We start from the raw sequence: 60,948 nt of genomic DNA on the forward strand, positions 1-60,948 counted from the left end.
ACGTAATATATTTGTCAAATAATGTCGTCGAACAACCATGTATAGTGGCAGATGTCAAACAGTTCAAAATGTGTTCCGTTTTTCTGATATACGTAAGATTTATTATAGATCTATCCGGATAGCATGTAATGACTTTAAATTAAAAATGCACTGCTCATAACAATGAATTCCGGAATCATTAAAAACGAGCCGGAAGATACCAAAGGAATATCAAACTTATTAGTTGAAGACAAATTGACAACGCCATGTAAAAAAAATAAAAATACGACCAAAACACAAACAACAATCTACAAAATATAACTAAGAAAACTGAAAACTGAGCAACATGATCCCCAATACAAAACCGGGGTATCTCACAGGTGCTCCGGAAGGATACTAATAAGACGATTCTGCTCCACATCATATGTAAACGTTTTCATAAACAATGTTAAACATATCTTAAATCAAAATGTTTTAAAGCTTCGAATGGTTTCATGAACAGATGTTTGAATATATTGTGTTTTACTAACAAATACGAATAACAATTTCAGGTGTTTGCAAATGTGACAGCGGATTCATTGGTGGTGACTGCTCCTTTGATATATCAAAACCACCCACTGATGTCATTCTTCCACTTAATGGTGCATGTAAACTCAGATCTCGTTCATGTAAATCAACAAATATATTTGGAGAATTTCTTTTTCTACGTCTGTATGGTGCAAGCGTAGACATTTTGAGGTATATCATTCAATAACTAAGTTGAGAATATAGTAAAGAAAATTTGTATAGAATTTTCAACCAATGTTACAAGATGAGAAGAATGCCTTTAATCTATAAAGTAGCATATTTTCTTCTGTCTAAATTGTTACTTTACAAAAGATTGATATAATTTCCCTGAAACGAACAGTTTCTGTTATAATCTTTATCAGGGATCCTCGAAACAAACAGATTGGTAAGCAAGTATAATATAAAAAAAATGTTTTATACGGTGAAAACCAGAAAAGGCTTAGCTGTAAGGTATAATTAACCTGAAGCCGTGGCATTCATTGTTTAAGAAACATTACATATATTTGATGATTAAGAAAGAAGGAGGACCAGTTTCCCCGGAATTTAATTTACACCAGGGCCATTTTCAAAAAAGTCTTTCAATATATACTTAAACTCGTATTATCACAGCCCAATGTTTTACGTTACAGATATATAACAATATTATATCATAAAAAGTAAAACAACAAAAATACCGAACTCCAAGAAAAATTCAAAACAAAAAGTCCGTTATAAAAAAGGAAAATCAAAAGTTCAAACACATCAAATGAATGGAAAACAACTGTCATATTCCTGACTTGGTACAGGCATTTCCTTATAAAGAAATTTGTAGATTAAACCTGGTTTTATAGCTAGCTAAACCTCTCACTTGTATGATAGTCGCATTTTTCTAAACAGATAATCAAATTATAAACTCTTGAAAAATCTTGAGTATTTATCCAAAATTATACAAGAATGGCACCGTTAAGCATAACCAACGTTTTGCTGGATGTAAAGCTGTGTAATTTCTTACGAGCACAATTTATTCATTCAGTTTAGCGAAGTGCCTCGATGCAAAATTCGACCAGAACATTTAAATTTTGCATATTTTGTATCAAATTGCCTTAACAGCAAAATTATTGTTGAATAACATTTTAATGATAAGGAAACATGGGAATTTAAATCAAATGTTAGGAATGTGAAGGCATAAATCAAGAAAATGAGGCAAAGTTATATTTATATCTGGATTATATCTTGTGAATACCTGAAGTATATCATTCGATAAATCTATAATGCTTCGAAAATTCAAATTTCAAATGAAAAGGATGGGTTTTTTTGGCGCTAACTTTATTGATAAATTAATAGGATGATAAAACTTGATCTTCTCAGGCCGGAACTATCACTTGTGATATCTCTGTGGTGTTCTTAACATGTCAGAATTTACATTCTAATTGTTTTTTTTTTCGCAGAGTGTTTGATAACATCAAATATGAACAACATTATATATGTTTAATCATGTAAATGAATTTATGAGAGTTGGACATCGGAATTTTTTTGCTGCTTTTAATTTACCAAATAGATTTGTTATTCAGATCTAGGAATTTGTATAAAATATCTTATCAACACAAAACATTTCTGTTTTAATGAGGCTTATGCCTAAATCTAAATACTTATTTGAAAATGGTTTTCTTTTAAAAGGACGTTATTGTGGCAGGTGTTTGAAGTTTGTCCTTAAAAAGAAAAAGGCATCAAGCAAGTGCGTAATACAACATTTATAAATATCAATTTGATATTTTTCCGCCTAAAGTTGTAATTTGATAGCCATATTATTGTTTTGATCTTAAGATTTATAGGGTTTGTGGGAAAATATTACATTAAATATTTGTTTATTTCTTTAGATGCCGTCGCCGGAAAAGTACCACCAATCTCCTTCTATTATCAATAAACACTAAACCCTGACGAGAAAAAAGAGCTTGATTCCATAAATCTTAAGTAATGATCTATTATTACTTCCTATATGGTCAAAGGATAAGGAATGATCAGGCTATTATTTTTAGTCCCTCCTTCTTGAATCTATGGTTCTTTTTATTTTAGTTTTACTTAATTATTTTCAGATATTACAAAACGATGTGCTTTATACATCTGGTGAAGACATTGTTTTAGCCATTTACAGAAACTCATTCATGATAACTCTGGATATGCCGGCGTCAAGGAAGAAGAGATCAACAGATAAGACTATTCTGTCAGATGGATATGACATCAGCTTGTCATATGATGGCCAGAACTTTGGGGAGGAAATCAGAATAATTATTTACGATGATATTCAGTATTCGTGTAATGCAACAACACAAACGTGTATAACACTGGTAAGGTTCTTGTTATTGTTTAACAGTTATATGCTACATCATATACATGTACACGTGTTTACCAAAAGAGTTTAATTGACTTAAAACTGGTCAGTTTTTTTGTAATAGAATTAAATATAGCTTTCAGTTCTAATATTCTGATTTTAGATGTCGTATTGTTTCTTTTTTTAATTTGAGAATGTTGCTGCAGAAAATAAAATTGACAACTTTTCCATCAAAAATTTAAATAGAATTCTATGGAGTAAATACCATGCGACAGCAAATGAACAACTGAAAAATACACATTAAATTTGCTATAGTCCTTCAAACAAATAAACGTCTAAATCGTCTATGTCTCATTGTTATCTTGCAAAATCGTGCATGAATTTGACAGCGATTTTAAGCGATCTGCCAATAATGCATAATTCCATAGATGCAAAACAAAAACGTTTTATACTAGAAAGCTGAATAACAATTATAGTACATGAAAGAACATACAACACCCAAAAGTAACAGACAAAACACTACAATCGAAGAAGACGATGTAAAAAACAAGTACAATAAAACAAAATCTAAAATACGGAAAAGCTTGCACTTCTAAAATTGTAATTTTCCTGTGCAGCTTTATGAGTTTGAATTTTAGTATGTTAGCTGCAGAAATTCAAATTTACATCAAATCATTTTCATAAAATGATTTTCAGAAAAATGCTTGATTGATTAATAATATTACTGTAATGAATTTGATCTTACTTATTCTTCCAAATTAAATTTGTTACATATTTGAAGTATTTAAAGTTTAGGTCAATTTAGGATATCTATACCCTTGTTATCAAATGCTTTATTATGAAAATATTGCATCCATTGATATTTTAGACGTCATTGCAAACACACGCATTTTAAACCTTCTAGGAAATGTAAGCTTCATAAGAAAAAATAATGGAATATCCCCATCAGGGAAAGGAAATTTAACAGTAATAATAAAAGATTTAAGTTTATTTAATTATATGGATATTACAGAATACTGGAGTGCAGCTTGATAAGATAACTGCATGTGATACCGTATATATCTAATACAACTTGAATTGACAAAGAGATTTTCTTAGACAACAAAGACATTGAATGGAACGGCATTTATATGATAAGTTTATCATATATAACTACATAAGACAACTAATATTTGTTGTTTTATTTAACATGTTTTGCCAAAAACAAAGAAATGCTCTAATAATATGTATAATATATTATTGTATGCTCTTTGTAAGACAACTATTTCCAAGGTACCTTTGCCTCCTTTGTCAAATCTTGGACTGTTGTGATGTAATAGAGTCTATATCTAAGTTCATAAACATTGCGTGTATTACCTGTAGAAATTTCCTTATATCAAACTTTAAAAATTTTATTTTGACTGTTCTTACTTACTAACTCGCGTGCATCCAGTATCTGGATTATTGTATTTGAATATGATTTTATCATTAGTTTAATGAAATAGTAGGGAACTTGACATATATATGTCATACTTTTTATATTTAGATTGTGGACGAATCTTCAAAAAAGAACGAAAACACAAAAGGTAAATAAAATTCACTTCTCGATAATATATATGATATTCATATTCGGCACAGCTCTACAATATATATGAGCAATTTCCAATAATATTGCAACGGAGGCGTTTAGACCAACAAAGTATCTTCGGTGATACTCGAGGCCAAATGATTTGTTAACACGAAACCTAATACCAATGTTGAAGGGAGTAATATCAAAATATGTAAGAACAAAAAAAAAAGAATAGCGAAACCCGTATAACGAATCAGAGCAATGCATAAGCGTTATACATTATTTAAATTCAAATGAATGATTTGTTAAGTTTTTTAACTGCAAATATTAGAAAGTCAATATCCGTAATAAAGTTCGAACTGTTAGGCTGGTGATACCTTTGGTTCTAACAATTCACCAGTAGAGTTGTTGACGCCAAGGAACTAATCACATTAAACAGTACCAATTTCAACAAATCAGTTGCGCATTTCGACAAATAACGTATCTTCGTTCATTCTCGAGGCAAACGTATTTGAAATTCCAGAACCTGCCGATTTCCTAAAAACAATATCCATATTTCCATGCCAGTATGAAAGTACTGAGCTACTTCCCCAGATGCACATTTCAACCAAATCCAATGATGTTCCAGGCCAAAATATTTGAAAATAAAAAAATCGAATAAAAATGTTAAAGTGCTTATAAAACCAAAAAAGATAAAAAGTAGGGCCAAATCGGATAAGGAATCAGAGCTAGTCATTTGGGAGATAAATTTCTCAATCTAAAATGATTACAAATATTTTGTCACAGTAACTTTCAGTAAAACAAATACGATTTTTCATGCCAGTATCCAAATACTAATTACTTGGCTGAAAATATTCACATATTTAATATGATTTATGTACATACGAATTTAAAGTAACATTAAAGATTATTAGTTTTCACATTTCATTTTTTCCGTTATATTTGTAACTCCCTGCCTTTTTTTCTGGGGAATGCATTAAAAACTTGTGAATATGTTTCTCCAATTTTAATTTTCAGTATGTGTTTTGAGAAACTAATTCAAATACAGTTCCAGCAAAGAATTTCGACATTTTGAAAATCTCAAAGTTAATACAGTTACAATTCTTACATTTTGTTCAAAATTTGAATTTATAGTAAACAACAATCTCATTTTTTTTTAAACGAAGGATTTAAAAATATGATACAACAAGAGTTCGTGTCGAATATCTCCCATTATTTTTCTAATCACAGATATTTCTAAATAAATTATTCTTCTAATGTGCTTGAAAATGAAATTTAGTGGATACAACACAGAAATCATTGAAGTATCATCCATGCATGCACATATCGTTAAATAATTCCTGTAATTTTGTTTTTAGATGTTATAATGATTGTGATTCCAATAACAGTTTCAGTGATTGTTATCGCTGTGATTGCTGGTGTTGTTTGCTTCAAATTGAAGGCTAAACTTTCAAGGTAAGTGATAAGAAATGTAAATGAAACATTTGAAATTTTGAACATTCATTCTTTTTTGTCATCTTATTCCTGGTGTTTGTTTCAGTCTTTCTAATTATAGGGAATGATAAATTAGAACCGTATTACAAAATTATTTGAATATTATGTTCTTTGATCACAGATATCATGCTTTTATTTAAAACCTTCTACACTACAATGTAGGTTTACCGTTTTTACTTAAAAGAGGTGGAAAATAACAAGGAGACATTTAATACTCATAAGATGAGAGTTAACAGAAAAAACTATGACGAAAATCGAAAGACGACGAAAAGACAAAACATTTCCACAAAATACGACATAAAAACTTAAGACTGAGCAACATTAACTCCACCAAAAGAGGGGTGATTTCAGATTATCCGAAAGGGTAGAAAGTCTTTTAAGATCATGTTTCACTTGTGGCACCCGTCATGTTGCTTATTGTAAGTACAACAAATGTATACGTTCTTCGATAACCCTTTTTGTTACTGAAAAGGACATGGGTATTGATTAACTGCCTTTTCTAGTTTCCGTATTCTGTTGACTGATCTTTCAAACCTCAAATACGTTTTTGCCGGAAAAGATTTAAGTTTCATCTTGCATTAAAGGCTTTTATTCTAAGGAACCCAAGACATGAACGTATGCACAAATAGAGAGAGAAAAGGAATGAATGTATGCTGTAGTAAAGAAAAGTCAAATTCAATGTACGGCTTAGAGTAACGGTGAACAAATAGGAAATGATTAGGATTATATCATATTCATCAAATTTTGTTCATTTGTTCCTCATGATCAGAGGTCAAAGTGCAAAGGCACTGGAAAGTGCAATAGTTAGTAAATGGCATTTTATGGGGATAACGTATTGATGGTGCCTTTTCCGAAATTCCTAATGAATATTGTGTTTTGTGTCTTTCAATATCATTTAGTAAAGACGTATTCACACACAAGTATGTTCCGCTGAAATGAAAGACTTCATTCATTCATATTACAGGAAGAAAATTGCTGCATATAAAGATGAACCTGATCACAAGGTAACTTCGTCAAATAATTGGAAAGGACAACATTCCACTAGCAGGATCGATTTCCAATTTGCAGAGAACAAGGGTGTAGATGTTGTTGCTGAGCAGTATCCGACTCAAAAAGAAAATGTTGATATATAGAATAGAGGTTTTGAAAGATATAAAACTTTAGATACATGTTAGGAGATATAAATGTATTTCATTTTAGCCATCAATTTATGTAATAGCATGTAATGTTCCTACACACGTACATTAAAATTTATAATTTTTTGAAATTGTGTATTTTACCGAGTGAATCTGTTTATTGCTTTTAAAATTTTTGTATTTTACCGAGTGAATCTGTTTATTGCTTTTAAAACTATATATTAATATCACACATTGTATAGTATAATGGCATGTTTATTGTGTTTTTATACAATAGAAACATTTATAACTATGCTCGTCAGTTATGTTCTCTTATGAGGTACCCAATGGTTACTTTTTCACTTTTTAAATGTTTGTGAGTGTAAAATAAAAAATCTGGAATAGTGTTTTGAAATAACTTGTGGCCATCAGCTGTAATTAATCCGAAGCGAAGACACTTCTGGTAAATACATACTTTGATCCCGGAGAATAATTAAATATTCAAATAAATTGTATTCTCTCATGATTTATTTTGTCCCCTAGGTATTTTCTGCATCTTTTAACAATTGCTCATATTTTCCTTGTCAGTTTTATTGTCCATGGGTTAAGTAATTTCCAAAGGGAAAATAAACATTCAGACAAATTGTAAATTCAGATTATTTTTTTTTATGTTTTAAAGAGTTATGTGATTTCCTATATATTAACATATATATATATATGTAATTTATAACAAAAGAAAAAAAAACAAATATATTCATTTTGTCACAGAATAAGAATTCACATTTTTTTAGGGTTGGTAAGTATTACAAAAGACTGCATATGTAGTGGATAGTTTTTATCCCTATCTCAAAAAGAGATAAATTTTGATAAAATTAAGTATTCCTTATTGAATATAATTAGAAAATGAAGTGGGGAAAAACAAAATTTTTTTAAATAGTAATGTTCAATAACTGCTGGTGTCTTTTTCTACATATATTAACAACGCTTCGTAATTTCATTTACTTTTTAAAATAAAGCTGATGCTTTTCAATGTTCTTATTTTTTTTATTTTTTGGCATAAATTTTATATGTAGATGAATCATAGACATTCAGATGAAAGACATTTAAATGTACATATTATGTGTTAACAATAATTCATGTTCCTATATATTAATATACATAAAATAACATATACATGTAATCTTATTGATCCTTTCAATAAACTTATTCTTAGAGATTATCAATTTAACACCGTTCTAAAATCTTCAGTAACTTCAACTGTTTTTTTTTTTCTGTACTAACATCGATTTTGGTTTTGCTTTAAATGTACAGTTATGAGTACTAATGATCATACATCCTGTCGATACTGTATACTTATATTTTGGCATGTACAAGGTCGTGCGTTCTCAGGCTGTTAATGACGTCTTTACACTAAATTCGTTGGGTGTGTACTGATTGATACTTTGGTCTGGGATAACATGATTTATTCATTAATTGTAATTAGCTCTGATCAAGCTTCCAGTAAATGTGAGTACTGATATATCGTTGATTTGTAACTTTTATTTATATTTTTTTTTTTTTGTGCTCCGTACCGATATATTGAATTAATCCATTTGCAACTGACTTTTTCAGTTTACTCTTATAATGTGCTGTTACACCACTGTCCAAGATTAGGGGAGGGCTGAGCGCTCGCAAATATGTTTAACCTTGGCATGTTATTTATGTCCTTGTCCCTAGTCGGGAGCCTGTTATTCAGTGGTTATCGTCGGTTGTCGGTCATATTTGTGTGTTCTTTATTGTGTATATATGAATAATTTAGTTTTGATGTAACGCGTCTTCTGATTGGCTGACGTTGTTTTGTTTATCAGCTCATAGACATATTTTTGTCATGTGACCGTGACGTCATCAACGTTTTTTTATGGTTTACTATGGTTTAAAATGGAATTTAGAATTAAATTATAAGAAATGACTAATATTTTTCTGTCTATTCGAAATAACACAAAAAATGTGGTGCACACTTTAAAATTATTCAGTGTGCACCACATTTTTGATGTTATTTCTTCATAGACAGAAAAAAATATTACAGTCATTCCTTAAATAATGTTTAATTATATTTGTTTTTGATAAATCTGATTGTTTTTCAATTTTCTTATTGTTTGATTTTGTACAAGAGTTGTATTCTGAGAAATAAATATAGTCAAATTATATATTTAAATTAACTATATATTCAGATATTTCTTTTTATATGCATTAAAGTAAATATTATTTGTACAACAGTAATTTGAGAACATGAATATTGAAAATAGAATAATCCTCACAACACGCATATATATGACATAAAAAATTAAAAAAAAAATTTTTTTTTTCATTTTTTTTATCAGTGTTAGTTCATACACTATTTTTATGTTGTACAAACGTTGTTTTTAGTACTTTTTTTTAAATTTCAAAGTCAGTATTTTTTTTTTTATAAAATGTAATAAAACAAAAACCTTCTTATTTAGAATATGTAAAATGCAACAACTTTTGATGTGTATCCTATGAACATGAATTATGCTTCATATTATTCTAGGAATAAAACTTTATAATTTCTTTGTATTATGGTTATGTTTAATTTTTTCAAGTGAGATTTGCATCAACACACACTACATTTTTACAATTATTCCCTCCAGAAAGAGGTGATATTTCTTTTTTCATCGCGTCAGTTGTCCGGCATTTTGTAAATATTTCTTTAAAAACATCTTTCGAAAACACTTTGCCACTATAGGCTGATTCAGTAAACAAAATAAATTAAATTAAACATGGAAGTAAATGCTAATGACTCAGCATATGTCGTCTATCATAATTGGTTTTTTTATTCAAATTTCCTGACAAAATGTTGGCAATCAGATAACATTGTGACTTTTATGTACTTCCATGTACATACAATTTCATTAATTTTTTGTTCTGGGAAAAACTTCGAGAAAAATTTAGATTCTTTTAACATTAAAATTATCATTTTCAATTTTCTATGATAAATAAGTTAAAACAACCATTGCCGTTATAGGATTAAGTCAGTGTTATTAATCCTCCTATAGGTGGCTGTTGTGTCAACCTGTATTTCTTAAATAGCCACCTTTTATTTCTAAAGGTTAGATTTTTTAATACAATATAATTTTCAGCGGATAAGTGGATACATCTGTAAATGTCTGTGGCTGTTTGTCAGTGGTGTGCGAAATTGATGTATTGGATAAATATTTCCTGTCAAAGCATATACACATAAGGACAAATTCTGAATTTGTTAATATCATTGACTAATCAAATAAGGTCTGGTATGTCAAACAGATACATTATATGCCTGGATATCTTGGCAATCCATTTATCCCAACATCCACCTTCCAATAAAATTTACAAATCACAAAACATTAAAATAGCCACTGAACATAACCAGATGACAACTTTTAGACTGACATGTTTATCTGCAAAATTACTCGTGTAAAACATATTTTTGTCATACTATTCACACTTGAAAAAAAAACCACAAAAACCCATAAAAACCTCAATATAGCTACTTGGTAGCGAAAATTACTAATTGGTTGAGTGTTGATTGCTAAACATCCAATGGCCACCTTTAACACAATATATAAATTCTAAAAGATGTGACGCCAGAGATGAAGGGCTGGACACCTAGAGAATAAGGGTACACTGAATACTAGAAAATATGCTTTGCAACAGGCTACCTCCGGATCCCTCGTGATGTTGTTGCAAGACTTCTTTAACGTGCACTCTCCCTACTCAAGACATTTGATTTAACGTCGCCATTCCAATCGGACTTCGCTATAAATTTATACATCCCGCACAACCAAACGAATGTCCAACTTTAGCTAGGGCTTTACTGCCGAAACAGGTAAATCCTGGGGTGACCATACGTAGTTAATGTCAAGGTAAAGCGACACTTAATTGAGTCTTTTTCTTCTGATAGCCATCCTTGTTAAAACAGTTTATTAATATGGTAGTTATAGATATTGATTTCAATAAACCCAATATCCTCCTAAATCTATTTCACAAAAGCGGCAATTTGAAAAAAAAAACATCTTTAAATCTTTACTTAAATTCACAGTTTCAGAGCTCCAGGGGTGTACTTATACGTTCTTACAATAATATGGCTAATTTTACACAGATTATCGGACCCAAGTTTTGAAAGCCTGAAGATTGCAAAAAATGCAAGTGTGTCAGATTTAAAGTTTTAAAATATGTATCCTCAAAATGTAAAACCAATTCATAATATGTAATTTATACTGTATCAGTAGTCAGTGGCATAGCTTCCATATTGAGGCAGTGAGGCAACCGCAACTTCTGACAAAGAAAAAAAAATAGATTAGGATAAAGATGAATAAAATGTACAACCTTTATTCAATTAACGTTATTATGAGCGGAGATGGTTTCAAACATTATACTTCTCTGGCCTTTACACAAGTATTCATCATTATTAGCTTGAAGACAGAACGATATCTTTAGCCCAAAATTGTTTCATTTAACTTTGATAACCAAGGTAGATACAAAAATATATATACGGACAAATAATACTTTGTCAAACCCTGATTCCAACAAGAATTTAGGTTTGAAATTAACGGTGACATTTAGTTGCTTTAACGGTGACATTTAGTTGCTTTAATCCATGTCATTTTAACTCCGATGGGTAGAACTTTGTCTCATTGGCAATCATATCCTATCTCCTTATTAAATAATCATGTTTAATTTTTTATTGACAACATATTTGTTACGTCTGAAGTTTTTTTTTTTCTCACAACAGACAGTCTGTATACGTATGAGAATAAAGTGTGCTCCCCTACTCGCTGAAACATAGAGAGATAAGTTACCAAAGGGACAGGCTGGCGTGTTCCTTTATTCATATGAATCAAGCTTCATATTTCATCCAGTTATAAGATAGCCATTACATGCTTCTTTGCAAAACCTCAAACGTATGAAGCTATAAGATATAGCTTATCTTAAATTTTAACAGCAAGAGACATTTTTAGCAGTGCTTATGACTCCGCTCCGCCAGTAACTCTTGTTTAATCAGGACCTGCCTTGGATTGGTCAAATATATCGGTTTAATGCGCGTTGGGAAATGGCATTATATCATGATAAAAAATACCACATACCTATATTTTTCATAGACAAGACATTTATTTTTTACGAAGTGCTTCGTTGAAATTTTCCATACCTTCTAAAAAAAAAGAGAGAAGAAGAAGAAGAAGAAGAAGAAGAAGAAAAACAGTAATCTTGTATAGAGTACGTACTGGTACATTCCGCAAACGAACGCCCTTTCAGCAAAGGGTTTTCCTCCACACGGGAGAAATTTTATTAGATGACCATATATCTACAACGCAGTCCTAATTGTACACAGGATTAAAATAAAATAAGTAGATACTTATATTCATGATCCTGAAAAATTATATTCTTGCAGTCTCGTAATATTATATTTTGACAAAGAGGATTTGGATACTTTTACATAAATATCAACTGCGTTGAATTTATAAATGGAATCACAAATGTTAATTGCTGCGGGTTTTTTTTTTCTCTTTTTTTTTTTGGGGGGGGGGGGGGGGTAGGCTGACTGGATAGTTCACACAGCGGCACACCATTATTGTCTATGAAAAATCTATGGAATTTTTATCACGAAACAATAGCATTTTCCAATACGTGTTAAATCAATACATTCTAATGAAACTGCTGGTTAAATTCTAATTCTCAGTATTCAAATATAGACAGGTCCCGATCAAAACAAACATAACGGTAGAGAAGTCAAATGCTTGGAAACATCTTTACTGTATATTCTATCATGACAATGAAAAACGCGTTTCATATTTTATCTCCATTTATCTTTTATTTTTTTTTTGTAATGCATTAGTTGGGGCAGTTGTCTCATTGCCTCAAGGGAAGCTACGCAAAGTACTGTCATTGATTGATGTCGCCAAACTTGTAGTGTTTTCAGTAGAGTTTGGTAAGTTACTAAAGTTCTTGTTATCCAAAACCATCACGAAGGGTTGAAATCATCAGCAACTATTATTACTAGCTCGGTCTAGACTGTCTTCCAGTTCTGCAGTGCTTTCTTCATTTGGTGATTTTTGGTTATAATATCGTGATAGATACGGCGGGTTGATTTATTGTTTATCTCTTCTGAAAGTTGTCTACTTAGCATTTTATTAAAAATACGTATATCTCCCTGATCTTTTTATATATAGTTAAGAATCTTAAACAACAAAAACTCCTTATGTTGAATATGTAAAGGCACTACGGCTATCCGTTTAAATAAGATAAATCAGGTCAAAACGTAAAAGATAATTGTTAAAGTAAGAAAATGAGTTGTAAATTGGTTTAATTATATTTGTTTAAGTTGTCTGTATTAGTATTTGATAATACCAAATGTAAAACAATGTTGAATAGATTTCACTACCATTTTATGATGATTTTTTTTTGTGAGGCGTTTGCGGACTTGACAGACATATTTTTTATTTTTTATTAGACGGAAGTAAAATTTAGAAATTCGATACATCCGGATTTTGGCGTATCTATGTTCAACAACGAGGGTCTACGTGACCTGACGCAGTTTTGTTCATTTCGAAATGCCTTCTCCACCGGACAAAGGTGGTACGGGAGAAAACGAAGTGAGAAGGAGAAAGACGAGAAGCCAGAGTAAAACAGAAACCAATAATGGTCAGAGTCAGCTCGATTCTGAGGAAAGAAATGGAACTAATCAGGAAGTAGATGATCAAACTACAGAAAGTCCACCAGCTACATCCGATCCGACCGAACAACAGACCCAACAGCAACAATGGCAGCCACAACCATTTTACCAGGAAGTCCTTGTGGTTCCTCCAAACAGAATTATATTTGCTATTCCAAAATGGGTTGTTTACATAGGAACAGCTATCATTGGCATCATATTTGTAGCTCTTGGTGGGTTTGTTGGAGACAAAATTTACAAAACTTACTTCTTTCCTGGTCAGATGTTACCGAACATGACATTTTCAGCTGTAGGAGATGAAGGATGGGAATTTTTCAAGAAATATGACCGTGATGGGGATCTCAAATTGTCCCTTGATGAATATGAAACTCTATATCATACTCTTATAGCAAGTGGTATTAATGTACGTTATTAAATGAAATATGCACAATTATAGAAAAAAAGGATGAAAAAACATCATAAAAACATTTTATTACTGCTAAATAGATATGAAATCACACCACACATGTCAAATACATTTTGCTCATTGTTGATTTGACTGTGACATGTAGCTCAGTGCCGAATTGACCATAGGGACTTGACTACAGGTCAAATATGTAACCATTAATAGCCTACACACATTTAGATAAAGTATATCCTATTTTCTGCATTGGTTTTGGATAGAAGGGTATGCATTTTTTTAATGCATGTAGACAATGAACATCAACGACTATAGATTTGACCTGCAGTCAGTTTTGCTAGGTTCAGGAATGTTAACATACAGGTCGGTGCATAAAATTGAAACCATAACAGGAAACTAATAATTTACATTAAGATATACATGTATATAAGGCATTTGTAAAGATGGGTTTTAAGCAATACTAAGGGCATAGAGGAGCCACCAAAAGCAGAAATAAATTTTTCAAAGAATAACACAAATACAATGAAAATTAGTAATTCATAAAACCTTCATGTTCATTTGTATGAATATATATGATAAATATACACAAATAACCATCAGATGCAGACTTTACTACAATTTTATTATAATTTATTTTATAGGTAACAACTGATCTTCAGTATAAGGCAGATTATACTGTAGGCAAAGATGAGCAGACCATAACAATGCAGGCCTACTTCCAACCTCTACTGCTGGAAACCATGAACACCAATCTTAGTGATCCAGTATGTCATTCTATACTACTAGAAATCAGAAATATATCTGATATTTCAGGGTTCACAGGGACTTTAAGTATTAACATGATTAAGCCCTATGTTTTTAACCATGGCTATCTTTTGCATATTATTAGTCAATGATAAATACACTACTATCATGACTATTCTTACTATTATATACTGACTGTCAACATGTTTATAATTTAGCCAAATCAGTACAAAAATAATCTCAAACTATTCATTATTTCAATATTTGAACAATAGCATGTAACGGAAGAAAAGCTTTTAAACTTGTGAACGGTGCTTTCCAGCATTTTTATTCCCCACACTAGTGACTACAAAGTGATTGGTTTACAGTGTTTTACCTGTCCTTCATTCAGTCCGTCAGTCATTTTGGTGAACATACTAATGATGGTGAACTAATGAACAACAGCTATTCTAACTAATCCGCTAAGCTCGGCCCACTCTGGCTCACATAAACATAGTATTGACTAGTATTAACCATGTTAACCACAGCTATACTGACTCGTGCAAGAGTGCTTTTCCCACAATAAATTATTTTAACTCTACATGTTTGTCATTTATGTCGAAATAAAGAATTTTAATTATCAAAGAACATTCAGAAATTTTTTAAGAAAGTATAATTATTTTGAATATTTGTACCAAATGTTCATTATATATTCTATCAGTATGAAGCATATTTAAACAGGTTAAATTAAACCTTATTTTGTGCCTGTACCAAGTCAGGCTATTTGCACAATAGGTTATTTTGTTATTTGTCTTTAAAAAGTTTGTTGTACATCTTTTTTTATATCGTGTATTTAACAGTTAAAATATTTTTGTTAACCTCCGACATTAATTTCCTGTCATCTTTTTTTCATTGTTTGTATAATATTTCAGTCGGAACAGATTGATTCATTAAAAGGCCTTCAGGAATGGAAAACCCCAAATAAGGAGACGACAGACTTTGGAGTGACACAGTTCAAAGGATTCTTACCGCCAAATAACTCCTTTATTGACGAACCAGGAAAAGTTTACCAAATTTGGAACATTAATAGTACCAGCCTTCCAGACATCCCAAGTCATAGGTCCAGTAATAAGTGGCTACCACCTAGAGTCGAGGATGAATTAGTTGTGATACACCAACTTCTGACCATGTTCCATCCCCGTCCATTTCTAAGGTCTAGATTTCCACCACAAGGGGGCGTGGCAAGTGTCCGGGCATACAACAAGGAATATCTAGATATAAGTTTCAGGTATATTTTTCAACAAGAAAAGCGAAACAAAAAGTAAATCACACAAGTCACACAAGTGGAGTTCAGTTTGTAGATATTAAAGAGATAGTATCTACAAAAAATAATTTTTGAGGTGAAAACTGAAATTCATGTACAGTTGTATACATGTACATGTATGTGGTAATTTTATAGATCAATATGAATGAAAACATATGTTTCATGTCATTTTCTACTCTCATGAAAGTATTTAAGAGCAGAGAACATTTGTTAGACCAAAGCTCATTATGTAAGATTGCACATTATATCAGCTGAAAAAATTATTTAATTATGCAGGAGTTCCTAACTTCCTACATGTAGATTGTAGCGGTTTCATTTTGGAGGTTGAAAAAGTGGTATGGGACTTTTTTTATAGGCATCTGCCTTATATTTCTCACAGATGAGTTGAGCAAATTGGATGATTTCAACAGATGTCCACTTAAAATATATAATTGACCTCTTTTCCATTTTTTACCACCTCACCCTGATGAAAAACCTATGGTTCCTTGCAATTGACATTGACATTACCAATAAGCTGATATTTCATGCAGACAATGGAAATTTTGATTCCATACATGCCTTTCTTTCTGAGATAGTTGCATGGCTTATGTGCGTAAAGACTTGGAGAAAAGGACAATATACTTTTCATTCAATTACAGTTTTTCACAAAAAAATGTTACGACAATAATTGATCGTAAAGTAATACTGAAATGTTCATAACTTGCAAGTATTTTCTCGTAAGAATTTTTGTGAGATGAGTCACTGAACTACCGTATTAATGTGTTAGGTAACTGTAAATTGTATTTTTTATTTTTTCGGCTTTAGATTACATGCTGAGTTCCAATTAAGTGAACCACCAAACAATCCCATGTGGTTTACACCAGCACAGTTTACTGGGAACCTCATCATCTCAAGGGATTACAAGAAAATCATATACTTTCATATGTATGTCCCTACAGATAAAAAACTGAATGTGGGTGAGTAATCAGATACTAATGGCAAGCTCCTAGGAAACCACATTTTACAAGTTGATTATTTACATTTATCAGGGGTTAAAAAAATTTGTTACAGCTCACTAGCCCAGGACTTATTGGTAGCAGGATTTTACTAGCCCTGTTGAAAGAGCTGCTAGCCCATCAAAACTGACCTGCTAGCCCGAGTACACCTTACAAATTTAGAGTGGGTGTCCCTTGTTTTGAATGCGGCATTATACACGGTATTTGATAAAATAAATCAAATAAATTTTTGTTTTATTAATTATAACAAGGATCTCTAGACATCTTTTTGGATATCCCTTGTACTATGGGTTGTTAAATATTTTCAGGCACAGAAAACATGTTCATTGATCTTGTCATGTGAAACCAGTGGTTCAATTCGTATATTTGTTGTTCTCACATATGCATACAAAGCAGACTTTTTATCAGCGTGATCAGGAAAATAACGGCAATATTCACAAAACATCATCTCTTGTTTATCATCAGTAACAGTCGACCTTGCCCATGGGGAATCTTTCTGTCCATGACACTATAAATGTTTTTTTCCGCTTTTCCTGGTCGTATTTGGCATTTTTTGGGATAAATTTTCAGCCTCATTACCCCCTTCATCTACCGTTTTTCGTTTTGAAACTGACAAAGTTTCTATGGTGGCCGTACTAAAATGTTTAGAAATAATTTGTGCATGGTTTCAAGCTCAAATTAACAGCTGTCCGACAAGACAGGTCAATATCGATCATTACATCATACACCCAAGTACCATTAATTGAAAATCTCGTCATAAGCAATGTACAATACCCCCTGTACTGAGAAATTGATATTGAAAGTACGTGAATTGCGATCAATACATGATACCGGTCCACCCAGAGTTAGTTGTTCTATTTTTAAAACATGTACAAAATCGGTTCAAATTCTTGAAATCCCGGATGACGTACGTAATTGAATCTGATTGGCTAAGATAGAATAGTGATGAGGGGATTTTCCACTTACTATTTTGGAAATGCCAAGAATTGTTTGTTACTAGTCCGTCGGGCATATTCGGTTACAAGTTTTAATTGCCCGAAGTGTAAAAGTCTAGTCCCGGGCGTCGGCTAGTGGATTTTTTAACCCCTGATTTATACTAGAAACCAGGACTAAAAACAACTATAATTATGATAATAACATTACATATATGTTTCATGCAGATTCATTATTTATAATGGCAGGCAGCTATCACATGGGATTTTTCACCGTTTTTTAAGTAATTTTTTTTTGTTCTATGACAAACATGCGAACCAATTTTTTCAAAAAAACCTATGGAATGCTTGATTTAACTAGCAATTTCCTAATTTTAGCATCAAAATGCTATAATAAGAAGTGAATGCTTCCTGTTTGTAGTTTCATAGGGTTCATTGACCCTGCAAATCATTGCACATATTTTTATTATGATGTGCTTCCACAACGGTTAATCAAGATTTTGTTTTCTTTATTTTAAAATAATTAGACTATGGATACAAAAATATCTATTTTTGTCATTTAAAAACTTCTGTTTCTGTTTATGTCAAATCATAATTACTTAATATATATATATATTAAAAAAATTTCAGACATGGAATGGATAAATGATGTTCAGACAGCAGCCGCAATGCAGGTAGACATTGGATTCATGCCACAAATGGAGATGAATATGGTCAGCAAGTCAAAAGATTTGGAAAAGACAGTTAAAGGAATTAAATGGACCAAAGAAATTACTGAATTTGATGTTAAAAGGAAAATCGAGATCAAGATGTATCCATTTAAAGAGGTATATTATTGTACTTTGCCCATGTTTTAAAGTGAAACTGAGATGTATAGTGATCATAATATTGTTTGTTAACCTCTTCATTAGCTATTTGAATGCCATTCTTACTATAGCCCTTTCCAGAAACTAATTTCCAGAATTACAAATTTTACTCTAAAATTATATTTTTAAGTTGATTGGCTCCCTTTTCAGGAAGTAGAACTGCTTTGTGGCACTGAAGCTCATTGAAGAGTTACCAATTGGCAGTTTTTAATCCCTGTTGATTTAAAGATTATATTTGGTTAATATAAATATAAAAAAAATAATGGTAATTTGTGTTCCAACATACTCATAATCAAACTCGATTATCAAGTTGAAAATATTTGTAAATTAAAGTAACATATTGTTTTCTATTTTACTTCTCACCATTGCTCTGCACTGCAGTGAGCCAGTATTTATACTAGTATATTTCCCAACAAGGGAACTAATTTGTATAAATTTGTAATTTAAAAATCAAGATTCAGGCTTTCAGAAGTCAGTTTCTGGAAAATTCTATACTAGTGAGTTCAATGAAACATTAAGATAATCTGTAAAACACAATGACACATCCTTTTTTTATCTGAATGATTAAGTTCTTGTTTCCTGTTGTAAAAGATGGACCTTGTCAAATTCATTTAATTTCATTTGAGGGCGAATTTCATAATGAACTATAGTTGCTAACTTTTAGTCATTTGGTCTTTGGTGGAAAGTTGTCTCATTGGCAATCATACCACATCATCTTATTTTTTTATCATGATTTCTGCTCACAACTATGCTAATGTACTGATCATTTTAGAATGTAACTGAATTTGATCTAAACTCTATAGGTCATCATGACTGATTGCAGGATTATTCTTACCATTTCAACCCCAAATTTAAAGGTCTTTTTGGGGGAAAATTTTGTATAGCATCAATATTGATACATTGATATGGTTGTTTGAATCCTGCTAAAAATAACATAATGCTACCTGTTTAACCTAAACCTTCAGGAATCCTTAATCCTTTTTAATACTGTGGATACATTTAATTTCATGGATATCAACTTTCATGGATTGAGGAAAAATGGATATTTGATTTTGTGGTTTTGTGGTATTGTCAAATAGAAATAAGAAGATGTGGTATGAGTGCCAATGAGATAACTTTCCATCCAAGTCACAATGTATAAAAAGTAAACAATTATAGGTCAAAGTACGGCCTTCAACACGGAGCCTTGGCTCACACGGAACAGCAAGGTATAAAGGGCCCGGAAATGACTAGTGTAAAACAATTCAAACAGGAAAACCAACGGTCTAATCTATATAAAAAATGAGAAACTAGAAACACTTAAGAACCACATCAACAAACGACAGCCACTGAACAACAGGTTCCTGACTTGGACAGGTGCAAACAAATGCAGCAGGTTTAAACGTTTCAACAGGCGCCTTCACCCTAACCTGAAATAGTAGTGTAACATTACAACATAGAAAGACACACTATAGACTGCATACAAGCAAATAGAAAATTTGCACTTCGTTTCAAATTTTAATTCATAGTTTACCATTACCACCGAAATCAACAAAAAAAAATGTATCCCACGAAAAATAATGAATCCACAGGTATCAAATCTTTATCAGCACATCGTGTGAATGTTATTTAGAAATTTAAATGTGCCAAACCAAACAATTTTTATATTCAAGCAAAAATCTTCATTTCTGCAGGGTTTGTTTAAGGCAGGTTCCACTGTTTTTTTCTTATTGGAAAATAATTAATGTTGCTATAATAAAGATATTTTTACTTTTTACAGAAAAATTAAAGGAAAAAGATTATCATTAAAAGAAAATTTTGATTGGCCTTCAAATACATTGGTTCAAAAATGTCAACAACTAAAACTTTTATGGTTTGATAAGCTATTCCTAATTTTATTTTTGTTTTGCTTGTAGGTGCCATACTTCAATTTCACTGACTCCTTTGAAAGAGCACAAAAGGAAGATAAACTAGTGCACTCTATTTTACTTTGGGGTGCGCTAGATGATCAGAGTTGCTGAGGTTCGGGGCGGACACTCAGGGATACTTCCCTGGAGAGTCCGCCCGTTGTAGCTCTCCTTAAAGAGAGCTATATCAGTAACTGGGCACTTGTTGCTGATTTGCAGGTAATGAAATATGCTGTGAAATTCAGTAACAAAACATTTGGGGTATGCAATAAAAAAAAATGCCACTGGCTTGGTAGCTATATCTTCTAAGCCTAAAATCTACATTTGAGTTTAAACAACACAGAACAGTGACAGAGAGGCAGAAGATACCAATGGGTTATTCAAGCTCATAAATCTAAGCCAAACTGACTACACCATTTTAAAATAACGAACACAAACAACCAAAAGACAACAGTCTACAAAACACAGCAATTAGGCCGTTAGTTTTCTCGTTTGAATTGTTTTACATTGTCATTTCTGGGCCTTTTATAGCTGACTGTGCGGTATGGGCTTTGCTCATTGTTGAAGGCCGTACGGTGATTTATAGTTGTTAATTTCTGTGTCATTTGGTCTCTTGTGGAGAGTTGTCTCATTGGCAATCATACCACATCTTCTTTTTTTATATAAAAAACTATTTAAAAGGTGAACGTTCTTTAGATCATATCCATGCTAATGTCAAGCAATTTATTAGCAATATATGTACTCAAATGTACAAGTTACATAATGATGTGTATAACCATACTTGTCAAGAAAACTATTTTATTAGAAATTACATGTAAATATGTGCATGTTCTAAAAATAATTGCAAGTTCAACTACAATTATGAACAAAGGAAGATAACTCAAATTCAATATATATATCTTTTATTTTTTATTTGAGGGTTCATTAGCACTTCAATTTTATGGTTTTATGGAGATGTAAGTTGCATCCAAAAGATATATGCAAAACTTAAGTCCTATATTATTATACTTGATGTTAAGATTCAAATTTGTATTGGTTATAACAAAGGTAACATACTGCTCTACATGCATGGCTCAGCAGAAAACAATTTTTAAATGTTACCCTCTAGTATTAACTAATAAAAAACTTGCAAACCAAAAATCAATAATCTAAAATATGATAGTAACAGATCCTTGAAAAAAAATAATAATATATAGTTGAGAGGGTGATAAAGCAGATTGCTTTTTCTCATACAAACAATGTTTTAAGTTTTTTGCAGGGTTTCAATCTGCTCTACCAAAAAAAATGTCAAAAGCACTTCATTCTTTCGGTGTGAAAAGTGTTTTATTAAAATGATATGCATTCCAATCAGAAGATAACATTATAAGAAAATACGGTGCTTTTACTTATAGACAAATTTAGTATCGTATTGCAGCACCATTGCTTTAATGATATAATAAGAAATATTGTTTGTGATGAAAAATATGATAAATATACATATATAATAATATTTATTCATGATTGACAGGAACTTGAGAAAGATCCTCATCAGCCAGTGTACAGTAAAACAGCCAGTCATTTCTTACAGAATTATAAATTCCCAGTCATGATGTATCTGGCATTAAAAAATGGTACCATCGTACACAGGGTCAATGCTAATGATTTCATGCACTCACCAGAGGGTGAATACAGTGTATCAATGATGGACTCTTTTTGGCAGCTATTGTAAGTATGACGAGATGACTAGACTTTTAATGAATTTTACTAGGTTTTTATGTCCGAAATTTGTAAAAAACTAAAATTTTCAAAGAAAAAGGAGATGTAGTATGATTGCCAATGAGAACTATCCACCAGAGACCAAATGACGAGGTTGTGGGTGGATTTTGGAAGCCCTCTCAAACCTTTCTTTACCCATTTTAATGAAACAGCTATGTGGACAGTAACTACTGTAAATTCAGAAATTATTGCGAGCATTTATTATTGCAATTTTGAAGAATAAACGAAAATACAAGATTAATTATTGCGATTTCAGGAAAATTTCCATACAGATGTATGTTTCAAATATCAAAATGCGAGTTCTTATTTTTGCGATACTCACACAGTCGCATTATTCGCATTAATAAAAACCTCGCAATAATTTCTGAATTTACAGTAACAATGAGACAGTTTTAAACACATTTGCACACAGAAATCATGAATGTTGATTTTTTTGATTCAGAAATTCATGATTAACCTTTTAACATGAAACTCTTCACATTTCATTTATTTATTGGATGATTAGTGGATTTTTCTCCTAATGTTAGCACAAAAATTATTTATCTATTGTACATTACAATTTCTGGCACTGAAATAAAAGCAGAAAGAATAAGCAATTGTTATTTATTCTTTGGCAGGTATGGAGATGAAGGGTTGATACCTACAAGGAAAGTAACAACACAACGTCCAGAACTGTTCCGTGAGAAGAGGTTAGAAAAAAGAGAAGAAATCCCACCGTAAGTTGACGAGTATTACTGTTGTGATTCATTTATTTTTGTATGTACCAATTTTCATGGATTGAGGAAAAAATGTATTTCCGTGGGTATGTGGTTTTGCAAAAGTCTGTTTACAAGTCTATATATGTTATTGCGTGGGCGGGAATTTGCCCCAAAGTTGGTCATCAGGTGCAAAAAGTGTCGTTTTTGACGATTTTTCGTCCTTTTTCTTGACCCCAAAGACCGAGGGATGCTGATATAGGTATCCAGCTGTAGTCTGCATGTACAGTGGACCCTAGTAAACACATTAACCCCAACAGTTCTTAGGTTGGAGTGAAATTGATCTGGGAACACCAGTCTAAAGAAGGTCATTTGGACAAAAAATACGGAATTTCACAATTTTTTCTGATTTTGGACTTCAACTGGACCTGAAACCGGAAGTAGTCGTTTCCTCTGCGTATTTCAATAAAACTTAAGATCAGTAGATATATGCCTGCGGGTTTACACTATTTTTGAAAGTTTTAGGCCTCTGAACTTCCTGTGTAAGACACAGGAGGGAAGCCCACTCCTCCAGAAAAACCAGTTTTATCCGATTTCAATTTTCCAAGTTCGTATTTGAGCTCAAAATGCAACTTAAACATGAGAAACATGACAATAGATAGCCTCAGGTTGAGGGAACATGCATCAATTTTGAAATAAGTATCATAAAGTTGACCTCTAAAAGTATGGAGAGCCATTGGAGCCAAATAACGGTGGTTTGGGTCATCTCAGCATGGTAAGGGTTAAAAAAAGAGTCTGATACTGTGGATTTATTTGTTTTTGTTGGGTACCAATGTTTGTGGACTTGATGTCCTGGTTTTTTGAAAATTCTGCGAACAAGCCTTAAGGAATTTGAATTTCTTTGGACTTTTGAATTTGTGGTTCATGTTTACCCATAACATCCCCAAATATTAGTACCGGTACCTCATGAATAAAAATGAAACCATAGTAGTTAAAATAGAGTTCTCAATTTTAATATTTTGTTTTGTATCTTTTCAGGGAACATACAAATGAAGAGAAATATTTACAATTTTTAAAGGAGGGAGTAAGAAGAGCTCAGAATTATTTGTAACCATGACAGGTCTTAGTTAGAGGAATGCTGTGATAATCATGTGTTAAAAGAATAAACATTGCAATAACCATACATTCCAACCTTTCATTTACATTCCATGCAAATATGAAGTTTTTAGATTTTTGATATGTTAAAGAATCATGAAATATATGCTGTATAAGAGTTTCATATAGCATCAGAAGAGATTTAGTTTAAAGGTGTATGATGTTATGACCAAAAATTTTGATCTCAATGAATTTCAAGAAGTATATTTGCTACAATTCATGCATACATTCACCTTTATCTAAGTGTATACTGCAGATAGCTCCAATGTTTTCATATATTTAGAAAATTTTGATTAATTGAAGCAGAATTTATCATTACCTGATTACTGTAAATAGAAAATCATGAATTTATTCCTATTTTCATGTTGCCAAATATCTAAACAAAACTACTAGTTATTGTCAAGAATTTGCAGAAAATGATTTTTGTTGAACATTTGACAAACGTGTGATAAATGGTTGTGTTTTTAGGAAATGCTATCAAAGTATAAAATGTGAGTTTTTATTTTTGCGAATTGCAACACCTTTTGCAAGCAATTTTTGCAAAAATTAAAGCATCCCAAAAATTTCAGAATTTACGGTATTTGATTATTTCTAGAAAAACAGAAGATCAATGTAATTTTATATATAGATTGTTAATTTGTTTGTTGTCATGGCAACTATAGATACCTAAATAAAGGCAGTATTTAAATAGCTTAAATACTTATTGGTTGATGATCATTTTACAGAATATTAGAGTTAACTAATGTGTGTCAAGGATGAATCACTTGCATAATATTCATTGGTTAAATTTGTCCGTAGTGTTAATGACTAATTTTTAATTTTTACTTTTTGTGGTCTTATACCTACTAAATTTGAAATTCTTTTAATTTCTTTGAAAGAAATTGTACCGATTGAAAATCAATTGAAAAAAACATTATATTTATCATTTTTCACAAAATAATATTTTATATAAAAATACCCTCTGTCTTTTTTCATTTTGAATGGCAAAATTTTAATCATGTTTATGATTATCATGTAAAAATGAAGTAAATGTATGCATACAGGTTTTTGATCATGAAATCCTATTTGAACCATTTGTGATATCTAATTGTTAGAGGTGTACATTTGTTATCAAATATTTATAAAATGTTAATGATTCTCTTTTTGAGGCAATTATTCAAAATCATTTATTTTTTATACATTGTAGCATTGTATTATGTCATTTATACCTTATAATTAAGGTATAGAAGAAATTTTCTTGATGTATAATTTTGTTATGTAAATGTGTTTGATGTTTTTGTAATAGAAAAAAGTGTGTGCAGTTTTAAACCATTATTTTTACATTAGTCTTTTTAGGTGTTTGTAAGTGTGTTGGTTGTTAGTGTGGTTTGTCAAATATTATGGTAATTACTGCTAGCCTTTTGATGCATAATATTTTTATCTTATCACTACTTAGATCAGTAAGGAAATAATAGTTACTTTGACAACTTCTTGTTTGGGTCAAGTGTCGTAAAACCAAAGGTCATCAGTAATGGGCTGAGGGAGGAAAAAGTTTAGAAAGAGAACATTTTGAGATTTTTATAGTTTATGGTCCAAATTTTTTAATTAACATGTCTCTATGAAAATTTCTATACACAATACATTGTTTAAACAGGGCCCCAGAAAGCTTCATCTGGTTTGTGATGTCGTGAAAAAGTTGTGAAATTTCGGAACCTATCCAGATCAGAATAAATAGAAATGATGTGTATGAATATCACTTCAAATAATTGTGTGCCTTAAGAATTATTAGCAAACTTTCTCTCATATCAGTGCAATGAAAAATAATCTAGTATTTATTTTAACAAGTCTTTTTTAAATTTGCTTATTAAAAAGTAAACTTTGTCTTTTTTGAAAAAAAAAAAAATCTGATGAATTTTGAATGAACTGGATTATAAATATCAGTCTAAAACTTGGACTTCGGTTGTGTTTCAAGTATATTTCTTCTTTTAAGAGTTGAGACTTGAGCTAAGTGAAATAAAAGCAATTATTCTATAAAAAAATACCTTCGTAATTGCTCAAAATACCTCACAATCATTCATTGTCAATCAAATTTACTTAGTTTTATACATATCATCAAATCAATTTATATCTGCTTTGTGTTTTTGTACTAACATTTTATTTATGTTGTTTTAATTATTATTTTCAGTTGATTCATCTTCGCATGTAGTTTTATGTATTAATATTATACATGTAATGAAGGTCACATGTCAAAGTAGGTCACTACCAAATGGGACTTGATGTAATGTGTGTATTTTTACATTTAAATAAATTTGATGATGAATTTTCTGTTAATGTAATGTAATAAACAATGTGTTTTTAAGATTCAATTTTGTTTTAATTATATATGCCAAAATAATTTACATGTAATAATGAATTAAGGATGTTCGCTACTCTGTTTCAAAATAACAAGCTTTTTAAAAGACTGTTATAAATTGATAGTATATAAATAACTGAGCTTAAAAATCTGAAAAAAATAATAGGTCAGTGTCCTTGTTTTTGAGATAAAAGCAATTGAAAATTTGGCGGGAAATAATTCTCTCTAGATTTTTCATACATTTAACATTAGCACCTTTTTTCTTTCAAAAACTATGAAAAACTAACAAGGATTTAATAAAATTTTCAAAAATGGCTTTTTAAACTATATGTAATAAAATTATGAAAAGAAAAGTAGGGGTTAGTGGGCAAAATTTTTAATGGCACCACATGGATAAAACTAGAGGATTCCGAATATCTGACAAAACTTCAAAAACAAGAGTAGCGAACATCCTTAATTGAGATGCAGGTCAACAAAACAACATTTTTAAAAGAATGAAATGCATCTACAGGTCAACACAGGGTCTTAAAAAATGGCTGTGTGTCAAGCTCTAAATTACCTTGCTGGGGAACCATAACTCTAAGGTTCTTTTGATATTTATTGACAATTTGTGGATTATGGTCCGCAAATTGTCCAAAAATATCATAAGGACCTAAGAGCTACTGTTTCACAGCTATAAATTGCCCAGAGTGTAGAAAAGACTGCTGTTTGAAAGAATTGCCACCCACACCAAAATGACCAAATAATTAAGAATGATATAACAAAAAATGATGTTTCTTTTTTTTGTCCCCCGCACAACACGTTGCGAGGGACATGGAAATACTGGCGTCCGTCCGTCCAGTCTTATTAATTAGCGCTCTAACCTGTACAATTCTTACCAGTTTTTTATGAAACTTATATCATAGGTTCATATCAGCAATGTCCTGGACCAGTTCAAAAATCAGTGCCGATCAATAATTTTTAAAAGAGTTATGCTCCTTGGAAACATTAATTTTATGGAAAATTGCATCGTTAGTCCTCTCATATGTACAATTCTTGCCAGTATTTTATGAAACTTATATCATAGGTTTATATTAGCAATGTCTTGGACGAGTCGAAAATCAATGCTGATCAAGTATTTTTAAAAGAGTTATGCCCCTTGGAAATATTAATTTTATGGCAAATTGCATCATTAGCACTGTCATGTGTTCAAGTCTTGCCAGATTTTTATGAAACTTATATCATAGGTTTATATCAGCCATGTCTTGGACGAGTTCGAAAATCAGTGCCCATCAATTTTTTTTAAAAGAGTTTTGCCCCTTGGAAATATTAATTATACGGAAAATTGCCTTATGACCGCTCTTATGTGTACAATTCTTGCTAGATTTTTATACGACCGCAAAAAATTTTTTGCGTCATATAATGCTATCATGTCGTCGTCTGCGTAGTCCGAAGACGCATTTTGTTTCCCGACAATAACTTAAGTTTAAGTGTATGGATCTCTATGAAATTTTACCATAAGGTTCAATACCACAAAAGGAAGGTTGGGATTGAATTTGGGGGTTATTGGACCAACAGTTAAGGAATTAGGGGCCAAAAATAAGCATTTTTGTAACGTTTAGACAATAACTTGAATGTGTGTTAGTGTATGGATCTCTCTGAAATTGTACCACAAGGTTCCATATCACAAAGGGAATGCTGGGATTGATTTTGGTGGTAATTGCCTCAAAATTTTAGGAATTTAGTGGCAAAAAACAAGCATTTTTCTAGTTTCATGACAATAACTTGTGAGTAAGTGTATGGATCTTTCTAAAATTGTACTACAAGGTTCCATATCAGAAAGGGAAAGCTGGAATTGAGTTTGAGGGTAATTGCCCAAAACGTTTAGGAATAAGGGGCCAAAAATAAGCATTTTTCTAGTTTCCAGACATATAATTATTACTTGTGTTCAAGTGTATGGATCTCTCTGAAATTGTACTGCAAGGTACCATACCACAAAGGGAAGGCTGGGATTGGGTTTGGGGCTAATTGCCTCAAAATTTTAGGAATTGGGGGCCAAAAAGGGGCAAAAAAACAAGATTTTTCTAGTTTCAGGACAATAACTTGTGTGTAAATGTATGGATCTTTATGAAATTGTACTACAAGGTTCCATATCACAAAGGGAAAGCTGAGTTTGAGTTTGGGGGTAATTGCCCTAAACATCTAGGAATTTGGGCCAAAAAACAAGCATTTTTACAGTTTCCAGACAATAACTTGTGTTCAAGTGTATGCATCTCTCTGAAATTGTACTGCAAGGTACCATACCACACATGGAAGGCTGGGATTGAGTTTAGGGTGATGAATGATAAGGGGGTTCAAAAAATTGGGGGGGGGGGGGATTTTTTTCCTTTTTTTTTTCTTTAAAATTTTCCATTTTAAGTTGGTTATTTTTGATTTATATATAAAAGCAAATAATAATGATATGGTTTGATTTCATCAAAAATTGAAATATTGGGGTTCTTCGATATGCTGAATCTAACCGTGTATTTAGATTCTTAATTTTTGGTCCCGTTTTCAAATTGGTCTACATTAAGGTCCATAGGGTCCAAAATTAAACTTAGTTTGATTTTATCAAAAATTGAATTCTTGGGGTTCTTTGATATCTAACCGTGTATGTATTTAGATTTTGGATATTGGACCATAATAGGTAAATTAAAATTTTTTAAGTTCTTAGACCACATTCATTCTGTGTCAGAAACCTATGCTGTGTCAAATATTTAATCACAATCCAAATTCAGAGCTGTATCAAGCTTGAATGTTGTGTCCATACTTGCCCCAACTGTTCAGGGTTCGACCTCTGCGGTCGTATCAAGCTGCGCCCAGCGGAGCATTTTATTATGAAATTTATATTAAAGGTTTATATCATCATGTACTTGAAGAGTTAAAAAATCAGTGCCAATCAATTATTTTTAAAAGAGTTATACCCTTGAAAATATTGATCATTTGGAAAATTGCATTGTTATCGCTCTCATGTGTTCAATTCTTGCCAGAGTTTTATGAAACTTACATCGTAGGTTTATATCATCAAAGTCTTTGACACTTTCGAAAATAAGTTCTGATCAAATATTTTTAACGAGTTATGCCCCTTGGAAATATAAATAATAATGGAAATCACATTGCATTTTTGAGACAGACACATGCAAATGTGGCATGACTTAACTCATATAGAACATCAATAAAGATGCACCATTTTTCAAAATTTTCTTCGTCCAGATTTTGTTAATAGTATAGATTTAAAAGGGCAAAGACGTGATTATAAAAAAATTGCTAAAATATTTGAAAATCCATAAACTTAAAACAAATGTTGAAAGGCTTGGGAAGCCTGAAAGGGGAAAAAATATTCAGACAATGTATCATCTGTTTCCTGTATTGCTGTTTTATATGAATAAAAGGAGATGTGACTGCTACCCAATGACAATAATCAAATTTTATTAGTTATTGATAAAATAATGGCTTTGTGACATCAAAGTTGTTTGATCATGTCTGAATGATTTACTGTCCAGTGAAAAGTATCACATGCATATTCAGGAAAAGAATAACTTTGAATTAAAATTACAATTGTACCTTTATTGAAATCAGTCAAATAATATGATTTTATTTTACAACCTGTAATTTAAAAAATACAGGTGTAAAATAAACATTTAAATCCTTCTATACTAAACAGGAAAATTGTCTTGATGCTCTGCTTTAATATGAGTGAAAGCTAATTATATTCAAATTTCAGTTCATCTAGCTTTCCTCATGTTGCAATTTTTCAGAACTCCCTCAGAAATTTTAAGTTTAAATTGATATTAAATGCAGGAAAAGGCTTATGTCAGATCAATTCATAGACCACTTAAAAAGAATTTTCTTATATATCCCTGAGAAACTTTTTCAGCATTCTTTGAAATCTATGCATTTGGAATAAACGACCAGAAAAGATTGACTGATTTGTCTATCGATGGCTGATCAACGATCAAAAGCAAATATAACCTGCATATAAAGAGCACAACATGTTTATGAGATATTTATATATTTGCCATGCTGTTTACTTGACAGACATTTTTTTGTACTTGACTGACTAGCTGTGTACTTTACAGACTTGTTTTGTACTTGACACACATGATTTGTACTTGACATACATGTTTTGTACCTGACAGACATGATTTGTACTGGACAGACATGTTTTGTACTTGACAGACATGATTTGTACTTAACACACATGTTTTGTACTTGACTTGCATAATTTGTACTTGACTAACAAGATGTGTACTTGCAGAAAAGATGTGAACATATTACTTAACAGACATGCTGTATAATTGACATACAATCTTTTTCTTTTTCTCTGATGTCATCCGATCTGAAAAATTATTCTGACTTTGGGCAACTCACTCCTAAATACTGTCTGCATTGCTGAGAAGCATAATAGTCGGTGGTTTGAACTTACAAGGGATCGAACCTGTGAACTTACTATAGTACAATGTCAACCTTTGTCACTTGCCAATAATGTGCCTATCCTGCCCCAGAACCTCGTCATGTTAATCTTTGAAAGATTTATAGCGTGCGATATGAAAATGAAGTACAGACAACTGTTTGTGTTGGATTGGATTTAGTGAGACGATTTTGTCTAATTTAACGTTTAACTAACTATAAACAACCGTCATACAGGAGGAAGGTTTGGTTAGCTTTAAAACCAGGATTAACCTATCATTTTCTTCGGAAAATGCCTGCCTGTACCAAGTCAGGCAGATGTTTTTCACTCGTTCCGTTGGTTGATAATGTTTGATTTTGTCAGTTTTGATGGACTTTCCCTTTTCGAATTTACCTTGGAATGGTATTTTTGTTTTACTTTTTTTACATAGAAGTAATAAATAATTATTTTATCTTTTATTTTAATTTTCTGAATAGAGTAATTTGTTTTGCAGGAATATTTACACTTTCAGAAGATCTCTTATAGTTATAGTTTGAAATGAAATCTTCATTGCCTTTACTTTTATGTCATCATCAGATTGATACCTTTTATGGCAACATGAATCTCTGTTCTATCTTGTCTTTTCCTGGTTTAAATGCAAAACCTGCATGCACATTTTGCTGCTAAATGATAACCCTTCTATGTTAATTATATTGTTATTGTAACTACTTTGACCTCTAGATATTTTTGTAGAATTTTTGAATGATCTGCCCTTTTAATGAACATATACAACACACACGTTTTTTATTCATACTGAAAATTATTATTAACAGCATTTGTACACATGATAAAAATACATACTTTTGATGTCAACGTGGAGGATAGAATTTCTTTTTACATAAGAATTTACCTATCTCTTTTGAAAAAAGAAAACATTCGTGATATAATAATTGTACTTAGATCTTGTACCTGTCTGTCTTTTTAAGATGTTTACCATAAATGTTTAATTTTAAATAATGTCACTTTTCGATAACACATAAACAATACAAAATAAGGACATTTTCCCAGGGAAATAATTAGCCTGTATGAAAGTCGCGTGAATACTATAAAGTCTATCATGTGTCTGTTCATTTGTCTCATATGGTCATTTTCATTTGAGTAATGGAGTTCCTAAGTGTGTTGTTTGTCAATCTCGTTATATTGGCTTCCACAAAAGCTGTAAATCCTGGTCTCAGATTAAGGATAACTCAAGATGGATTACATTACGGTGAGTGCATTAAAACGAGATAGTTAGTATAATGTTTATTCAGTATGTGCACACGTTGTTTTGGAATCGAGTGAAATAACGGAAAAAATCATTAGGCACCTTCAAATATATCTGGATGATTTTTTTCGAAATAGATCGGTCTTGAAATTAAAAGCCTGAACTATTTCTTTTTTTTTTTTAATTAATAGCCATTCCATTCTTTAACAAAGCAATAATTTTAAATTAGAAATCTCATTAGCTCTCCAGATAAATAAAATAAGAAGAAAAATGGCTTTAAATATGTTGCTGTCTCTGCATATATATGGGCAGCTTATTAATTATTCGTTGATTTATCTGTCGCTCAACAAAGTTTTTAAAAGACAAGATCAAGGAGCACCAAGAGAACAATTCTGAATAGCTAAATGGTGTCAATAATGATAGTGCAAATTCCAACTCTACCATTTAAAATTAGTCCAAGCCTTGAAGGTTCCTCCTTTTGATGCATAATTTCTTAATACATTATTGAATAAGTTCTATCGTTAACTATTCAGCCTTTACAAATCTATCTTGTACTGAGATTCAAGAAGAGATCGCTAATTTGATGACCTGAATTTAATCCGATGTTTAAGAAGACTTGTCTTTTTGCTTCTCTTCGATCCAAATGTGGACATCGTGAGACAATCGACCCCTTTTTATTTTTCGTGAAGTAATTCATCTTAAACAAATTAGATCTCATAAAGTATTGGAAACTGAAAATCAACTATTAAATAAATGAAGTTTGATATATATGAATAATTTCAAAACAATAGAGGGAAGGAAATTTGATTCCTCGATGACATTAATATTTAACAAAATATCTCAGTAAATGCGGAAATATTTATATAATAATAATTTCTAAATATATAATGTTCACGGTAGGTATAGTGTCCGGCCGAGATCGTATTTTTTAGAGTGAATCGGTCCACTTTTTCAAGTGTAGATCAGTTTTTACGAGTGATATTACATGCGATCAGATCGATTTACTGCTATTTCGCAAATATAATAGTTTTATTCATTATTGGTCATCTTATTCTGAATCCTATACATATTTTGAGCACAATTTCCTTAAAATTCACCGAAAATTCAGCGTTTTACATCTGTTTTTTTTTCGAGAGCAACATTTAAAAGGTCCAGGTTTTTTGACAAATGGTCCTGGTATTTCAATGTAAATGTGAATAAGAAAGAAGGCATTTCTCGCTTTTAAAACTGATTTTTTCCTAGTTTATAACTGTAAATTAGTGAAGAGGGTGTTAAAGGGTTATTTTCGTGCAACGTGTTTTGCCATTTTTATTTCACGTGCAGCCGTGAAAAAGGTTCGTTATTCACCGTGTTTCGTGAAATCGGTAAAAAGATCAACGTGCAAGAAATTTTTAATTGTTCTTGTTCGTTCATCGTGAAATGGCAATTTTATTTCGCGTTCTTCCGTGCAGACACCCCCCCCCCCTTTACGCCCCTCAATGAAGAACAATTTTATATTATTCCCAATGAGTCACAAAAAAATATTACAATGTTGATAAATTTATTAATTTTCGATTTAATGCTAATTTTCTGTACTGAAAGTATTTTACAATAACCTTGCAGTATCACTATATATAAGAAATCACTGGGTCCGTTTTAAAACTGTCTTTTGTCGTTTGTTGGTGTGGTTCATAAGTGTTTTTCGTTTCTCGTTTTTTATATAGATTAGACCGTTGGTTTTCCTGTTTGAATTGTTTTACACTAGTCATTTTGGGGCCCTTTATAGCTTGCTGTTCGGTGTGAGCCAAGACTCCGTGTTGAAGGCCGTACTTTGACCTATTTTTGTTTACTTTTTATACATTGTGACTTGGATGGAGAGTTGACTCATTATATTGGCACTCATACAACATCTTCTTATTTATATTTAGAACCGAGTACAGCGGACTCATAATCTTTTCAATTTCATTTCATGCTACCTTTGGTTTAGAGATTTCAATAATATTTTACGATTGATATACTAGTATAATACAGTGTCTAACCTTGAGTTTAAAAAAATTGGGGTAAGATAACTAAGGAATAGCAGTAAAAAATCTGAAAAATTCAATATAGACACAAATATTCTACTGAAAGAGGCCTCCCCAAAAAATTACAATAAAAACAAAAACAAAACACACTTAATCCGCCTATTTTCTATTTCCCATTGACAATAACATTTCAATTGAATGTTATATCTAATACAAAAATGAAAACAATACTTTATAAATTGTCTGAAGGGCTTTAGCTTCATCCGGAACGCTCAAAGCCGAATATTTGAAAGCCAGGGATGCATAAGAACCGAAACAGTTGAAGAGCTATATGACCAATAGGAACTTAAAAAATAGCCAAATCCACCAAAGGTTCAACATTGCCCGAGGGAGTTGAAACCTTAGTTTCTTTATAATTCTGATATTCAAAACGGAAGAGGACATAAAAAACGGAAGAGGACATAAGTGACCATATTTCTATTCCCCAGCTCCCCATGGATGTAATTTTAGAAAGGTGTGTTATAAATCATGTCAGTACTGACCACCGTGCTGATGATATCCTCGGGGACTTATCCAATTTATTTAATAAACAATGAAATAGATAAGCTTTAATACGATCCTTTTGAAATAATAAAAAAACAACGAAATGTGTATAATATTATAATATGCGTACACCTCACAAATATACATGGTCAATTTTTATTCTTTTAATTTCTGATGGTAAAGAGGCTATGATGGTGCTTTATTTCTTTGCAACTAAGCATTACATACGCTTGATCAGACACCGTTTCACAGTTGGAGCATTTGAACATTGTTCTTGTTTTCCAATTCTAGAACGTTACAGATAAAACATATTACCATCAAGACAAATGAAACATTAAGGATGTATTTTCTGTTAAAAATACACATATTTACCCGCTTTACACACTATGTGCATATATAAGTCTCAATCCAACATGAATATGTTTAGATTACGAAACATGTGTTTACATGTTGGATCGATCCAAACATACGTAAACCTGTGTGAGTTGAATAGAGTGAATGTGCACGATGAGAACAGTCTTTACTCGGGCGCAGACATGTTTGATCTAATCGAGTACATGTAAACGTATGCTGTTGCCCATATAACTTATAAGACTTTGGAAAAAACAATATATACAGATACACGTAATTTATGCAATGTACGTGTGATTATAATACATCATTATCAAACTGGTTTAATGCATTGGTTTTGTGCTTTGAAAAGTACTTTATTTGAACCTTTCCATTGTTTTTCTAAACGTAAATGCATTGATACAAAATTACATATTTTGCCATAGGAATTGTGTGGTTTTTTTTCACTCGATAAAACATGGACGCACTCGAAAAAAAAACGGACTGCTCTCGAAAAAACATAGACATATAAAAATGAATTAACGCTCCAAAATATCCTTATCAATGCAATAAGATTTTTTTTTAAAGTGTATGTACATCTAAGTATATATTTAGATTCCATGTATGCGTTTCCTTTGACATTTGCATTGGTACAGTATAAAAATGGCTTTAATCTATATTTTGGAATACAGTATTGTAAGGCTTAATTAAACGTTTTTAAAACAAAATATTGTAGGGTTGATAATACCTTTTTATCACAAATACTTATTTACCTTTTATGATCTTGTATATTAGGTTCTAGCACCTTTTTTTTATGTTTTACCAGAATGGATGTCTGTTTGTTTACAGTTTTTATCATATTCACTCGAAAAAAACGATCCCAGCCGGACACTATACCTACTGTTATGTTTCCAAAAAGAAATAGTTCAATAGATTTTTTTGCTAAATGAAAATTGTAACCTCATGGAAATTAAAAGAGAAAAAAAGTTAAACTCATTTTCAAAAGTAATCAAGACATAAAGTATCTAATAGAAGTTACAAAACAGACAGTGAAACATGAAACAAAAGGAAACATTAAAACGAAAGTGGTTACTTGTAAGTCATGTGTGAAGTTATAGTTTACACCCAAGACCGGAAAGTTAAAAATAACGAGATTATATTATATATATATAAATAATATACAGAAAAACGATCGGATATCATTGTTCATTTACTTTTTTTTTTCAATTGACGAAACGGTAAAACTGTTCTATCGGTTCGCATATATATGCTAAACAATCAATTTTTTTTTATCAATTCGCAAACATACTTCAAACAATATCTTTTGTTGATTCGCATACGTCAAACAATAGTTTTCATTGGTTCGCATACGAACCAACAATCATCATTGAATTGGTTCGCATACACCAATTAAATAATCCTTTTTGTGTTGGTTCGTATACGCAAAACAATCTTTTTTTTTATTGATTTGCGTACGCCAAACTATCTTTTTTAATGAATCGCATACGCCAAACAATCCCTTTTTATTAGTTCCCATACACCAAACAATCTGTTTTATTGATTCGCATACTCCACACAATCTTTTATTGTTGTCAAGCATAAGAACTTACAAATTTTAATTTCAACTAACCTGCATCAGTTACAAAACAAAGTCACACAGATATTCAGAAATGCATTTAGTGGAAGTCCTATTTCTTATGCAACTGAGAAAAGGCCTGTACAATTATTTGATTGAAAAAAAAAATTGAAAAACTACTGCAGACAAATAAAAAGACACGGTTTCCCCTTGTCTAACCAACTTCTTAACAATCTAATTCAAATAGTCATGATGGTAAAAAAGAATACTAATTTAAAAGTAATTCGAAGTAGCGATTGTTTTGTTTTCAGCAAACAAGGTGGCTGTAGATACTTTTGCCAAAGACATAAAACGCACCAGATTAGAAGACATCACCGGAAATGTTAAAGGCGTGAAATACAGTCTTTCAAAGTATGTCAACTCTAATAAAAAACTTAAAAATTTGACTCTCACAACAGGGACACAAACATCTTGGGTAGTTCTAAAGGTCCACTTTTTTAAAAGAGCATTTTGTACGAATATAATTGTCCCGGCTTCCGTTTTTACTTTTTTGAGTTCAGATATTGATAATAGTTATTACCATACTGCTTTTAAGAATATCGATTTGCCTACTTATAATTTGAAAGTCTTCTGAAACTATATTGAAATTCTATTGTCATATTTACTTTGAGCATTAATTGCAAAAAATCGTGTCTTCTTGCTGGACTTTTCATGACATGTAGCTGTATGAAATATACTCGGAAGTAAAGCGGCTGATCTTATATTATTACTGACGAATAGCAACGTAATCTTTAATTCATTTTTATTCATATCAAAGAATTAAAACAAATTAATAATACATGTAATAACAAATGTTATCGCAAGTGAGATGTGTTCACCTCAAATTAATGTAACAGCAAGCAAACGACATAAAAATCCGCAATGAAAACCAAACAATGATATCTAGAGGTCAACTTACAAAAACAGTTCAATTTGCCAAGGTTAGAAAAGTTGTGAATACACACAAAAGAGTTTATCAAGGACCTGTCTTAAACTAAACCCTTTTTTCAAGAAAAAAACATCAAGACACAAATGATGACGAGTAACGAGGTTCCCTGCTTGGGATAGGCACATGAACAGGTGGCGGGGTTTAAATATATTAATTCGGTCATTCCACTCTACCTCTTCAGTAGCCCATCAGTGAACTAATTTTTTAAAAGGTACATGTACACACGAGAACGTTAAAAAATATTCAGTACCCTAATTCATTAATTGTTTAAGGTGTATGAATACATAGTTTGATAATTTAGATATACATAAGAGTCTGTATTTGCATCTTAAAGTTTTAAGATTGCATAATTATTTTTACTTTTTTGTCAGTTTGATTGTAAATGACTTTAAAGCACCCAAAAGCGCAATAACATTAGCGTCAGGCAGTGATGTCGAATGGAGAGCAACTAAAATTGGATTAGAAATTGATGGAACATTCAAATATATATTGTAAGGTTTCAGTTTATGTTAATAAAAGCACATATGGGCTAATGTCAGAAGAGTACGATTAAATCTCAGGCAAAAACCATACCACATAGATGAAATCGTTGCTTAAAACAATTATTTTTACAGTTCTATGAATTGCAAAATCAAACTCTTTCTTCTGGAAAGACAAACGACACTTGAAAAAATCTATAACAGGAAAAAATTTACCAAAAATAGTACGATTTTTCTGTGTATAAATATAATTTTATTGTAAAATATCAGTCGCTCGACACATTTTCAAGTCTTTTAGCGCATTTGTCCTGTTCACTTTACAAAAATTTTGCATTGTCACTATACAATATAAATGTGCAGAAAATTCAGAAATCATTACATACCAGACAATTAATAGAACATATGTTTAATTTTATTTAATTTTATTACCAAGAGTTGTTAAATGTAGCCTTGATCGATCTAATGGACTAAGAATTGCATGCTGATTATAACTTCCTAATATCAGTTTTATATTGTGTAAGACTATTGTGAATTTGGTATATTGAAATAAATAATTATAAAAATAAGAAGATGTGGTATGATTGCCAATGAGACAACTCTCAACAAGAGACCAAATGACACAGAAATTAACAACTATTATAATAGGTCACCGTACGACCTTCAGCAATGAGTAAAACCCACACCGCATAGTCAGCTATGAAAGGCAGCGAAATGACAAATGTAAAACAATTCAAACGAGAATTTTTCTCATATATTTGCATTTTCCTCATATATTTGTATATTTAATCTTATTTTGATATATTTGTTTATCTAATTTTAGTCTTTTTATCAAAGGAGGGGGCGATTTCACAGTTAAAGCTTCAGACCTCTCATTTGCTGTTGGAATTCAAATCGGTAATATAAAATTTGATTTATGTTTGATTACATGTTTAAGGGTCTTCAATTTTTTCATAAGTCTGGATGAGGGGTCCTTCATTTGTGCATTTTGTTTTTTTTCTTTCATTTTTCTCTATTATTTATATTGTTTGCCCATTATTTTCTATCTTTTTTATATTTTAGCACCCCATTACATGTGTATTCTCAATTTTTTTTTGGGGGGGGGGGGCGGGGGGTCGATATTTTATCATATTTTAATATTTATATCATATTGTATACATACATAATGTTTTCTTTATATAAGCTGGATTTTTTTTCTTTTTCAACAGTTGTAGATCATACATTTATATTAATTCTGACTATTTGTTATATTATTAATGTTTATAATATATCTGTACGATGGATTTTGGTTTATAAGATTAAAGATATATATATTTCTCTACAATTGGTCCATTATTCTCTATTCTGTAAACCCCTACAAGACCCTCAAACATGATCCAGATAGCCTGACTTGATACAGACACAAGATGTGATAGAGTTAAACTAGTGTTACGTGCATATAAACCCCGTTTGACTACCTAGACCATATGTCGTAAAAGTGAAAGAGTGTATAATATTGGAGTGCAGCAACCAACATGACAACGAACTTGAATAATAGAGAAATAAAATAAAAATAAGGAGATGTGGTATGATTGCCAATGAGACATCTATCCACCAAAGTTAAAAAAAAGTGTATATATAGATATAAGAAGATGTGGTATGAGTGCCAATGAGACAACTCTCCATCCAAGTCAAAATCTATAAAACTAAACCATTATATAAGCTATATGCAACTATAGGCAACCGTACGGCCTTAAACAATGAGAGTAGCCCATACCGTGTAGTCGGCTATAATAGGCCCCGACATGAAAAATATGAAACAATTCAATTGAGCTTAATAGACGGCTTACACGGCATTTTCCGGGAATGCATGGCCAAGATGTGTTTGCTACTGCAGGAATCTAGATAAGTTAGATAAGATCGAAAGCAAACCAACGACAGCAAATATTAAGAAACATAAGGAAGTCATCGTACAATATGGCAAAGTCTAAATTTGTACGTTTTTTTCAATCATTATTTATGGCGGAATATTTTGTCGCTAATGAATTAACATTACATTTATCCGAGTTCTTCTTTCTTGCTAAGGACTGGATTCCTATTGGAATGTAGTTCAAACTGAGTACTAATTGATTTCAATATTTTTCATTTTTTTAAAACAATTTTTCATAAAGTTGAAATAGAATAAAACGCTTGTAAGAAAATTTATTATTAATTGTATCATTTGAATTTAAAAATAAATGAACGTTTAATGTACATGTATATATGCAAATACATCATATAAGTTTATAGCTTTCATATATATATGCAATCGTAATATAGTTTTGATCATCTAGTCTTTTTTTCAGGGGTAGATACTAATGGAAAGCCAACTATTAAAACCACATCATGTGAATGTAAAATTGGTCCACTAAAAATTAAATTCCGTGGCAAAAGAGCTTGGATTTACAACATATTAACCACATTAGCTTCAAACGCTATTGCGACAATGTTACAGAAAAAAGTTAGTATTGTCTGTTAATTCATATTACAAATATGTATATGTATAAAGCATGCAATACAATATATCTGACGACGAGCTTAATTCTAAGATCTTACTTTGATATATAGTTCAATAAGAGGATTCTTATAATAGATATAAGAAGATGTGGTATGAGTGCCAATGAGACAACTCTCCATCCAAGTCAAAATTTATAAAAGTAAACCATCATAGGTCAAAGTACGGTCTTCAACACGGGGCCTTGGCTCACACCGAACAGCAAGCTATAAAGGGCCCCAAAAATTGCTTGTGTAAAACCATTCAAAAAAAAGTAAAATCACAAAAAATCCTGAAAGAATACCATTCAAACGGGAAAATCCACGGTCTAATCTATATAAAAAACGTGAAACGAGAAACACTTATGAACCACATCAACAAACGACAACTACTGAACATCAGATTCCCGACTTAGGACAGGTGCAAACAATTGAATCTTTATTGAAATTTAATCTACATGTCACATATTGGTTTACAATGTAAATCCTATATAACACTTTTTTTATATGAGTGCGTGTAAATTATTGTTGAAGACTATTATTCATGGTGAACTTAAAGTGTCTAATTTAAATACATGACTCTGTTGTTGTGTTATTGTTAATCTTGGATTGATCATGCATCTTCTTTTATATATGGGTATATTTGAGAAATACGTCTAATTTATCCTTAATCTAAAAAAGTTGTAAACAACTAACGGAGACTAAAAAAAGATCTGCCTTCAACACCAAATTCCCTAAAAACAATCAATTATAGTGTTCCGGAGAGTTCTAGATTAAAGGAACATCAGAAGGTACTGAAAAGAAAGTAAACGACAGATCAGCACAGGGAATTGCCTAACTCTATAATTCCGGTACATTGAGTAAATAACAAAGCAAACACAATAATAACCAGAATTGAAGGGCTGAAAACAAGCTTTATCTACTCAAATTTAAATTGTGACTAAGTTAATCGTGGTCTTAGATATTTAGATACAAGTCATAATAGTCGTCTGGGCCCGTATGCATAAAGCTACTTAAGTTAAGATATCCAATCGTAATACTAATTTATCGTAGGACATGTAGAAAAATCCGTCCGTTCGGAACAAATCTTAACTTATGATAAGAAGCTTTATGCATACGGGCCCTAATCTGTAATTGTACCGATTATGTCCTATTCCTAAAGGTGACATTTTGACTGAGTGTGAATTCGTATGACGGGTGATGCATGCGTAGCAGGAGACGCGATCCATGTCGACACACCGGTCGACACATGTCGTTGTCACTCTTTTTGGAGTTCATGCAATTCCTTCAGTTTGTGTGTGTTAACTGATTTGTGTCTTTCTAATCAATTAACAAGATTTGAACATTGGCAAATTACTATCGCCTTAATTAATCTAAAAAAATCTTCCGAAATGGAAAAACCAAAGACACATCTACCACACCATAACTACCAATATAATTCATGATGATAACATAGAATATATATGTATAAAGGATTGTAGGTGTGCGAAAAAGTTAAAGACGTTCTTGACAAGAAGGCAGAAGAAGAATTGTGTTCTTTTCAAGGTAAATTTATTTGTCTGCGTAACTGTACTGTACTCATTCCAGTATATGTTTAAAATGTGAAAATTATATATAGTCATGATCTGTTATTTTCCTTTTTTAATCTATGTTAGGGCATAGCAATAGAATGTTATATCAATTAACAGATCCTAAAATATCAATTGCATTGCAGTTCTATTTATATTTTCAAGAAAACTGGAAATTCTAGTCAATAAAGATCGGAGTCGAACACACCTGCCACGTGCGGGGTTCGAACTCACAACCTCAAGTCTTGACAGGCTAGTTATACTATAGATGAACTATACTTAGATCACGCTGCCACCTAGGCCCCAAAAGCACATTTATGTTAAATGTAATCTTAAATCTTACCCTTCCGGAGCACCTGAGATCACACCCAGTTTTTTGTGGGGTTCCTGTTGCTCAGTCTTTAGTTTTCTATGTTGTGTTGTGTGTACTATTGTTTGTCTGTTGATCTTTTTCTTTTTTAGCCATGGCGTTGTCAGTTTATTTTCGACTTATGAGTTTGAATGTCCCTCTGGTACCTTTCGCCTCTCTTTTAAAAGTTTGTCAATTGATATAAACCTGCAGCATTATTCTTCATTATGTCTTTTAGTGAAATCGACATTGTAGTGCTTTTATGTCACAAATTAATATACATTTGTACCATATCCTTTTTTCTTTATTAATAAGACAATTAACTTTCAATGCTATATTTATATTGTTTGTAACAATTATGCTTTTACAGCGGAGGTACAGTTGGGAGAACATTTGACTCTGGATTACAGATTACTGTCAGCTCCTCATATAACAGCAGAATATATCGAAGGAGATTTCAAAGTAAGTATATTAAGTTTACAGCTCTATTATTTTAAAATTCAAACAGCAAAACTGTTTGGTTCAAAGACCAAAATGACCCGTTGTCCATTATTCAAAACAACATACAAATAATTTCTCTTTTTGTGCAATGTCAATTTCATCATGGATCGCTTTTTCCACAGCCAGGGGTTCCTTAAGGGATGAAAACAAGTTTGAAATATGTGTTACAATTTAAAAAACTATCAATGTATTAATTTAAGTTGCAGTATAAAAACAATATGAGGTCAAAGTCAGAAAAATATAAACTTTTCTGTATTCGGCACAAAACTGGAGAAGGGCTCGGTAAAACCTCGCCCTTCCACATTTCCCCAGACTCATACAAAAAAGTTTATATTTTTCTAACATCAACCTAATATTGTATATATAGACAATAACTGTTTAGTGTCTTTAAATATCAGCTGTATTTGTACTAGGCTAAGAAACGGGTGTAATGCGAGCTTTAGCTAGCTATTACTCCTGTTTCGAGCCGAGCACAAATGCAGCTGATATTTAAAAACACTAAACAGTTATTGTCTTTATCCTGCAATTAATTTTGTACATTTTTTTTCCATCCCAATCGTTGAAATTGTTTTTGAAAGAAAATCGACATGACTTAAACGCGGACCGCAATGAGGACCCAAATTGAACTGTGACGTAAACAGTAATTTGACATAACCGTTCGCTCGCAACAGAAGCAGGATACATTTTTTGTACCAGGAGACTATATACGTCTAGTATACGTTTATCGCTTCGTGTTATCTGTACACCCGTATGTATTAGTATAGTAGAAAGGTCGATTGCAGGATAAATACTTATTACCCGTCATCATAAAACTAAATAGATAACAGGAAGAGCTAACTTTTTGACTGAAAAACTGGTGCAATGCTCACGTTTTCGACAATTATAAGCATTTCAGAGTCAAAATGTTATAATATGTAATATGTACATGTGAAAGAAAGCGGTTTTAAAGCAATAAACAATCCTGCAACAGTCAGCATAAACAAAGCTAAATTAATGTAAACGTTTGAATAACGATTTCATGACATGTGTTGACTTTTTCATAAAGTGCGCTACATGCAATATGTTTAGTACACACAGGAATATTAACTTTTACATAATATGTTTTTTTAACAATGGCTTGCACTGTCTTGTATAGGGAGAGGTATTCTGGACAATGAACCGGACAGAAGCACCATTCACCCCGGCTCCAATGGCTTCCATCACGGACAACAAGAAGATGGCATACCTTACAGTGTCCGACTATATTTTCAACTCTATGGGGTACCAAGCACATACGCATGGGCTGTTGATGTATAACCTAACGTCTCAAAAAGTATGTAAACAATAGGCTAACCTAGTCGAAGAAACATGTGATATGTTAACGACTGAAATTCAAAAAAGCAATTTCGTACAAATTTTCAATAAGGAATAATATTTGAAAAATTATAAATATAACAAATAGGTTAAAATTGAGAAACAAAAAAAGAGAGATTTTAACAATTTATAAGCACACAATTTCTTTTAAGTAGTGATTTAGTGATACTGTTATTCAGAGGTATTCATCTCCTCAATAATAAACATGAGTAAGAGTATGCATGTTTTCACATTAGTACAAAATCAAAAGCAAGTACAAGTGATTTTATTGCAGTTCTTCATCTCGAAGTCACAATTTCAGCACGCAACAAAATCTTATACTTATGTCTAGTACTTCACTTCGAGTTTTTATGACGGCTCATATCGCCTTTTTATATAATTTATTATTATATCTAACGTAATTGTATAAAAAGAATAAACGCGTGTATTTTCATTTATCTTTGAAATTCTTGAAAAGTACAATTTTTCAAGTTTTTTATACCTGTTATTTAGATGAGAGACAAGAACGATCTACTCAATACAACATGTGATGATGCCTGTATCGGAAAACTTATACCGCAGGTAAATATTATTTTTCTAACAAGGAAAAAACAATCCCTTTATAAAAGCATTTAACAGTTTTCTTTTATGTTGGGCTGTCCCAGGTTAAGGGAGAGCTGTGCGCTCACAATCATGGTTAACCCTGCCACATACTTTAAGTGCCTGTCCCATGTGAAGATCCTGAAACTCAGTGGTTGTCGTTGCTTGCTGTTTGTCAAACAATTTTTTTTTCATTCATTGTTTTAACATGAATCGGGCCATTTAGTTTTCCGTTTGAATTGTTTCTCATTTTGTCATGTTGGGGTCTTTTATAGCTTTTATATTAATAGTATGTGTTTTGTTCATTGTTGAAGGTCGTGCGTTGCAGTTGCTTACATACACGTTACTTAGTCTTCGGTGGATAGTTGTAAAATTTGGGAATCATACATGTACCACACCCCCTTATTTTTGGACTAGAACAAACTTTTCTCCGGACAATTTTCCAAATTCTACGTTGAAGTTAAACTTATAACAAGCTATTTGAATTCTTACTGACGAACTGTAACTTCAAAAGTGTTATGTTTGTATTAGTTAAACAACAGATTTATTATGGAACAGTTTTCTGTACTTTTCAGAAGTGATGAACATTTATTAAAAAAAAAACACAAATACAGTTAAACGTTGTTTTCCTAAAAGCAAATACCAGAAATTATATTCATTTTATGCTAAATAGAATCAAGTTTTCTTATTTGTTACATTTTTCCATTTGTCCTAATATTTATTCTTGTATTGATATGAATAAATGATCATTTTTAGATAGGACAGCTATACCCAAATAGTCAAGTTGAAATACACCTGCTGAGCACAGACTGGCCTCGCGTCTTCATTACTGAGAAAGCTGTACAAATTTTGAGTAAAAGCAATGTTACATTTTCTGCAAGAAAACCAGACAATACCCTTCACTTTATGTTTCGAATTCATGCGGTAAATATAATTTTTATTGAAATATACGTATAATACATGTAAACTTGTAGTATACATTTGAAAGTGATTAGATTTGTACACAATTATTGCGCAATGCAAAAACCTGAAACTGATATGAGCAGTGAGGTTAAAATGAAAATCATGTTCAGTTCTTCGTAAATTGATACGTAGTTTTTCATAATCTGCTACATTGTTATTTGTACACTGCTACGTAGTTCTTCGTAATCTGCTACGTAGTTATTCGTACACTGCTACGTAGTACTTTGTACACTGCTTCGTAGTTCTTCATACACTGCAACAGTGAATAGACTATAATACTTTACCATTGTTACACATGCGGACTAAAACATTAATACAATATTTTTTTTAAATCCTGAAATAAAGACAATTTTAGGAAGATAACAACTAATGATCAACAAATAAGATTTTTCAGAGATAATGTTGCAAGAAAAATGCACGAAGTTACTACGTGAAATTAAGAACAATGTTGCAATTCGAAACAAAACATAATTTTCACACAGATTATTGCACAAAATTTATATCTTTTAAAATACTTAGCCAGCTATGAAAAGTAAAATGAATCCAATTGTGTGGGGTGTAAGCATGCTTTCTTTGCATTTATCATTATGTAATCTGTTCCAACAGGTAACGATGGCTTCAGTCAAAATTAACCTGAACGGTGATGCTTTATCTGGAACAATTGACTACATGAAGTAAGTACGACTTTTTAATTATATTTTTATTACAAGTGTGGACACCGATCAGTATGGATAGTAATTGTTAAGTTTTTAATAACACCTTATAGAACTGTTTCTCCTCTGAATAAATCCAGTACCAGATCGAAAGAAGATGATTCCTACGGTTTTTATAATTTCATTCTTTGATGTTCCATCGATCGAGAATCAAATGAGTTTGAAGACTAAAATCTACTAAAACCATTTACAGTGTAGGAACTCGGTTACCGGATACAATTTATTTATTGTTTCTTTCTATCAGTCCATTTCACCACATTATTACCGTCAACACCAAGTTGTGTACGGTGAGTACGATACATGTATATTGCTGAACGAATGGTCCTTTTCATATTTTCAGAGTCGAGACAAATGTGACAAACTCGTTAATTGGAGATATTGATGTGAGTAACTGAATAATGTTTTAAGTTGGAATCAAAATTATAAAATAAGCTCGAACGATTATCAAAATCATAACAAAATATTAAAGTTTATAAATATTGTAATTTCAAAATCGATGACTATCAAATTACAAATCTTAAGCATAAGTATTTACTTGTTTTTGTAAAACTGTATAAAAATAGAGTTAAACGTTACTTGGTAATGGATCACAAAGGAAGGGGGAACCTATAAAATAAGGGATCGGCCAGATTCTTAAACTTAAATGAATGTGATAAAATTTGCATAATACTAGAATTATAATTGAAAATCAAGGTCACATTTTGAGGTAAAATGTTTCTTTATCAGATATAGAGACGTTCTGTTGACTTGTTTAAGAGTTTATTTCCATAAATTGATATGCAATCTAAATGAATTAATACGTCATGCATATGTCTATGTTTTAGGAGACAACATTCCAGCTTCTAGTTGATGATGCTGTAAAGAAAGTTATCAAGCCAATGATAAACGGTATGATTTATGTTTGGCTTACAATCATGATAATTTTAATTAGTCTCATGATATTTTTTAAAATTTCCTTCATCTATAGTGAATGATAATTGATATTATTAAACAGTAAGCTAAACTATTTTGGAAACACCACTGTGTCGGTGATTTTTCCTCAACTTCTTAATCCTTACATCGTTCTTAACTTGAATCCGTGAAACATTTTTCGTTTACATGTTTTAAAAAGAACGAGTATGTATTACACAATACACGATTTACAGAATTGTAAATAAATTTGTCCAGTAAAGACTGCTATTTCACGTTCCAGATCTTACTTTTACTGATTTTTGTTTTTAGAATTTCAAGGGTTAACTTTAGTATGAAAATTTGTTCCTTTCAAATCCGTAAGTTAAACCAAATGCTAAATATGGCAGTCCGGGGTGTATGAATACGCAGCCACTCCCGGTTTGAATTGGGACGTTACATTTGATTGATATTTATTGTTGTTTTACGCCACTTTCAACACTGTCTCTTGGCTATGTTATGTTTAGGTTTTTAATGGCGAGTATTATATATCTTTATTCTCAATTAAGTATATACATAGGTATAGACAAGACATTTATGTACAATATTTACAATAAGACAGAACAAATAAAATAATTGCTAAGACAGTATATATATATGAAGTACATTTTAGCCAGGAGCACATATACCTGTGTTGATAATTTTTATAAATTTACAAAGTTTAATCAGTTTTGATTTGTTTTTTGAAGACATAATCTGCTAGTATTTAACAATATTTGCATTTTTAAAATAATAATGTGACATACAATGTTTCTTGTTTTCTTCAAAGTATTTGCATTCTAATATGTAATGAAATTCATCGCCAATATCATTTTTATTACATAAAAGACACAGTCTATTATTTCTAACTATATTATTCCATCTACCCTGTTCAATAGGGAGCTTGTGATTTGTGGTCCTAAACCAACACAAATCAATAGATAATTTGTTCCCCAGAATTTCAAAATAGTCTTCTCTTCCAAAAAAATCTTTCAAAAGTTTATAATTAAGTGCTTTTTGGTGAGTTTTCAAACAAAGAATGCCAGACTTGTACAAACCGATCTTTAAGTATGAGCTTGATGAATGAAACTAATCATTTGCAATTCATAAATGATTGCGTTTTCTACACATTTGGGGTACCACATTCATTTAGAATAGTCTTTTCTCTGTTTAACCATGAAAAAATCACATTGTCATTAATAGACATGTGATAACACAATTTCTCTAATTCTTCGTCAATTTATCCCTTTCTGCACCCATTGTATAAAAAAAATTTAATCAACGTGTGGTTCGTTTGATCTCAGTTCTTCATTGGTTAAAATCCGATTATGACGTCGAATTTTCTTGCTTTCCTCTGAATTTCATATTGTGACGTCACATAGAAAGAACACATCTTTTTGCAGATCTTTCGAAAAGAAGGGATAAATTTGCCTGCGTATTGTTTGAAAATCATTAGAGAAACAGATTCCACCACCAAATCTCGTGTAATACGATATTTATCCACTCTCGACAGTTAAATTTTAAATATTTAAAACGCTCGGCGAGCCTCGCGTTTTAAATTTGAAAATTTAACTGTCTCGAGTGGATAAATATCGTATCACACTCGATGCAGTGGTAGAATCTATATTTATATAAAGTATAAGATAGTTTTGTCTCTTAACCAGAGTTAAATTTCCCCTAAAATGAGATCAATCTTGTTTTTATGTCCAAGTCTATAGGATATCTCCCAAGCTCCCCATAAATCATGTAAGTGGTGTTGATGTTTTCAGACTTAATAATAATTTACAAAATTTTAGTTGTACCCTTTCAATTATGTCATTATTTCCAATACCCCATACTTCACAACCGTACAGTAATATTGGTTTCACCATTTTATCAAATAAGTCCAACTGACTACATACAGAAAGATTATGTAGACGACCGAGTCTTAACACTTCGTAAAGAGCCTTAGTAGCCTTTTCTTCATTAAATTGTTTTGTTTTATTAAAATTACCTGTTCTTGTACTCTGAACAATACCCAAGTATACCCAAGTATTTTGAATTCATCAACGATATCCAGTTTTTTTCATTAAAGAAAAATTACATGATGGTCGTCTCCTGGAAAAAACCACGACGTACCTTTGTTTTTTCAACATTTACTTTTAGCCTCCATACATCTGTGTAATCTAGAAAACAATCTAATAGTTTTTGGAGTTCAGTTGCGGATTCCGCCATCATAACAGTATCATCAGCATACAGAATAATAAAAAGTTTTAAAAATATGTCAAGTTTTTCTTCAAGCTCTGTTGACACTGATTTTAGGCCCTCTATATTACAGGTTTGAAAAAATGAATCCAGATCATTTAAAAATAAAGAAAAAAGAAAAGGCGATAAATTTTCGCCTTATCTAACCCCGTTACTACATGGGAAAAATCAGAAATGGAATTGTTATATGACTTAGTACCTTGATACATATTTACAATTAAATTATACATACATCCATTCATATTATTCTAAAACATTTTATACCACAGTGCATCTCGCCAAATCGTGTCAAAAGCTTTTTCAAAGTCGACGAATGCACAAAATATGTTTTTCTTTTTTAATTTTAAAATTCAAACAATGAATGAATTACAAATAAATTATCAATTGTTCAATAACCCTTTCTAAAACCACATTGGTTTTCGTTTAAAATCATAAATTCTTCAGAGAAAAGATTTAGTCGCTCGCATGAAATTGCGGTAAAAAGTTTCCCATACAACTCAAAATGGTAATAGGTCTAAAATTGTTGGGGCCAAACTTGCTACCTTTATTTTTATAAACAGGCGTAATGTAACCAATTAGCCAACTGTCAGGAATAATACCTGTGCGAAATATAACGTTAAATAATTTTTCGTATAATTCAATGAATAAACGAGCTGTCGACTTGATATATTCATTCATTATATGATCATCCCCAAATGCTTAATTATATTTCAGGTTTTTAATGCCCTTAAGAATTTCGTCTTTTGAAATTCTCGTGTTTAAATTTTCATTAAGCCTATCAACATCATTCGGGTTTAAAGTTGGAATATTTGTGTTTTCTTCATCACCTGGAGCGCCGTTCAAGTTTTTGAAAAAATCGGGCAATTTAGTAATAGGGATGTCGGGTTGGTCTCTTTTTTTCCCCCTACTTTTCAGTAATTTCCAATACTCTTGTGAGTTATTGTATCTCAATATGTTTATTTTTTTAGCCATTTTTTTTATGTGCAATATATGCTTTATCTAAAGTCTTTTTATATTGTTTCTCCGAAGATTTCATAATTTGGCAGTTTTCTACTGATCTATTGTTCTCAGATTTTCTTTTGAGCTTGCGATAATTTTTGCGAGAAAAATTACAGTCACTGTCAAACCATTCTTTTTCCAATTTTACTGGATTGTTTTTAGATTTCTTCAAACCGCTAGTTTTAGTAACCCCAAATGTTGCCCTGGCAGAGTCCAAAAATAAGTCACACGTGTTATGAACAACCATGTTCCATTCATTTTTGTTCATATTTGCTTCAACTTTATCAATCTCTTCAATTAGAGTGTAAACCTTTTCCGCGTCTACCCCATTTTGAAAATCCACAAATTTATCATTGTCCCTCTTTTTTATATTTTCTGGACGGTTACATGTATCTGTTCCAGCATTAAAACACTGATTACTTTCAACAGTTTGTTTAGTGCTAGCCAAAGTTACCTCTAATGGGGAATAAGATCAAATATAAAGTTGAAAAATCAAGTACATGAAAATTAGTAAAACATTTTAACAACTCAGCACTACTAATACAATAATCTACAATGCTGCTATTTCTACATGTTAATTTACCATACTGTCTATCGTCATCAATTCGACCATTTACAATAAATAAATTGTTTCCTTACAATCGTTTCCCGTATCCATTTTTTACTATGTCCAAAGACGTTTTTCTTTGGAATATTTAATTCATCAAGCATATAAACTTTATTTTCAATAAAATCTGTTAGATTATTGGTATGTTTATCATTATGTATAATAACAAAATCTTCGTCTTCTGCTGTTCGTCCGTTGAAATCTCCAAGCAATGACAATGATATTTATAAGTATTAAAAAAAATAATGTATTCATTTTCTAACTGACTGTAAGCATCTTGAGATGAGTAATTTGTGTACTCCGGGGGAATATATACCATGCCAAAAACTATATCATCGTCAATACTAAGTAAATCTGACGATATTTTGAACCAAAGAAATAACGACTGTCAGTTGTTTATACTTTAATTTTATTTGCTACTTCTAATTTGTACCCTAAAGTTATCTCCCTGACCTATTTCTTGACACTTTCTTTCTATTTTTCATTTTGAATTCATAATCTGGTAAATCAATAATATCTATATCGTCAGTTTTTGTTTCAACAAAACAAATTATATCGTTATTATTTAACAATGATTGAAATTCAGGATAGTTCAATCTTTTTGAACACCACAACAAATTAGACACAGAATATTGATATCACTTCTAATATGTACATTTTTGGAAGTTTTTAAAGAATCATTATAGTACAAATTTACAAACATTTTGGTTATGCTCTCCGTCGCATTCCTATAGGTGAGGTGATTCACTACTTGGGCTTGTCCCAGATCTTTTTCGTAAAGTCGACCGTTAGTATTTGCTGGGGTCATCATTATGTCTGTGGACCCTCCATTCAGAGGCCCTCTCTGCTGATCTTCTATACTGGTATTAGTTTGTTCTGTGGATACCAATTGTTCTCCGTCAGTACATAGCTTGTCCCGTATACATTACACCTGATTTCCTTCTCGCTTCGCCTGTTTCATAACAGGAAAGAGTTTCCTCCGGCGAGCTTCAATTTCTGCTGGGAATTGTTCATTTATACAAAAAGGCTTTCCCTTGAGGCGAAATACGTTTTGGAGAACGCATTCGAGGTCGCGTCGGTAAATAAAACGAGCCACAATTGGTTTGGCTCTATTCCACCCAATTTTCTCAAATCTATATGGTGTTCAATTTGCAGCTCCTCATAGATGAAATTTCTTAGTTTTGCTTCACAATTTTCATTTTTATTGTAAGCTAAGCCAGAAAAAAATTAAATTGTTTTTCATGGATCTGCACTGGAGGTCTAGGATGTTTGATTCAAGTTTTTCTATCTTTTCATTTTCTACCCTATAGATAAGTTTGCCGATTGCAGACTTTTTTTTGCGTTTTTCTAGTTGATTAAATTTCGACGAAAGATTTTGTAGTTTGTCCTTGTTTTCTTTATTGATGTTATTAACTGCGTCAAATACATTGCTGATACCCGCAATACTACTTTCCATTTCATTTCCATCTCAGATTTTTTTAATTTTATGTCATGAACAGTTTTTTCCAAATCCCCTTATCTTGCTACTATGCTAAAATAAATATGTTACAAGAGAAGATTTAAGGATTCAAAGTTATAAAAGCGATGGAAATTTATGGACTTTGTTATAGTTTTCAGAATGGTTGCACACCATTATTAAGGAATGTTCTGAAGATGAACAACTGGCATAAAGATGTTTCTCGTGATATAATTGTTAATGGATTTTTTCATTCTTTCAGTTTCACTTTATGTGTAGCATGCACGTGACTATGTTTTGCACTTATTCCAAAATGGTACATAAAGCCAGTACTTCCAGCATTATTGCATTTTTCAATCGTACCCATGTGACAAAAGAGCGATTTTTTAAATCCCAGTGCAGCAAGTGAAGCAAACTCTCTGAAACAATGAAATCTTCAATACATGTATTAATATAAAAATAAGAAGATATGGTACGATTGCCAATGAGACAACTCTCCACGAGAGACCAAATGACACAGCAATGAACAACCCCCTTGTTTTATTAATTTTGTATTTACATTGTGTCATAGATCAAATTTATTCGTTCAGCATGTTCAGTGTAGGTTTACTTGTTTTTGTTAACATGTCTTTTGATTGAGTTAAGCCATTTCAATTGAAATTTTAAAGTGTGTCTTTCTATGTTGTGATGTTACACTATTGTTTCAGGTAGGGTGAAGATTGGCGCCTATTAAAACGTTTAAACCCGTTGCATTTGTTTGCACCTGTCCTAAGTCAGGAACCTGATGTTCAGTGGTTGTCGTTTGTTGATGTGGTTCATAAGTGTTTCTCGTTTCTCGTTTTTGACATAGATTAGACCGTTAGTTTTCCTGTTTGAATGGTTTTACACTAGTCATTTTTGGGACCCTTAATAGCTTGCTGTTCGGTGTGAATCAAGGCTCCGTGTTGAAGGCCGTACTTTGACCTATAATGGTTTACTTTTACAAATTGTGACTTGGATGGAGAGTTGTCTCATTGGCACTCATACCACATCTTCTTATATCTATATAGGTCACCATACGGCCTAATGAGTAAAACCAATACCGCATAGTCATCTATAAAAGGTCCCGAAATGACAAATGTAAAACAATTCAAACAAGAAAACTAACGGCCTGATTTATGTATAAAATAATGAACGAAAAAGAAATATGATATAACGCAACAAACGACAACTACTGAATTACAGGCTCCTGACTTAAGACAGGCATATACAGAATGTGGCGGGGTTAAACTAGTGTGAAGGCGCCAACCCTCCCCTTAACCTGGGACAGCGGTGTAACAGTACAACATAAGAACAAACTATAAAAATCTGTTGAAACTCATCAGATGGATACAAAGCAGAAATGCATCTAACAAAAACACAAAGTGAACGTGGCAGGGTACTTGTTCATCCCCACAACAAAAGACACTAAGTACAGATCTGAGAGTACTCGCAGTTACTGACAGCCAATAACAACTAATAAAAAAATCATGCATCTAAGACTAAAATGTCTTTAATACCAAGCTGATTAAGCTGCTGTTTCATTAGTTGAAGTTATGATTATAAGAACATTCAAAAGAACTAATTATAATCAGATCCTTGCAAGCATAGCGAAGACATTTAGACCACAAGGGGACCTGTAATAGTTCACATATTTATCCTTTGATCTTCGTCCTCATTGTCAGTCATATCACATGATTGTTTTAAACAGTGTCTGTTTATAAATCATATTGTCTTTAATACCAGAACAAACTACCGATATCGATTAAAATTTTCTGAAATGAAAATAGACCCAATATTTAATTTATTATAATATTGTCATATTATAAATCGAAGAACTGTTCGCAGATACATGTACACTGTATACGATTGTGCATAATTAATACGTGTTTTGTTTTAAACAGATTATCTGAAAGATGTAGGGATCCAATTACCATCTACAGACAATTTACAGTTCAAAGATGCGAAGATTGAACTTCTTATGGTAAGTTAAGAGCAAGTTAACTCTTATGCAACCGCTCATAACATGCTCCATCATAATTCAAATGATGTATGTATAATCTTTATTTGCATGGCCAACGACATGGGAACCGAAAAATACACAAAAAAAACACATGTTGAGAGTATTAATTCATATGGGAAAAGTTTCGTTCTTTTATTATTTCTTATATAGTATACTTTAATAAACATTGAAGTTATTGAAATTATAAGTAATACATTTTCATATTTTACGGAATTTATTAGCTTTAATGAAAAGGCCAATTTAAAGTCAAAATCAAACAAAGGTCGTACTTATAGTTATAAGGGTCTGGGTCCTCCATTTCTGTATTCCTTATTTTTTAGGACATTTTTCTCTGTTCTTTAGATTTTAGCACCTAATTATGATTTCTCTATTCTTTATATTTTTGCCCATTACTTTCTATTCTGTAAACCCCCACCCACAACCTCAGTTATTAAGGCATCTTGATTACCGCTATGTACTCTAGAAGGCGATGCTAAAGTGTCGAAATTGAAACTAGGCTACAAGCAACAGATTTTTTAACATAAAATGTTGTAGCATTTACTTCTTCTTTTTTGAGATTGAAGAAGTTTGGTAAGAACATCGTTGATCACTTTTTCGGATATATCTGTTTCATTTAAAAGATGAACTTTGTCAACTGGGTTTGCTTGACGTGTTCAATAATGAATTGGATACAAGTTTTTATAGACTTCCTTTTTGTGGTTTTTCAAGTAACCATCTTTGTCATACAAGTGAAAGGTCTAGCTAGCTATAAAACCAGGTTTAATACACCATTTGTTACACAAGGAAATGCCTGTACCAGGTCAGAATTATTACAGTTGCTTCCATTCGCTACATCTTTTTGGTTTCTTGATTTTTCCATTTGATAAAGGACTTTCCGTTTTGAAATTCCTAGGCGTTCGGTATTTTTTTTCTTTTTTTTTTTGACTTTTTTCTTCATGTATGGCTTTTCATGAGTGACAAAATTAAGAACAAGACCTAAATGGGATGGGTTGATATTGATAAGACTTTTTATCAGAAAAAATAGTCTTACCAAAAAGGAGTTTATCCTGAACATCAGTCTGTGAATACGTATTATAAACCATTTTGCAATCGAAACTTTGTTTGAAACTTAATAAATATTTGCCATGAAAAGTTAAGCACTCGGAACTAGCATGGGTTATTACAAACTATTTATACTAATTATGCAAAACATAGTTGTGTTTTCTGCCTTCTACCTACCCTATATTTTTATACATACACGAAGCTTCACACGTATAATGGCCTTTTTTATGTGTTAAGTATTGATAAGATCAGACCTTTTTGTTAAAGCAGTGTAAAAGTGTAAAGTGTAAACGTCCCCTTTATAGTCTATTTAACAATGTTTAATACACTTTATACAACAAACAAAAAAAAAACCCCCACAAATATTTAACCGACTTGTTCAGAGACAGAAAACAAGTGCATATATATATATTGTTTATTTTACCTTACATCTAACAAACTCACACAATCTTACTATGAGAGAGAATGATCTATAGTTCAATCAACTTTTTTGATCTTATGAAATACTATTGTTTCTCTGTACTACAATCTAAATGTTGTTATTCTAATTTAATCTATGTTTATTTCAGAACACAATCCTAATTGAAACAAATGTAAAGATCACTCCGAACATCAAAAAGAAGAAATCGACTGTGCTTAAGTACAAGCCCATGGTTGGCAAACAAGATATAAAAGACAGATTCCGTCTGTGATACATGTTTTATATCAAATACACTAAAATTAAAAACGTATTTGTCTAAAACGTTTCAAATACATTTTTGATAATAAAAACTTGTATTTTTGTTAACTTGGAAAGAAAGAAAACAACACGTTATAAATTTCATGCGTCCGAAGCGCTTTTCGGGATTTATCTTCATTAGGAACGCTAAAGGCCAAATATTTGAAGCCACGGATGTATAAGAACCGAAACAGTTGAAGAGCTATATAATCAAAAATAATAGCCAACTTTGCCAGAGAGAGTTGAAACCTAATTTCTTAATAACTTCAAAATTTATAAGTAGCAATTCTAGAAAGGTTTGTTATAAATCAAGTTACTACCGAAGTACTGGCTACTGAGCTGATGATACCATCGGTAACTGATAGTTCACCAGCAGAGGTATCGACCCAGTGCAGAGACCAATTGACGTAGAAGTTAAAAACTATAGGTCACCGTACGCTCAAATGTAAAACAATTCAAACGAGAAAACTAACGACCTGATTTATGTACAAAACAAAGAATAAAAAACAAATATAATATTCAACAACATACGACAACTACTGAATTACAGGCTCCTGGCATGGGACAGGCACACACATGCTGACGTTAGACATGTTGAAGGCGCTAACCCCCCTTTTAACTAGGGCAATTGTGCCACGGCGTGACACAAGAACAATTACACAAAGCATTAAACAAAACCAAATATGAGAAACAGCTATAAACGACAACCACTGAATTAAAGGCTTGACTTGGAACATGCATTTAAATGTGGCTAGGTTAAAAATGTTTGCGAGTACTCTACCCTCCCCTAACCTTGGACAGTGGTGTAGCAGCACAACATATGAAAAAAAAAACTATAGGCATCAGTTGAAAAGGGATTACGTCATCAGATCGATACAAAACAGAGAAGTAAGTAACAATAACACAGATCGGATGTGGCAGGGTATCTATACATCCCCAAAGCAAACAAAACAAAACACTAAGTACAGATCTGAGACAATGTGAGAGTACTCGAAGTTACTGACATTTAGTCCATAGCCAATAACAACCTATAAAAATATCATGTATCTAAGACTAAAGTATCAATCACTACACATCAAACATCCTACGGATTTAGTGTAAATACGTCATTAACAATCAGAAAAAAACATGACTTTGTGCAATGCCTAAATACAGGTAACGACAGATTGTAGAACCGTGAATGTGCAGATGTATATGTTTATAGCAATAATATTAGACTGGTTTTAATTTACTGATAAAAAAACTCCATATTTATACCAATAAAACAATATTTAAAGATCTAAATACAGTGTTGAATTGGTAACCTTTTAGAATTAGTTTATTCAAAGGATTTATTAGTTTACACAGATCGTATCTAATTTCCAGGCTCGGTAAACAACATCTCCGTAAAAATTAGGATGTGCTATTTCATATGAAATTAGTTTTCAACAGGTACAGCCACACTTCCGAACCAAATCTTTGTATCTTTTGAAAAAAATTGTAAAGGTTTCAAGTAATTTGTTGTAACGAAATCTCTGACTTAATAATTTACCTGTAAAATAGATTACGTTCATTGAAATCCAAAACGTTACTACAGAGCCTACAGACACGGGCATTTCGAGCGAGTTGTGATATGTGAACTATTAAGACCCTTTTGGTTTTCAAGCTGTTCCACTTTTACATTTCTGGTTTTCAAAGCTTTAGATTTAGAGTGTACCTGAAGATGTTATTCCACGTCTCTATCGCACTGAAATTAGCGTCAACATGTTTTACTCTCGAGGTTTTACTTTATACTTAATATGTGGTATCTCTACTAATGAATTTTAAATTCACTAGGGTATCTATCCTACCCAACGTAGCCAGTGCGTCGTTACTGGTAGGATCTAATTGACGTATTGTGTGCATATCCAGTTCATATATATATATATATAATATTATATATATATATGATCATATATTTCGTTATCGATGGTTTTTCAAACCAGAGTGTGTTACTCAGGTACAATCTCATCGAAGGGCGACAGCTCTGAGATGAGATGTGGCCGTGAAAGATCCTCGAGTTTGAAAGACAATTGATAATCTGTGTATCGCTACTTTGGCAATGACGTCATTGATGTTTATTTTGACAACAGAACGTGTGCCCTTAGCATCTAATATAAATCTTAATCGGCAATTTGTACAGTTTTCTTGTGATCCTAATGTCTAATATTTGTTAAGATTATAGACAGGACTTGAAACTCGAAAATATAAGGCCATGACGTCATTTATCAGTGTAGCAATGTCTCGTGGTCTTGTCCATCCGCGTCAATTTATGAATGAAATGATACAATCGAACAACCATCACAGCGTTTTGTATGCTTTAAAGTTGTTTTACTAACTAATTCATTTTATTTCAAATTCTCAACCGAGAAAACGTATTATTTAGGCAAATTTCCAATAACAAGAATAATGGCATTTTTAAAATAGCCCAGCGAAGCTAGCTTGATATTCTTGCTGATAACATCCGTATCCAAAACAAGAAAAAGAAAAATGCCCGTATTTTATATATACGAGAAGCTGTGCTTTCTGGTGTACTTTCAATCTTGTGTTGCAACAATGCTCAGCTTGACAACGTATTTCGTTGCATTTTGGGAAGCCGACGTTGCATTGCATTGCAAATTTTTGCAGTTAAGTTAGCTGTCCGAGACATTCCATTCTGTTATAATGACACAGTTCAAGAGCAAGACAAGAAAACATCAGAAAAAGACATTTATAAAGACTCAGAGATTATCTTCGGCAAAGTTCCAAAGGCTGAGTTGTTGAAATCAGACTACAACAATCACCTATGTCATCTTCATCCACTATGAGTAACCGTACTTACATAGTATCAACACAAGATGAAGCTTCAAGTAAAAAGTGGCGCCAAATGACGTGGTTATTAAACTCAAAAAGAGAGAATTTTGTTGTAGCGTATTCAATAATGACGTACAAGAACTCTAGCTTATACAATTAGAAAACAGACTCTGAGATGAAATAGACACTGCACCTACTATTGCCGTTGACACAAGAGACAGAAGAGTAAGACCTAAGGCTGCCAAAGGAGGGCGTTCAATTACTCAAATGTTACATACATGCGTACGTGAGTTCGAAATAGATGTAAATGAAGTAATGTCAATTCAATCAGATTTCTGAATCAAATACGAGCAAAAAAGCAAGACAAAAAGCCGCAAAAGGAGCGAGAACCTCCATGAATATAGCCGATGGAGTTATGAACAATTTTTCCCTTCACGGAAAAGTTGTGCCATCTGATGAGTAATTGTCTAGGGCAAAAATGCCAGTCACCTCTCGACCACAACTTATTATTCCAGCGATCAGAACTGTTGAACAGATATCTCTGTTCACAAAACATGTTTAACCCCGCCGCATTTTTGCGCCTGTCCCAAGCCAGGAGCCTCTGGCCTTTGTTAGTCTTTTAGGTTTTTTAATTTTAGTTCATTTATATGTTTTGGAGTTTAGTGTGACGTCCATTTTCATTGAACTAGTACACAATTTTGTTTAGGGGCCAGCTGAAGCCCGCCTACGGTGCGGGATTTTCTCGCTGTGTTGAAGACCCATTGATGGCCTTCGGCTGTTTTCTGCTCTTTGGTCGGGTTGTTGTCACTGTGACACATTTCCACTCTATTTTATTAGACAAGTGCAGGTATCGTCATATGGATGCTGAGCATGCAAGTGATAGTGATTTATGACTTGAATTTTAATTGAGACATATTATCAGTACTAGTAAACATAACATGACGGATCCCAGTGACTGATGTCTAAACAGGCAATATAGAATGTTAAAAATATGTTAAACTGCATGTGTCATGAATATAGACTTTTCATGCACAATTTAACATCGAACTTTGCTCCCGTCAGTATGCAAAATCTGGCATTTTGACATGAAGTTTTAAAAAAATACATACTTATTTATTATATATATTAAATGAGAGGAAAAAGATAAAATTAAACGCAATATTTATTTACAAAGGTTAATTTCTAATGTAGTGAACAC

The 60,948-nt window shown here is 31.8% G+C and overlaps 2 protein-coding genes across 2 annotated transcripts; both read left to right on the forward strand.

The window, feature by feature from the left end:
- Positions 1-13,508: 13,508 nt before the first annotated feature.
- Positions 13,509-26,794, forward strand: LOC127702622 (selenoprotein N-like). The gene is made up of 9 exons (XM_052206894.1): positions 13,509-14,121; positions 14,760-14,882; positions 15,774-16,129; positions 16,970-17,121; positions 18,723-18,919; positions 20,854-21,063; positions 22,352-22,548; positions 23,217-23,315; positions 24,333-26,794. Exons 1-9 carry the CDS (start codon positions 13,597-13,599, stop codon positions 24,403-24,405), a joined length of 1,932 nt encoding a protein of 643 aa, XP_052062854.1. The 5' UTR covers positions 13,509-13,596; the 3' UTR covers positions 24,406-26,794.
- A 5,391-nt stretch (positions 26,795-32,185) lies between these two features.
- Positions 32,186-57,008, forward strand: LOC127702623 (lipopolysaccharide-binding protein-like). The gene is made up of 15 exons (XM_052206895.1): positions 32,186-32,456; positions 37,217-37,316; positions 38,265-38,384; positions 39,193-39,266; positions 40,694-40,848; positions 42,362-42,425; positions 43,168-43,259; positions 44,434-44,610; positions 45,144-45,212; positions 45,987-46,154; positions 46,800-46,867; positions 47,247-47,289; positions 47,731-47,794; positions 55,062-55,141; positions 56,791-57,008. The coding sequence occupies exons 1-15, from the start codon at positions 32,351-32,353 to the stop codon at positions 56,911-56,913; spliced, it is 1,503 nt and encodes a 500-aa protein (XP_052062855.1). The 5' UTR covers positions 32,186-32,350; the 3' UTR covers positions 56,914-57,008.
- The last annotated feature ends 3,940 nt before the right edge of the window (positions 57,009-60,948 follow it).

Source organism: Mytilus californianus, unplaced genomic scaffold (assembly GCF_021869535.1).
Source record: "Mytilus californianus isolate M0D057914Y unplaced genomic scaffold, xbMytCali1.0.p SCAF_5, whole genome shotgun sequence".
Classification (NCBI taxonomy): Eukaryota; Metazoa; Mollusca; class Bivalvia; order Mytilida; family Mytilidae; genus Mytilus; species Mytilus californianus.

Coding starts and splice junctions, on each gene's coding strand:
- LOC127702623 (XM_052206895.1), top strand. CDS start 32,351: ATGGAGTTCCTAAGTGTGTTGTTTGTCAATCTCGTTATATTGGCTTCC. Junction 40,849..42,361: donor CGACAATGTTACAGAAAAAA/GTTAGTATTGTC, acceptor AAAGGATTGTAG/GTGTGCGAAAAAGTTAAAGA. Junction 46,868..47,246: donor GGAACAATTGACTACATGAA/GTAAGTACGACT, acceptor TCATATTTTCAG/AGTCGAGACAAATGTGACAA.